The 72089-nt window shown below is 36.5% G+C and overlaps 3 protein-coding genes across 4 annotated transcripts; 1 reads left to right on the top strand and 2 right to left on the bottom strand.

Annotated features, from left to right (window-relative positions):
• The first annotated feature begins 25631 nt into the window (after positions 1–25631).
• Positions 25632–45125, top strand: LOC131154270 (calcineurin B-like protein 3). Its single transcript, XM_058106937.1, has 9 exons — positions 25632–26056; positions 29055–29209; positions 34451–34533; positions 34836–34895; positions 35244–35352; positions 36383–36435; positions 41552–41632; positions 42958–43070; positions 44719–45125. The coding sequence occupies exons 2-9, from the start codon at positions 29086–29088 to the stop codon at positions 44774–44776; spliced, it is 681 nt and encodes a 226-aa protein (XP_057962920.1). The 5' UTR covers positions 25632–26056; positions 29055–29085; the 3' UTR covers positions 44777–45125.
• Positions 45126–45795: 670 nt separating this feature from the next.
• On the bottom strand, positions 45796–49509 carry LOC131154268 (heat shock cognate protein 80-like). The gene is made up of 3 exons (XM_058106936.1): positions 48844–49509; positions 47957–48098; positions 45796–47837 (listed from the first exon to the last, which is right to left on the bottom strand). Exons 1-3 carry the CDS (start codon positions 48964–48966, stop codon positions 46000–46002), a joined length of 2103 nt encoding a protein of 700 aa, XP_057962919.1. The 5' UTR covers positions 48967–49509; the 3' UTR covers positions 45796–45999.
• Positions 49510–49739: 230 nt separating this feature from the next.
• LOC131154267 (tonoplast dicarboxylate transporter) lies at positions 49740–53260 on the bottom strand. 2 transcript variants are annotated; one of them, XM_058106935.1, is made up of 6 exons: positions 52695–53260; positions 51328–51805; positions 51030–51073; positions 50767–50862; positions 49991–50504; positions 49740–49905 (listed from the first exon to the last, which is right to left on the bottom strand). In XM_058106935.1, exons 1-6 carry the CDS (start codon positions 53121–53123, stop codon positions 49871–49873), a joined length of 1596 nt encoding a protein of 531 aa, XP_057962918.1. In that variant the 5' UTR covers positions 53124–53260; the 3' UTR covers positions 49740–49870. The 2 variants fall into 2 exon arrangements, with proteins under 2 accessions (XP_057962918.1, XP_057962917.1); XM_058106934.1 differs by having other exon boundaries at positions 49740–50504.
• Positions 53261–72089: the final 18829 nt, after the last annotated feature.

The following is a 72089-nucleotide window of genomic DNA, read 5'->3' as shown; positions in this document are numbered from 1 at the left end:
TCTCTAAAAATTCATCTCCCTCACCTTCTTTCTTCAATTTCGATTTTGATTCTCGCCGATTTGACGATCGGAAGCCACCACGTTACTCATAGGAAGATTCTCTACAATACTATCGGATTAAAATTTTGATTTAGGGCATTTGGGTACCATCCCAAAATCGGGGTAAGTTGGTTATTTTAAGTTTTATAGGTTATTGGGTATTTCTGAACTGAAGAAAAGTACTAGATGTGATAATATTGGAGTTTTGTTGGAAAAATTTAAATTTAAGGGTGTTGAACTAGGAACACCGAGGCGTAAGTTTGGATTAAATTGTGAGCATATCAGTAAGCCAGGTAAGGGGAATAAATTATAGCAGTCTTTTTATGGAAATTATGGGTTGAGAAATATGTGAAAATGGTGTAAGATATTTTACCTAAAATTTATTTATGATATAAATATCAAATGAAATTTGTGTGGCATATGAATTATATTGTGAAATATTTAAACTGGGTTAGATGAATTACCCTGTGAAATATGTGATAACGAAATGTGTTATGATATGAGAATTGAACTATAGGAAAATAATGAAAGTGAAATATGTAGGGAATTTATTTTCTGAGAAAATGAGGAAAGGTGAAATATGAAAATGTGTTTTGAGAAATATTGTGTAATTGTGAAATGAGATATGTATATGATTGTATGATATGAGATGAATCATGAATTGAGAAAATATCATTGAAATGATGAAAATATTGCAATGTTAATTCTACAATATGAAAATGGGAAAATGTGAATATGAGAAATATGATCATGAGAAATGTGAATATGTGAAATGTAAGTATTGCAATGGAAAATTCTGCAATACTAATATTGAAATATGAATATGAGAAATGTGAATATGTGAAATATGATTATGGGAAATGCGAATATGTGAAATGGGAATATTGCATTGTTAATTCTGCAATATGAATTCTAAATTATGGGAAATGAAATGTGAAATTCCGAAAGGGGAATACAGACATGGGATTGATGAAACGTTAATACCACATAATGATTGCTGGTATGTGACAGTGATAACCCTAATAGATGGATAAGGAAACCCTAACGATGGGTTGTGATATTGAGAGCATGGTACCGTTGCTAGTGGAGTTAGTGCAACCACATGGGCTCGTGAAGCATGTGGCGTGACAGTAGACTAGAGTTTTTGTGCCCCCTGAGTCTGGATCAGGGCTTCGGTTGGCCAGTTGTACTACAGACATGAGATATATGATGACATTTGACCTAACTAGGTCAGCCAACCGTGGTTAGGTCTAGCCTTCGGGCCGCACAAAAGCATGACATGGAGCGAGATCCTCAAGGCAGCCATGAGTACAAACACGAATATATCAGTATGGTGACACTCATGAGCTAGATATGGAAATGGAAATGGAAATGGAATGAGAATGGAAATGAAAATGAAAATGGAAATGGAATGAAAATGAAAAATGAATTGCATGAGTAATAAATAATTAAAGCGAGGTAATACACACCGCCTGAGGGCTTACTGAGTAAGGTGAGTGCTCTAATAAGTATCAGTTGTAGCTGAACCCAAGTTAATTGGGTTAGGTTGCAAACGAAATCAGAGTAGAGGAAAGCTACTTGTATGGACAGGTATGCTTCCCTATTCTCAAGAACTTCAATGGTAAATTTGGGTTACAGTGAATGGTTTTGAACATGAATGTAAAAGCTTCTGAAATCTAATATTGTATATCTATATAACAGTAAATGTGAAATGGTATATCTTCTCAGAGGATACTGATATTGATGTGCTTAAATGTTATGATATAATGAATCTCATATGGCCACACACTGTAGATAATTTATTCCGTCTTATTGAGATGTGTCTCATCCAATTATTTAAATATTTCAGGAAACCGAAATAGACCTGGTGATAGAGCTCCAAGATAGAGTGGAGCAGATACCCTGAGTGGTTAGGGTGAGTATTTTGAGTTAGGGAGGTTAATTCCCCTAGAGTGTCTGTGTATGGCTTGTATATATGGATGGTAGTACTCTGGTATGTGTATTCGTTGTGGCATGTATGTTTATATGTTTAAAATGACTTCCGATGTTAGGGTTGTGAATGGATATGATTGTATACCCGGTACCCACTTGCTAGTCGGGTTATGTGTTATGGTATAAGTGTTGACGTGGTAGATACATGGTTATATGTGTCGTTTATTTATAAAAAAAAATGGTACGAAAATTGGGGTGTCACATATGGGGATTCTATTAATGAAGTGCATCACGGTAAGAACCGCTTCCCGCCAGAATTTACTAGGAACCTTAGCAGATAAGAGAAGAGAGCTAGTCGTTTCAACAATATGATGATGTTTTCTTTCGACAACACCATTTTGTTGAGGAGTATCAATACAAGAAGATTGATGAACAGTACCATCAGAGATGAGCAACTTAGAAAATGTGTTAGAAGTATACTCCCCACCCAAATCGGAACTAAAACACTTAACTACAACAGAGTGTTGAGTACGAACATATGATCGGAAGGAAGTATAGACATGGATGAAATCAGACCGACATTTCATTAAATAGACCCAACAATACCAGAGTATAATCATCAATAAAAGAGACATAGTATCTAGACCCCCCTTTTGTGTTAACCGGGGGCAAGACCCCACACATCAGAGTGAATTAAATCAAAGGGTGCAATTGACTTAGACATGGTGTGATTAAAAGGTAATACAGAAAATTTTGCCAATTTGCAACCACAACAATCAGAAATATCATGTATATGTAAGTCACCCAACACACCACTAGATACCAAAAATTTTAACGAGAGGCCAACACATGGCCAAGTCTAGAATGCCATAAATAAAAAGAAGAAGATGAGGAATCCAATCAAAATGAAGAGAGGTCAACTCCCAACGCTACCACATGATCAGGAACACACAACTCATCCAAAACATATATGCCACCCTCTCTATTACCTATCCCAATCAGCTTCCTGGATTGAGGATCTTGCACATGACAAGAAGTAGAGGAAAAATTAACAGAACAACCAACATCACACAATTGACCTACAGAGACAAGACTCATGGTTAGGTTAGGAATGCAATAAACATCTAAAAGTGAAAAATTTTGAGTACAAATGGAACCAACACCCTTTTAAGCCATAGGAATGCCATCAGCCGTTAGTACATAATTTGAATAACATGATGGATATATAGACGTAAATGAAGAGAAGTTAGGGGATATATGATGAGATGCACCAAAATCTAAAGCCCACAAAGAAGAGGATATACCTGAGGGATTAGACGATGAAAAATTTACTGTAGATGGAGTGGACTTGACATATGGTTGTAAAGCAAGAAATTGTTGGAACTGTTCTGCAAGGCCACTTGTGTGAGGATCAAAAAGGAATCTGTTAGCTTTGGTGTATTCCCAAGAGGAGGGGGTGAATTGGAATTTAAAACTTTTTCTCCTAGGTTAAACTAGTTTAGCAACAGTACATTCACAACCTAGGTTTGTCTACCCAAATGCGCAGATAAGTGTAATATGCAGAATTTAAATCATATGCATCATTCACACAATAACATACACGTGCGGTAAATATAAAGTTCAGAAATATAAATAGACACACGATATGTTATCGGGGTTCGGCAAACTGTGCCTATGTCCCCGCCTCTAGCTCGCAAGCCCGAAGATTCCACTAATAGCTCACTTAATGGGTGGAGTAGCACCTAATACAACCAAGTCAATTAACACAGGGTTGACCTCAAGCTTTACAAATTCTCCTTGCAGGGTGGAGAAGGCCCTAGGTCAAATTCACAGGGCTAACCCCAACCTGATCCTTCCGGGTTAGATCAAACCCCCTCAGGTCACGCTTGGAAATACAACAGTATTTTTAACAAAGTAACCGGTACAGTGATTATGCTTTCATGTAAAGCAGATATGCACCCAATATAAGCACAATCACATACACATCAATAATGTAGGTAAATGTAAGCTCAGTGATATGTATATATATGTGCAAATAACACTCAACAAGATATGACAGTAATGTTTAAGAGTGTTCTAATTAAACTATTTCTTTGAAACAGTAAATATCAAATCTCAATAATAAACCATGGTTTCAAAGATGCTGCAAATATTCAAAACAACTCAAAATATTTTCTTCGATATAATATGCTCAAGAGTTGCTTGAAAGAATAATATAGTTTGTTAAAAAATATTTTACACAACAAAATCAAGCTATAGGAATCTTTGCAATGATAATGCAAATATCCTTAAGCTACTAGGCTTTTCCCAACACAAGATTTATTAAATGAAATCTATAGGAAAACCATGCTTAGCTCTCCAAAATCAATATCAATCAACCGAGTAAAGTAATGGGAGTATGAGCAATACTAAGCAATAAATAAACACTCACAAAGTAAGATTTCTCAAGGGGATGAAGGTGTTTTGAGTGTTATGGGGTTGGAATGAACAAATAGGGTTTAGGAAATTTGAGAGAATATTTGGCTAATCATATATTCTAATCACCACCTAATCTTGACATTCTTAATTTTGTTAAAGAAGTTTAGTAAAAATTAACCCTGTTTAATTAAAATTTATCCCTGATAAAAATAATTTAACCCACGAGATTCAGGTGCCTGGTTTGAGGTTCGGGTGCCTAAATAGACTTAGTTAGAAAATCAATTTTTAAAGGTTCGGGTGCCCGAAGAAAGGTTCGGTTGGCTGAACTAAAGACAGAAACTTTATGTCCACTGTTCGGGTGCCCGAAGTTGAGTTCGGTTAACCGAACCAGCAAGTTAGGTCGCCTGAGGCCTTTTTGAATGCAAAGGTTTGACAGCCCGAGTTGGTGAAAAGTAAGCTTCTAAGGGTTCGGGCGCCTGAGGGCTATATGGTCATTTTGGGTTCGGTCACCCAAAGCATGGTCAAACTGCTGACTTTCTAGCAGTTTGGGCGCCCGAGGAGTTTTGAACTCCTGGGATTTGGTCGCCCGACCTCTCATATATTTTTGCAATTTTGCCCAATTTTACTTCAATTAATTCCTCAGATAAAATATGTGATTATGGGGACAATGTGCACTAAGTGTAGGGACCTAGGGTCTTTTCAAGTACGCCCAAAAACCTGGCGTCGGTCGACCGAAGGTCATTCGATCTCTATGGTCATTTTATGACATTTATGAGCTTACAAATCCTACATGCATGACATACAAAGATTATTACAAACCTTTCCTACTTACTATTACAGACCTAATAACATTACAATAATTAATAAACATTCTGGGTTTTCATTTTCTTCAAGTTGTCATGTTCCATCAATATGATTTTCCTACTATGGTCCTGCACACAAACTTGGAAAAACGTTAAATATCGGAGTATTTGTCATAATCAAAACAGGGCATGACCCATAGGGTCAACAGAATCATTCCCCGAGTTATCCAATGAAGGGGCAACAACTACTGCATTAGAATGGTGCCCTCCTGGTCGCCACTACTGGAGCATTGGGCCCCCTAAATGCTGAGATGACTTTTTGTAACACCCCAATCTAGGTCTGCTAAGGAGCATTACGTCTCTCCTCCTCCACCTGGACCAGACAACAGGGGGCGGGCCTTATCGGACTAATGACTGGCCCCACAAACCAACACGTGTCTTTTTCAGTGTATTTTTATCCTCACTCACACACTTCCTGAGAAAACTTCCCAGGTGGTCACCCATCCCAAGATTGCTCCAAGTCAAGCATGCTTAACTATGGAGTTCTTATGGGAAGGCTCTCGAAAAGAAAGGTGTGCCTTGTTAATATGGGTAGTAACATCTAATCTTTTAAGCTTTTCATCCATGGGGTATCATATTCTCCCCTACTTATAGAACGCAATGTCCTCGTTGCAAACCCACATTTCCAAACCCAGGCGATGTGAATCTCATCACATTTTCAGCCAGGTGTTGGCTCTAATACCATTTGTAACGCCCCAACCTGGGTCTGCCAAGGAGCACTGCGTCTCTCCTCCTCCACTTGGACCAAACAATAGGGGGGGCGGGCCTTATCAGACTAATAACTGGCCCGACAAACCAACACGTGTCCTTTTCAGTGTGTTTTTGTCCTTATTCACATACTTCCTGAGAAAACTTCCCTGGTGGTCACCCATCCCAAGATTGCTCCAAGTCAAACACGCTTAACTATGGAGTTCTTATGGGAAGACTCTCGAAAAGAAAGATGCACCTTGTTGGTATGGGTAGTAACATCTAATCTTTTAAGTTTTTCATCCATGGGGTAAACTTGGAGCAATCTTGTGATGGGTGACCACTTGGGAAGTTTTCTTAGGAAGTGTGTGAGTGAGGACAAAAACACACTGAAAAGGATACGTGTTGGTTTGTGGGGCTAGTCATTAGTCCGATAAGGCCCGCCCCCCCTGTTGTTTGGTCCAGGTGGAGGAGGAGAGACGCAGTGCTCCCTAGCAGACCCAAGTTGGGCCATTACACTTTCCTCCATTTCGCCAAGGCTGTGAATTTTAAGTCTTATTCAACAATTTTGGACACTAAGCCTTCCAATATTGTCCCTTCTCCTTACAAAAGTTGCACTCATTGTTTAGGCGAGGCGAAGATTGATTCTGACTGAAAAAGGGTGGTTTAGGAGGAATAGCCAAAACAGATGTAGATGGGGGATATGTTCCCTTTCCAATCTGAGATTTAAGACAAGTCTCCTCTGCCAACAACTCACTGACCACTAAATCAACTGAACGCAATGGAACACGATGTAAAATCTATCCATGAATGCCATCAAAATCATCACAGAGAGCCATAAGGAATTGGACCAATCATTGCTCTTCCCTACGAACAATATATGGAGTAAACTTCTGTAATTCCACAGATTCTATGAAAGCTAATTGATCCCAAAGATCATTCATAGCCGAATAAAAATCCTGAACACTTCTATCCTTTTGTGCAAGTGCTCGAATATCCATCTCCAATTGATACTGAACAACAAAGTTAGACCGAACATACAATCTTGCCATATGGTCCCAAACCTCCTTAGCAGTTTCATATTTCGCCAATTGAATCCCAATGCGACTATCAACAGAATTATTGATCCAAGTAATAGCTTTAGAATTAGGAGTATCCTATGCATCCAATAAGTCCTCATATTTATGAACCTCCTCCACAAGTTTACGAGCCACACCCGAAACATAACTCCCCATATTCTTACCCTTTAAGAAATTTCTCATCCCATAACTCCAATAAGAATAATTTTTACCATCTAATCGTACACTAATGGATTGTAAAGAATCATCTCATTCACTAGTCATGATGAACAACAACAAACAAAATTCAAGATATTAGAAAAAACTTAATTTGAGAATGCCAAGAGCGAAACCAAACCTACCAATACCGAAGCAAGCGAGAATCCAACAAATTACAAATCAAATTCGAACCAAAAGCAAACCACGTCCAGATTCGTTAAAAGCAAAATTTAAGTCTTTTAAAAAAAATGGGCATCCTTTAAAACTCAATAACTAATCATGTGAAACTCCATGGTTCCATGACCCCCACTTGCAAAAAGGAACAGAATACCCCACTTGCAAAAAAAAAAAAAAAAAAGAAAGAAAAAAAAAAGGAAGAAGAAAAGCTTAAATATAAACCATAAATCCCAATGGTCCCACGTGTAATGCCCTGACCCTATAGGTGGGCCCGAAGTGCTACTAAACATACATAACATACATTTCTCTAATACCATACACATACAACCCGCCCAAATAAGGGGAACGGGTGTTCCATACTGATCTGTAAAAACATATACAGCAGAAAAACATACATCCTCTAAAACTTACCAGAGTTTCTAACTATTTCCCAACATACATACATACTTACTACATCCATACTCTGCTATTACAACCCCAAAAGGAATATAGCTATTGTCTATGACTCACTAGCTCTGACAAAACAAACAACGATAAAAAACCAACCCAGTGGTACGCTAAACTTGATCCCTCGAAGGACCTGAAACATGAATTGTATGATAGGGTGAGACACCTCTCAGTAAAACAGATTATATTATCATTAGTGTGTAGTTAACATGAGATTTCGTGTGTACATATTACTGCTAACTTTTAAATCATTTAACTGGAATTTTAAAACTATATTGAAATGTATATCTGAAAATACATACTGCTGGCCTAATATAGTCCTTTCTATAGTAAATATGCCTATATATGCCTAGAAGATACAACCCGTACTGCTGACTTAGCATTGTCACGCTAAACATAACATACGACATGCTTTCCCCCATGACGGGTTGTGCGGCCTGGAGGCTGGACCTAGCATATAGCCAATATAGTTAAGTCAAACATAAAGTAGTACGATTGCTTACCCTATGCCCGAAGGCAGGGTCACCCGAAATTACTGCATCGGACGGAGCCCCGAAATTTCGGCATCAGGGAGTACTTTACCCAGGCCACCAGTCACCTTTCCCATATCCACACTCTATCTAAGACGTGTGGTTGCACCCCTACAATATATATATTTATACCGTACTTATAACATAACATCATATCAACGGGGCTCTATAGTCATATATGGCAATTTACATCGTATAAAATTGAAATCATAATTCATTTTCATGAAACTACATAAAACAATAGTTGTTCGTATTTCTGTAAAAATATATGTTGTATACTATCTCAGTAAAAACTGGCATATCATAAGCTCAGCATCTAGCTGTCATATTACATATGGCCATCGTATCATATCTCAACATATAGCCTGTAATGCCCCGACCCTCTCCGTGGGCCCGAAGTGCTACTAATCCATTCATTTACCTAATAATCTACATTCTAATATCATATACGCAACAGAAAACATAATTACAACTTTCTAACAAATATAATACCAGAGTTTTCTAAATCTATCTACATACCATAATAAAGCATGCATCCACCTGTATTCCCATATATACACATATCTCCCAAAATATTCAGTATTCACAATACCAGTATGTTTTACAACCATTCATAATATCTAGAAGACTTAAAACATAAAACATAAAATATTTGCATTCCCAAAAACATCATTAAAATGTTTATATCCTTTTTTTTCTTATATCTCCCAATAATACTATAAAATCTCGAGCTCTCTAAGCTCAATCTCAAGGAGGTCCTGAAAAAAAATATATTTATATTCAGGTGAGACACATCTCAGTAAGGGAAGAAATAATATATTAAAACAGTGTGTGACTAACATGAGTTTATATAACAACATATTAATAACATTTGCAAAACACTGAAATCATTCTCTGAACCTAATCAAACACATGCAAAGGTTTAACCCACGAGATTACCTAAGGATAGGGGTGATTACCCGCCCATACAAGTAGCACCCCTTTGCTCTGATACTTAGGCAACCCGAAGGTCACTATTGAAACATATCAGGGCACTCACCTTACTTGATAAGCTCTCAAGTATTAGATTAACCTCGTACTCACACAGTTTAAACAAAAGTTTACCAGCGAAGGCCATAAGAATAGGGAAATCTACCCGCTCATACAAGTAGGTTCCCTCTGCCCTAGTACGTTGTGTAGCTACCGCCACATCTAAAACTATTAGTGCACTCGCCTTACTCAGCAAACCCGGAGGTGAAGATTACACTTCGTCCAATCGTAACATGTTCTAATAGCTTAAATACTTCTAATAGCACATTACATTATTATTTCTACCATTATTCAACCATTCACATCCATTCTTGTTTATAGCTTAAACATAACATTACATTTCACTTTAAGTGACTCTTTCCATTTATATCGTTCATGTTTCACATTCCATTCCTTTATCATTTCATTGTCATTACATTACATTTTCCTTTCTTTCCTTCAGACTACAGCTGGTCTTTAGCCATCATCAGTTAGTCTACAGCTCCTTTTAGCTGTCATCAGTTAGTCTACTTAAGAGTGTGCCAAAATCTGCTAACATGGCTATCTTTCAGCTGTCTTACATTTACATGGTTGCATTTAACATACACAAGCAGCATGGTTCATATCATATTTTATTCTTAATACTTTACTTACTTAGCTTGCATCTCATACATTTAACATATATTTGCACAAAACTTACATTTACTCATGTCACACAATTTAGTAATAAAATTCATACATTACCTGTAAGATAAGTCAACCAACATTTAACCTTTATATACCAAAAAAACCTTTCATTTCTTACATAATTATCCTGAAAATATTTTCCACTTTCATTAGTTCATTTTCGGATATACCTATCTAATAAACAACCCTAAACTCGAAAAAACATAATTTAAATGGTTGACATTTTAAACTCATACCGAAACATATACACGTATATATAACACAATTTATTTTTCATTAAATTCATAAAAATTCTGGTTTAATATATATTTTTTTCCTTACCTAATTTCTTGAATTACGCCAACAGGGATCTCGAAAAATACCTATGACGCTTACCCGTGCCCTGAATCAAAAATTCTAATTTTATTAAATTAACTCTAAATAAAATATTATTTTAATATTTTCTAGGGCCATAAGTTTCAAATAAATGGTTGTACCCTCAAATATAACCAATTCACCTAATTCTCCAAATCCCAGTCTCGCTTTGGAGTGGGATCTAGAAAACCCCAATTAGAAATTTACTCACGCCAAAATGACGACGATCACGACTAAGACTTCATGGTGGTGTCTGATCATCGATTTAACGGCATATTTAAAGAAAAATTGAGAAAATAGGGATAAGTTGCCTTACCCCAGGAATGGTGCCTACGCCGTTCCCATGATAAATCCGCTCCAATAAAAATGTCGGTGGCGGAGTTAGGAACCTAACGGTACCTTCCGTTTTCCGATCGGCCAAATATCCTCCGAAAAATTGAGAAGAGAGAGAGATGGAAACGGAGGAGTGAACGGACGAAGAGAGGCTGAGAGAGATGCAGCGGCTCTGAAGAAGAAGATGGAATTGGATTTCAAATTGAAATCCAATCCATCCTATTACATTTAATATATATATTATTATATTAGTAAATCTTATATATATATATATATCTTTATTCCAATTTTTTTACTATTCCTTTTTATTTATTTATTTAATATTAATTAATTAATAATTACTCTTAACTTTTTTTTCATACTGTTTTTTTTGCTTGTTTATTTAATACATTAATTTAACAATGTTTAACTAATTAATTGATTAATAATTTTAATTAATTAATTTTTTAAATTTTTTTCCAGGTTATTATATAACCATCGTATCATATCAGTATCACACAAAACTTGCTCATTTAAGCCAATTAAAAACTGTACTCATATCACACAATTTTTCATCAGGTAATTCATAAATACACAACTGCTTGAGATAATAAATACTATATTGAAAATAGGGGGATGAGTATCTCCAAGTTGTTATTTTACTAAAAATATAGATATATAACTAAATATAGGAAAAACGGAGATAATCAACCCTATCGCCTTTAGTTCGTTGTAAAATACCCCTATGGTTTTAAATCCCAAATTCCCAACTGATGAAAACGTTCAGAAAGTCGAGTACTTTAATTTTAAAATATCTTATTTGAATTTAATCGGTTGGTTTTGAAAATAAAGTCGGTTAACCAAACCGTAGGCTCGGAAACCTAGAAAAGCCGAAATTTTACACATATAAACATTTCCAACATTTTAAATTGGTAAAATTCGTAAGATTGGCTGACAAAATATAATCCCCTTACCTATTTTCTTGAAAAATGCCCCAAAAGGCCGAAACCCTAGCTTTTTGGAGTGGAGCTCGAAATGCCCAGATAAAAAATCCACTTCGCTAGACTTGTAGAGAAATACTCCTATATCTTAGCGATAACTTTCGATCGTTGAATCTGACGATGATTGGCGAGAAAATCGAAGAGAGAGAGAGTATAGTTCGTAGGTTAGAAAGAGAGAAAGAGAGAAAAGATATTTATTTTCAAAATATCTTATGTTTCTTCTTCTTTAAGTCTTTGACCCGGCCGCCCTCGTCGATGAAATGGAGCTTTCGTCGACGAGTCGCAAAAGGTTGTTCGTCGACGACCATAAGGCTTCGTCGACAAACCTAAAGCCCAGATTATTCTAGACTCTCGGTATCTCTTCATCGACGAGGACCTAAACTTCGTCGACGATCCCTAGAAAGGCACTCGTCGACGAAAACTGGGATTTGTCGACGAGGCCATGCTGTCCCTATTTTTGAATTTTTCATCCCTCTCTTATTTATTTATTTCTTCATTCCCTGGGTCGAGTTACTACACCAAGGCCCCCACTGGGTTCAACTTCTCTAGATAAAACAAAAAAATGGCAAAGCAATATAAACCAAAAATCCCAATGGTCCCACGATCTCCATTGAGTTCAACTTCTCTACGGAAAACAAACAAATAGCAAAGCAGGACTCCAAGCTCCCTTCTTCCACCCTTCACCCTCCTTACTTTCAGATGATATGGGAAGCAATTATTTCCTTGCAAGATCGGACGGGCTTGAGCCAGCCAGCAATTGTGGAGTTCATCTCCTCTCCGTCTAGTTAATCAGAGAAATTGATAAGGAGAAGAACTCCTACAAAATCCCCACTTCCGCAAAGGGAAACTAGAAAAATCAAGAGTTGAGGCGAAGAGGGCTTCCGTTGCGGCATCCACAACGCCGAAGCGGAAGGTTGCGAAAAGGATGGTTGTGAGGGAGAAGACAAACAACATGTGAACAATACAACGAAAATAGCGCGATGGGAACAGAGCGATGGCGACGGGAACAACCGAAGAAACACAAACAAACCTAATCAAAATGATATGATACAATGTTAGAATCAAAGAGGAGCCAAAGTTTTGGGAAAGAAAAAATGTTTACATTGAATCAATTAGGGGTTTACAAGAGATAAAAGGACTTATATTGTAACGACCTGCTAATAAAATAAAATATTTTTCCCTATTTTAATATCAAAACATTAACCTAAACAGCGGAAAGCCACATGCATAAACAGAACCACATAAATTACAATACCAGAGCGTTTATTTATCCTATAAATTATACATATATCACTGTTCTCCTCAAAACTATTCCTTACTGACGTCAGGGCATACAGAAATACTACCCAAAAATACTACTCACCCTTAATAGGATAGACTAACAGCCCCTCTACCTGCGAGCCTGATCCGCTCGCCTAACTGGTTCACCTGAAAAATAATTTAACATTGGGGTGAGACGACGCTCAGTAAGACGAAACATGCTATTACTAGTGTGTGGCTACTGAGTTATATTTCTATATAAATAATCTAATTTAAAAATAATATCATGGATAACTGAAATTGTAAATGCTGGTATAAATAACATATATTAAAACTTACTTTTCATAATACTACTACTATTTTTGGAAATCTACTTATATTTATAATATCTGAGAAAATTTCCCTAGATGACTGTATGTCATGATTTAACCCCTCATGACAGGGTTGTGTGGCTCGAAGGCGGGATCTATCCTAACTGGCCGACCAGGGTAAGTCAACTAAACTCCGACAGTCTGATCGGCCCCCTTAATCCATATCTAATGGAGAGCATGTCCTGACGTGGGCACGATCGACCTCATACCACTTACTGTCTGAGTAAAGTGGTTGCACTTTGAACTGAATATCTATAACTACGGTATCGTGCTCTACTGAATCTGATCCATCAGGGTCTGATACTATATAGGTAGCTGATATCTTTAACATACTGTTTGACCATGATTTCTGAAATAACCATAACCCCATAGCATTTATCTAAAATTCTAAATTAACTGGCTGAAAATCTAATTTCTGTATAACTAAACTGTTATCTGTATAACTGAATATCAGGGCGTTATGGTACTGAAAAATTGATTATTCTGAAATTATTGGAAATACATTTTTCTAAGTATACGGTATACTGAAAGTCCTTTATTCTATAAGCGTGTAAATATCATGGTATTTCTGTTCATAAACTATAAACATGGTATTCATGGTTTGTATAAATATGATACTGTACTCTAATCAACTCAAGCCACACTAATAAATATTATTATAATCAGGCTTTGAAAACTGTATATATAATTTTAATAATAACTTGATAACAACCTATATTTTGTACTGAAATCATAATGAAGTTTCCTAACATAGCATGTTCCCCTTACCTGACTACTGGAAAGCCCCTACTGAATATCGGTCCTACACCCGCAGGGTTTCCCACTCAACTCCCTGAAAACAACATTCACTAGAATAAAAGATCATTATTTCTCTGTCTATTTCATTTCCTACAACTGCTGGAAAGCCTAATTTTGAATAAAAGACTTTACCCTAAACCTGAGGAGAAATTCAACTCGATTCCACTAACGATCTGCCCCGGTAAATTTGAAGAGAACTTCACTAGGAGCGTCATGGTGGCCTCAAATCGTCGATCCGGTGACTGACAAGGCCAAAATCAAAGAGAGATGGAAGAGAGACCGTAGAGAGAGACAAGAGAGAGTTTCTGTTGAAAATCCTGCGTAAAAATCCGAGGGTTACACTATTTATACTACTGCCTTCGTCGATGAGCCATGTCATCTCGTCAACGAGTCTAAGAAACAATTCGTCGACAAACTCTCCCCTTCGTCGACGAAATTCAGAATCACCCAAAACATCCTCTCGGTATCTTCTCGTCGACGAATCCCCTATGTTCATCGACGAGGCCATGAGAAAATTCCTTGGATTATTACATCCAAAAGTGCAATGTCATCGACGAAGCCTGCTGCCTCTTTTTGTTTCTGTTTCCATTTCTCTCCCTCTTTATTATTTAAATACCATTATTCTTCAGGTCGTTACATATATAGTCTACAAGAACAAAAAGGAAAAGGACTATTTTACCCTAACATAATGCAAAATATAAATATTACTAATAATGAATAGTTGTAGATTAGTTACTTGCAGCTTGTTGCAGTTACGCATCATCCCTTATTCATAGGAAACTATACAATGAACCTCCCTCTCCACGAGTCCTCGTGCCTATATTTTAGATATTAAATATGTGACAAATTGGTCCTATGTTCATTAACCCCTATATAATTTCCCCTTGTTCACCTTCACTAACCCCTTCAGGGGTAGGCAACTTCACAAGGAGTTGGCAAGTCAAGGTAACAACCTTCAGGGCATTCAAGCATGTGTAGTAGATTTTATTGATTGACATTATATATCGATTGTTGATCTACTACCATAAAATTGATCATTTTTTGTCATATGGTATCATGACATTAAATAGCATATGAGTTGTTTTTTTTTTTTTTTTTTTAAAGCACAAACAACCTTATTCTTATCGGTATATTGCATGTTTTAAGTCCTTAACCGTTCTTCAAAAGATTTTTAATGTACTTCAGATCTTTTAGTTCAACTCACTAACATTGTTTAGTATAAGTATTAAGTTTTACATTGGCCCCAAAATGGTTTTGACATATAAAAAAACTAAATGTATATATTTATGTTAGGCCTTTCCATTTACCATATGTTCGAAAAAAATAACCAATGAAATAAAATACTTAAGCTTAGAAGATTATATAGTTTATTAATCCATTAAACACATAAAATAGAAAATAAATTAACCAAGGCCTATGATTCCGAAAGTCTTAATTGTGTTCAAAAGTTTCCTGAATTTGGAACCAAGCAAGATATGTACTTGCAGACTACAAAGGTGGTCACCAATATGCTTTCTTATCTGCATGCGAAGAGTGTTTTAAGTTTATTAGTTTAAATCTAGCAAAATTCTGGTGTTCTTTGATTAAGGACCCTTTATTTTATTGATTTGCATCTCCAGAAGTCCCTAGAGAGTAACACAACCTGGAGAGTTACTTTCAGTTAGTCTTATCTTTATTCAGTTGATTTGGATTTGCTTGATAATATTGATAGGGTTGCATTAGTCTTAAATTAATGTACATATGTTCTTTAGTCACGTGTATGACATTCAAATAGTAAATTTTATGGTTAGAATCTAAGATAGATAAAATAGGTAAGATAAAGTTTGTAGATCTTCTAGAAATTACAAAAGATTATGTTGGAATCCCTAACAACAACAACAACAAAACTAAATCTTAGTCCTACTAAGTGGGGTCGGCTATATGAATCATATTTCCGTCAATTTATGCGATTATGGATCATTTCTTTTGATAGAATCTTTAAAATCAACTCACCATGAGTTAAAAAGGTTCTAATTCATATAAATGTGGTAAGTCATGCTTATCTATGCTGAGATAATATTAGTATAAATTAAGATGAAAAAAGCCTATCAGGTTATGATAAGGAGGATGAAACTTCAAATGTGGTAAGTGGGCCTTTTGGTGTCAAAGGATATGGTGCACAATTATGCTTCTAAGAAATGAGGTTTGATTTTTTTTTTTTAATGTTTTGGAAATGTACAAAGAATGAATAAATTTATAATAATATATTAAAAGACATTAGTGTGTTTCCAAAGGCCTCCAATAAATTTTTGATTGGTTGATTTTTAATGATTGAAAGTCGTGTCAGCATCCGGACTTTACCTTGATCAGCGAGACCTGGGGGCGGAGGATGCTGATTCGTAGGTTTGGTGCCGCACCAGGGGGTTCGAATGACTCGTTAGTGACTGGAGTTTCTATGTAATCAAAAAATAAAAAATAAATAATTGCAAGATTCTAACCCCATTTACCAATTATTCCTTCTCTCAATTGGTAGTCATGATTTTTGTCTAACTAATCTCTCTCTCTCAAACCTCTCCCCCCCCCCCCCCCTTCTTAAATTCTTTCTACAATTTCCTTCCTCAACTAGACATGGAAGCATAACTCCACTTAAATAGTTAAAATTGTCATTCACAAACTTGTCCCCTTTCTCAATCTCTCACTCTCTCTCACATATATTTTTTTCCACAATGGTCAATCTTTCTAACATAAACAAATCTCCTTCCATAATTTGAAATTGAATCATAAAAAAAAAAAAAAAAAACCTTCCCAAATCTTGTTCCTACTACCAAACTTACAAAACAAACCCTACCACTATAAAAGTAAGATCCCATCATCCCAACTTCCATCATCTCTTGATCTGATGGTAGTTTCTTTACATATTGTTTCTTTTGTTTATGTTTACATTGCATATTTTTTATATTTATGCTATTATTTATCACAATTTTTGTTCTAAAAATTTGAATTCTTCCTCAATTGAGATTTTTCATATTGGTATAAAAAAAATTAAAATAAAATTTGTCTAGTGGGATTTGATGTTAATTAGGAAAAAACTATCTCTAAAATTAAATATAAGAACTAAAATTTATATTCTTTTTGTATCTTTATTACATCCTTACTGGTTGAAATTTTGTTAGTGTTATGTTTTCTTTCGAGTCTCATTTTATAACCTCATATTTGGAATTGTTATTAATTAAAATGAATCTTCCTAATTGAGATTTTTCATATTGGGATATGTTGATTTTTTGAGTCCGAATCCTGTTTTGATGTTGACAAAGCACAATGATCTTATGTGTATATTTAGTTTGTGAACTTATAATTTAGAACACACACATAAGGGAAAGGAAAATGGAAGCCTAAAGGACTTAAAAGCTCATACGATTAGGCACATTCCATGAAGTCATAAGAGCAAAAGAAGAAAAAGAAGAAGACATATTTTTTTTTATTATAATGCATTTTAGTTTTATATCTTTGGTTTGTAATAATAGATGCATCTATATGATATGATTGAATGCTTAGACTGGACGAATCATAGACCGACTGTAGGGAATCAAAGGTCATAGATAGACCTTAGGGCACCCAATATTTTCAAGAAAAACCTTGCTCTTAAAAGCTAAACTTATACAAAGGTTTTTAAAATAATTTAAGGTAAAAAATAGGGTTTAAATTGATTTTCATAAGGTCCTCGATCGACTGACTGATGCACGTTCAAAGTGCCTCAATTGACTGACCACACCATAGGTTAGAAGTCAAAATATTTAACTAAGTCTCGACTGACCGATCATAAATTAAGCATAGCTTCCACGGTCGACCGACCATAAAACTTGGTCTTTCTACCTTCCCCAGCCGGCCAACCGATAAAATCAAAATAGCCTCATCTGACCGGCATTCAAGGCTTAGGTGACCGATCATTTGGCCAGCCGACCAAACTTGCGAAGGGAAGGAAAATCACCCTAAGTCAGTGGATCGACCCTTTGCTCGACCGACCGAACTCAGTTTGAAATTCAAAATTGTTGTGTGTGTTTAGCTCACCGATGCTAGCACTGGTTGACTGAACCTCTCGGGTTCCGATTATTTTCCAGCGCTAACTGCATTTAATTTTTAATTAAATAAATTGAAAAATACTGAGTGTAACGCCCCAACCTAGGTCTGACAGAGAGCACTACATCTCTCCTCCTCCACCTAGACCAGACAACAGGGGGGTGGGCCTTATCAGACTAATGACTGGCCCCCACAGACCAACACGTGTCATTTTTAGTGTGTTTTGTCTCCACTCACACACTTTCTGAGAAAACTTCCTAAAAGGTCACCCATCTCAAGATTACTTTAAGTAAAGCACGCTTAACCATGAAGTTCTTATGAGAAGGCTCCCGAAAAGAAATGTGCACCTTGTTGATATGGGTAGTAACATCTAATCCTTTTAAGCATTTCTTTCACGAGGTATCACATTCTCCCCCACTTACAGAACGCAACGTTCTCGTTGTGAACCTACATTTCTAAACCCAACCGATGTGAATCTCATCACACTTCCGGCTGGGTAATTTCTTTGATACCATTTTGTAATGCCTTAACTTGGGTCTGCCAGAGAGCATTGCATCTCTCCTCCTCCACTTGGACTAGATAATTGGGGGCAGACCTTATCGGACTAATAACTGACCCCACAGACCAACACGTGTCCTTTTCAATGTGTTTTGTCATCACTCACACGCTTCGTGAGAAAACTTCCTAGAAGGTCACCCATCCCAAGATTACTCCAAGTCAAGCACGCTTAACCATGAAGTTCTTATGGGAAGACTCTCGAAAAGAAATGTGCACTTTGTTGATATGGGTAGTAACATCTAATTTTTTTTAAACCTTTTTTACATGGGGTATCACACAGAGTGTCCCCAAACAGTCAAAAATTTCAGAATACTATAAATACCTCTTTCATTTGTTTAATTAGTAACTTTCATTAAGCCAAAAATTTTCTCAAATATTTTTTAATCAAAATTTCCCCATATTCATTGAAAAATCTTTTTGGGGCAAAATCTTATACTCTCTCCCACTTTCTTCCACTTATTCATTTTGAAAAATCTTTTTGGAAGGAGAGTATTTATTTTTGTGTATTTATTTCTTCATCCATAACGTATACTCTCATTTACACATTTATTTTTGAAAATCATCTTTTGAGAGTAAAGTTTTGAGTTTCTCCCATATATTTCTCTTGATAAATATTTTTGAGAAAAACTTTATTCTAACTTGGGAATCTTTGCACATTCATTGCAAGATTCCAAAAGTTCATCTTGTTTTATTGCATAAATCCCTTTTGAGCTAAAATTCCAAAATCTCTTACACTTTATTTTGAAAACTATTTTTGGAGATTTCATTTGAGGATTTGAAGATCTTTGAAGTTTTCATTGCATACTTCTCCTTTAATCAAAGATCATATATTTGCAAAAATATTTTTGATGAGCAAACACCCTAAATTCTCCTAAATTTTATTTGAAAAATATCTTTAGGAGAAAGTTTTATTTGGGTGCAAATCTTTGAAGTGCTTATTATACATATCATCTTTCAAAAATTAAAAATATTATTTTAAGAAAAACACCCTTACTCTCTGAGTTTATTTCATATCATACTGGAGCGTATATAAAAGCTTTTATTGTGTACATCTCTACTTATATTATAAGCATTCATATGAACAAAAATTGTTTAATTGAGACCAGTTGGACTCAGTTTGGATATTGAGCTGGGTTTTGACATTGCCCATAAAGTGTTGCCGAGGTTGTTGTTTTTTTTTACCCACATTGGTAGAATACTTCCACCTTAGTATAAAAGGTGGTTTTAAATTTTTTATATTATTTGTCCCACATTGGAGAGAAGTGTTTTTTAGACTTGAGGTTGAAGCTATATAAAGAGCTCAACTCTTCATTTGTAAAACACACCTCAAAGTTGTACTTTGTCAAGAAGTAGTGGATTGATCATCGGAGCCCGAGGACGTAGGTAATTCTATACCGAATCTCGTAAATTTCTTGTCTTGTTCTTTTTATTGCTTTATTATTAGTTTCTGCATTGCTTTAATTTCTTTTATATTCAATAGCAATAGTTGTAGTATTGGTGTTTGGCACAAGTGGGGTGCCCGGCACAACAATTGGTATCAGAGCTAGGTTGAATAGTGTTGATACGGAGGTGTTCCTCTGTTAGGATCCTTGATTCCACGTTTGATGCCTAAGAAAGACCTTGTCTAAGCGAGTGCTCAGAGACCATTGCGACTCAGTCGCTTCCTGGAGGTCGGCCTAGTCAAAGTGAAATTTCATAAGATAAAACAGAGTAGACACAGTTGGTACGTACTATTCATCCTAGGTCTTTTGCTTTGTTGGTTGCTATTGAATATATAGAAGATGGCAGAAACTAGTGCAGCAGTAGAAGAAACTCTATCCACACGAACTCCAACCCCTTCGGTTTCAACATCATCATCGAAGACGATAGCTAATGCTCGGTTTGAGGTGGAGAAATTTGATGGTACCAATAATTTTGGTATATGGCAATGTGAGGTGATGGACATCTTGTATCAACAAGAACTAGATATTGCTTTGGATGATAAACCGGTAGATATGGGTGACAGAGATTGGGAAAAGATCAATCGTCAGGCATGTGGTACGATTTGTCTGTGTCTCTCCAAAAATAAAAAATATTGTGTTATGAGGGAGACATCTGCAAAGAAATTGTGGAAGACATTGGAAGATACATTTATGACCAAGAGTCTAGAAAATCGGCTCTATTTGAAAAAGAAATTGTTTCGCTTCCAATATCAACCAGGTATTTCGATTAATGACCACATAAATGCTTTTAATAAAATTTTGGCCGATTTGTTAAATTTGGATGAAAAGGTGAAAGATGAGGATAAAGCCATATTGTTACTGAATTCTCTCCCTGATGAGTATGAACATTTGACCACCACTTTATTGTATGGGAAAGATAAAGTTACTTATGATGCTGTTTGTACTGCATTGATTAGTACTGAATGCAGAACGAAGGATTAGAGGGTCCATAAGGAAACAACAGAAGCACTAACAATAAGGGGACGTTCTCAGAGTCATATGCCTAGAAGGAAGAGTAAATCTCATGGGAGGAGTAAATCTCATGGGAGACCTGCTAAAGATGAATGCGCCTTTTGTCGTGAGAGAGGGCATTGGAAGAAAGATTGCCTTAAATTATAGCAGAAGAATAAGGGCAAAGCACATTCTAATGCCAATATAGCCAATGATGATGGAAGTGAGTCAGATTTTTCTCTTGTTGGAACATCTTCGTCACATTATATTGGTGAGTGGATTTTGGATTCTGGTTGTTCCTATCACATGTGTCCCAATAGGGAATGGTTTTCTAATTTTGAAGAATTAGATGGTGGGGTTGTTTTTATGGGAAATGATAATACTTGTAAAACAACTAGAATAGGATCAATACAGTTGAAATGTCAAGATGGAACTATTAAGACCTTGACTGATGTTAGGTATGTTCCAAGCCTAAAGAAGAATATTATTTCATTGGGTGCCTTAGAATCTAAAGGGTTCACTATCACTTTGAAAGATTGAACCTTAAAGATTAAATCAGGTGCGCTGATAGTGATGAAAGGAATAAGGAAAAATAACTTGTATTATTTACAAGGTAGTACAGTTATTGGCTCAGCAGCTGTTGTGTCTGAGAAAGATGCAGGTTCAGATACAACCAAGTTATGGCATATGCGATTAGCACATGCAGGAGAAAAATCTTTGCAACAATTAGCTAAGTGAGGTTTGTTAAAAGGTGCAAAGGTGTGCAAACTTGAATTTTGTGAGCATTGCATTCTGGGAAAACAAACTAGAGTGAAATTTGGCACAGCAATCCACCAGACTGAAGGTATTTTAGACTACATCCATACAGATGTATGGGGGCCCACAAAAACGACTTCGTTGGGTGGTATGCATTATTTTGTCACTTTTGTTGATGATTTTTCTAGAAGAGTTTGGGTGTATTCTATGAAGCATAAAAATGAAGTGTGTGATATTTTCCTTAAGTGGAAAAAATACGTTGAAACTCAAACTGGCAAAAAGATTAAACGGCTCAGATCAGATAATGGTGGTGAATACTCGAGTAACCCGTTTATGAAGATATGTCAGGATGAAGGTGTTGCTCGACACTTCACAGTTCGAAATACACCACAGCAGAATGGGGTGGTAGAGCGCATGAATCGGACTTTGCTGGAGAAAGTTCGATGTATGTTGTCTAATGTTGGGTTAGACAAAAGGTTTTGGGCTGAGGCTGTTAGATATGCATGTCATCTCATCAATCGTCTACCATCATCTGCAATAGGGGGAAAAACACCCTATGAGGTAAGGTCTGGAAAGCCTGCTAGTGATTATGATTCTTTACATGTATTTGGTACAATGACTTATTATCATGTTAAAGAATCTAAGTTGGACCCAAGAGCCAAGAAAGCAATATTCTTGGGATAAGTGCAGGAGTCAAAGGATACCGTCTTTGGTGTCTAGAGACGAAAAAAATGATTTTAAGTAGAGATGTAACTTTTGATGAACTTGCGATGATGAAGAAAACAATACGCAAGGAGTCACGAGTTGAAGAGAAGACCATTGGTACTCAACAACAGGTGGAGGTTGAGACAATTTTGGGAAACCCAGTGAAAAATGAGACTACACAAGGCAACTCTCCAGTTACGGTGGGGAATAGTGCACAAGAAGAGGAGATTTCAATTCGAGAATCTTCACAGCAGCAAGAATTAATTGTTTCTCAAAGGCCAAGACGAAAAATTTGAAAACCTGCTCGGTATATTGATATGGTGGCCTATGCACTTCCAGTTGTGGATGATAATGTTCCTTACACTTTCAAAGAAGCAATGAGGAACTTTGAATCAGACAAGTGAAAAAAAGCAATGGATGAAGAAATGCAGTCTCTTCATCAGAATCAGACTTGGGAGCTAGCCCAGCTGCCTAAGGGTAAGAAAGCAATTGGTTGTAAATGGGTTTATGTAAAGAAAGAAGGATTTCCATATGCAAATAATGTTCGCTTCAAAGCTAGATTAGTAGCTAAGGGCTACGCACAGAAGGAAGGCATTGATTATAATGAGGTTTTTTCTCCAGTTGTTAAACATTCTTCCATTCGAATTTTGTTGGCTTTGGTAGCACAATTTGATCTTGAACTAGTTCAACTCGATGTAAAAACTGCATTTTTGCATGGTGATTTGGAAGAGGAAATCTATATGACTCAGCCAGATGGATTTCAGGTTGCTGGAAAAGAAAATTGGGTATGTAAACTGGGTAAATCGTTGTATGGTTTAAAACAGTCTCCAAGACAGTGGTACAAACGATTTCATCAGTTTATGATGGGTCAGAAGTACATAAGAAATAAACATGATCATTGTGTTTATTTTCGCAGACTACAAAACGGATCTTTTATATATTTACTCTTGTATGTTGATGATATGTTGATAACTTCAAAGAATGGGGAAGAAATCAACAAATTGAAAAGTCAGTTAAATCAACAGTTTGAGATGAAAGATCTTGGTGAAGCGAAGAAGATACTTGGCATGGAGATTCGCAGAAACAGAATGAGAGGAAGAGTTAGTTTGTCTCAAAAACAGTATTTGAAGAAGGTAGTACAGAGTTTTGGCATGTCTGAGCAGTTAAAACCAGTAAGCACTCCTCTTGCTCCTTATTTCAAACTTAGTGCTGCTTTATCTCCTAAATTAGATGAGGAACGTAAGTATATGTCATAGGTTCCTTATGCAAGTACTGTTGGTAGTCTGATGTATGCAATGGTTTGTACTAGACCTGATATTTCACAAGCTGTTAGTATGGTGAGCAGGTATATGCATGATCTGGGTAAAGGACATTGGCAAGCTGTGAAATGGATTTTGAGATATATTATGAATACGATTGATATTGGTATAGTATTTGAGAAAAATAATACTATTGATCAACGTGTTGTTGGATATGTGGATTCGGATTTTGTAGGTGATTTGGATAAACGTCGATCAACTACTGGATATATTTTTATTACATTTGCTAATGGTCCAGTGAGTTGGAGGTCTACCTTACAGTCTACCATTGCCTTGTCTACAACAGAAGCAGAGTACATGGCAGCTTCAGAGGCTATTAAGGAAGCTATTTGGTTGCAGGGTTTACTTGAAAATTTGGAAGTTATACAGAAGCACATTGTTGTGTTCTGTGATAGTCAAAGTGCTATTCATTTGGCTAAGAACCAAGTCTACCATGCTCGAACGAAGCATATCGACGTTCGGTTTCATTTTATGCGGGATATTATTGATGGAGGCAAGATATTTCTTCAAAAGATTGCTACAACTGAAAATCCCGCAGATATGTTGACCAAGATTGTGACAACAATCAAGTTCAAACATTGTTTGGACTTGATCAATATCCTACAAATCTGAGTATTTTTGGAAGGAGCCGATGATGTGGAACTCCAGAAAATGTTGGTGACTGAAAATTTTGTTAAATTTATCATCAAGGTGGAGATTTGTTGTTTTTTTTTTACCCACATTGGTAGAATACTTCCACCTTAGTATAAAAGGTGGTTTTGAATTTTTTATATTATTTGTCCTACATTGGAGAGAAGTGTTTTTTAGACTTGAGGTTGAAGCTATATAAAGAGCTCAACTCTTCATTTGTAAAACACACCTCAAAGTTGTACTTTGTCAAGAAGTAGTGGATTGATCATCGGCGCCCAAGGACGTAGGTAATTCTATACCGAACCTCGTAAATTTCTTGTCTTGTTCTTTTTATTGCTTTATTATTAGTTTCTGCATTACTTTAATTTCTTTTATATTCAATAGCAATAGTTGTAGTATTCGTGTTTGGCACAAGTGGGGTGCTCGGCACAACAGATGTATCTCCGCCTCGCAAGGAGTGTTGGTTGTTGCTCAACCCGTGAATTGAGTTGGGGAAGCCTCCGCCCTTTAAGGGAGACCAGTTGGTCTCAACATAATAATTGAGATGAGGTATTTCTCGCCCTGTAAGGAGAGGATTGTAAGTGGCGTCGCTCCGCCCGATTTAAGTGAGCATTTAGTGGAATCCTTAGGGATATGTCCAAGACGGGGATATATGTTGGTTTGACCGAATCTCAATAACAAATATCGTGTGTGTTTCTCTCTATCTCATTTATTTTCTACAATTTAATTTTCATATGTATATACTTGTTTATTTACTGTTATAATCATCTGCATACACACATTTGAATTAAATAATAATAATAATAATAATAATAATAATAATAATAATAATAATAATAATATAACTGTTTATGATTTTTCTTAATTTTTTTTTTTGTATATTTGTAATGCATATTATTTAAATTCATATGGAACCGAGAAGCACGTGCATCCGTGTGTATGAGTCACGATGAGTAATAATAGAAATAAAAAAAAGGAATTTATTAATATTAATTTATTAATTTAACGTTATTCGAAATCTAGGCGGGGTGAGCTCAACATTTCAGGGGTGTCGTCAGGGCATGGGAGAGAGTGGCAGCACCCCAAATCTCCAGCTCGCACAGTCGCCACGTGTCAGGGAAGCAGCAACCCCCCAGCCCTCCCTCTCCAGCTATGCACCCGCCGCTCCGCCCCTGTCTCCTTCCCCTTCCCCTTCCCTCATCGCACCGCCTCTTTTCCCTGTCCTTTTTTCGAATTAAAACCCTCATTCCTCGTAACCATAAACCATCGCCATTCCTTCTTCTTCCCCTGCTCTCCTGCTCCCGCTCCCGCTTCTTCCTCTACAGAATTTTTGAATTTCATTAGCATATCCTCTTCGAAACAACGAGCGCACCTCCGAGAAAATGGTTTCTCTCTCTTTCCTTTTCGTCCTTTCCCCTTCCCCCTTCGTTTTCTAAAAGGTGAGCTTCTCTTTTTGCTTCTTTTATTTTTTTAATTTGGTACGATTATTTATCGCTTTTGTTTTTTTTTTAATAAATTTTTTTGGGCTGTTTTATTGATTTGCTTTGTGCTTTACGATATATTTTGTCCGAACCCCTAATTTTGTTCGTCTGCTGTGCCGATTGATTGCCGTCGGGAGTTGTCCGATGAGGAGCTTAAGTTTGGATTGGCATCTCGACAATGCTTTCCGACATTTCCAAATGCCACCTCGTTTTTTCATTGATTCGCTGAGCGCCTATGGGTTTTGAAATTTGAATTCTGAAATTTTTTTATTCTCTTTTTGCATGGAAATTGTACGTGTTGGGTGCGTGGTGTCTTGTTAGGTTTCATTTTCTTTTGAGAGTTTCAACCGCCGTTTCTGGCCGTCAACAGGCTGACTTTATTATTGTTTTTGTGTTGGCCTTTTGATTGCGGCCATTGACATTATGATTGTAGCAAATGGTATTGGAGAGGTCTGTCAGGAGAAAATAGTTGAGTTCTTCGAGCTTTGGGTGACATGTTTGAGCCTTTTTGAAGTACAATTAAACTGTAGCGTTGAGTCCATCTGCTTTTTATGTTCTGGTCCATGGAGATGGGGAGTCCTGTGCATGTTATTTGGTACCCTCCGCCATTTACTCAAAACACACAAACAGACAGACAGGCAGACAGACAGACAGACACACACACACACAATGAATTAAGTGTAATGGTATTGTGACTCTGCAAGATTTGAAACTTCTAGTTATAGCAAATATGTTGTGTATCATGTACATCTGAGCATTGAACCCTGTTTCAATTTTTTTTGAAATAATGCTTTTGTCCTTTAACCGGTGGGTTATCAATGAAGAAATAGGCATTCAGTTAATGCATGGGATAATTTCCTCCGGGTTATGGGATAAGGTCACCGCATTAAAGTCCACCTTCTCTTTATGAATCGCGTGGTTTCAGCATGCTTTATTCAGCTATTATTGCCTTTCAAGTCACAAACTCCAATTAATAGATGGAAGCAATTATGTTATTTAGCTTCACTGCATACATATATCTTACAATTTATCACGAATTTGAGCACTTGTAATATAATGCCTATACTATGTTTCATTGCTGAAAAGATCAAAATATTTAAGAACAAGAGTAAATTTCTGGAACTTAAAAAAGAAAAGAAAAAAAGGAACACTGTTGATTCCCTATTTGGATACCTTCACATCAGTTCATATGGAGAAACAAAAGGAACACTGTTGAGTCCCTATTTGGATACCTTCACATCAGTTCATATGGGTGGCATGATCCTAGGACTGCCTGCTGAGTTGAATGGGTGATTTTTTGGTTTAGTTTCTCCATTATAATTGCTTATCTTATGCAAATCCTCAAACATATGATGGCATGGTTGTTTCATTTTTAATGTATGCGCAATTTGCTAATAATGGAGTAAAAGGTACCTAGGAAAATTTATGGCGAGTTGTACAAAAAATGTAGGGTAGAAGGTATGTAAATGTTAGTAAGGATACGTACAATGAGGTGATGACTAGTGTTAGGATTTATGACTATAGATTGAGAGTTTAGGAAATCTTTAATAGTAGTAGGTGTACATGAAACATCTTCCTTGAGTCCTTATCTATTTACTTCAATTATGTATGAACTTACTTGACTATTCCGAATAAGGTTTTATGATGTATTTTATTTACTACGCTATTATTTTGACTGATGAAATTAGGGGTGAAGTAGAATCTAAGTTGGAATTATGGAGAGAAGATTTAGAATTTAGAGGTTTTATGGAAGTAGAAGAAAGGCATAATACATAAAATGCAATTTTAGTCATTTTAGTAGAAAAAATTTTGAGAAAATATTAAACTTGATGGTGAATAAACTACTAGATTTAAGGACCTTTGATCTATTAAGCATGTTAAATAAGGAATTAAAGAACGTGTAATACAGTGAGTTAAATCAAGTTGGAAAAAATAGAGAAGTGCTTTGCGTATGTTATATACAGTAGTAGTAGAGTACCTTTGAAAGTGAAAGGAAAATTTTAAAGGACATATTTATTTATGCTTTATGGATCAAAATGTTAGGTAGAAATTGAGAATGCTAAGATGGATGTGTAGTATAAAATTATAGAAGACTTAAAAGTTAATATGAACATATGTGCAGTAAGCTATGCATGGCATTTGTAAAAGATATGTACGCGAAGGGCGGTTAAAGTGGTCCCACTTGCAACATTGATCAAATCATGCTTTAGTTACAAGGAGTGTGTAAGGTATTGTCAGAGTTTGTTGGAGGGCAAAGATGGACAGGGATAGGATGTTGTTCTTGATTATGCAGAATGGCAGAAAAGGATTCATCATTCATGTAGTCAACCCCACGTAGTGGAAATTAAATGGTTTGGCCGTTTGGTTGTCATCATTATGTTCCTGGTTGTTGGGTGTTATCATTATGTTCTCTTCGTTGCGTTCCAGTGTATCGTAGCCTGCATCCCTCCTTTGCTCTAACATTAGGATGTCCTCATTTTGCCAAGAAAGTTGAAGAGGACGAATACATGATTTCAGTCTTTATCTTTTTGGCATTACACTTGTCTTCTTTTGTGTTGTGGCAAAGCAGGCACACCTAATTCCACCCTTTCATTTTGATTTGAGGAAAATGTTTCCTTATTAAGATTCCGCACAGTGATTGACTATTGTAGTGGTTGTAGTAGAAGTGAAGGTGGTAAACAAAGCAATAAGACCTCTAGATACATGAAAATGCTCATGTTGGCAAAAAAAGGTAAATGAAAACAGGTAGCTGTACTCGTAACCCCCACCACAAATAACAAAACACACTCATTTGCTAGAAACCTGGCCATAACACGATCTGCAAATATTTTATGTGAGATTATTCATTTGTCATATTCTGAAAACAGTTGTACCTTTCAAAAATATTCTGAGAACAGTTGGGAAAAGAACAAATGGAGTTTTCTTAGAAGAATTTCTATTCCACCTTGCTGTACAGGTATGGAGTGTTTTGCTGCCCAGAAAAGATAATGTTGCAGTGCCTAGAGGGAGTGAGACATCTGTGTGCTGTTGTGCTGAATTGTTGCGATGCTGAATTATATAGGCAACCTAAGGGTCTGGAAGACCCAGAAGCTCTTGCAAGGGAGACTGTGTGTATGTTATCTATCTTTTGTTGAACCTTCCACATCTAGATGCTGAGAAGCATTTAATAATGTTAAAAAGAGACATTAATGCATTATATCATTTTTTTTCTCTTGTTAATGACAATGTTTCATCTGCAGTTTTCAACTTCTATTTGTCTCTTGTTCTTAAAAAATGTCCATATGTGCGTATAGTTCAATAGTTTACCCATTTCCTGCAGCTAAAATTTCTAGGCAGGATTTGCTTGCCTTGGCAACAAAATCTCCACATCCATAAAATTCATACCTGCCTTATATACATTGTTGGTCTACAACCTAAGAGTTTAAGCTTTTAGATAAAGTGGGAATCTAACATGGTATCACAGCCAAGTTGCCAGGAGCCCTAGGTTCTAGTTTGTTGCCTGTATTTATTGTGTGGTGTTTAAAAATTATTATATTCCCTGTAATGAGCATTGTTTATCTCTCTAGGTGCTATTGGGCTGCACATGTGGGGAAGTGTTAAGACTTGATATACATTATTGGGCCACAATCTAACAACTTAAGCTTTTAAGTAAAGTGGTTGTTTAATAGAGTGTTATGTGGAGGAGTGGTCACACTAACTTCCCACTTGTTTAAAAGACAAGATCCTAAAGGGAAATGGAAATGCTTCTCACCTCATACGGAAATACATGCACCATGCCGAATTGTAAATTGTTAGATATAAAATTTTATTTAATAAATTCACCATGTGTCTCAACAAAGCAAGCATACTTGCAACTATTGTAGACGTTACATAACCACTGATATTGCGTTAATTCATTTTTTGCATTATCAAAGTTCTTAAACACATATAGATTCACCTGTTTTGAACCTGAAATTTTTTCTAGTAATGCATAAATGATGTTAAGTAAATTTTAATGTAACCACACACACACGCACACTTCTTGTCCATTGGAAGCCCAGGCTTGGAGTCCCGAGGTTCGACCAAAGACCTTCAACATTGAGTCCCAAGCTCTAACCTTTGGGATGTCCCTGAAGAGGTGTAGAAGTATTGGGTGTTATCTTGGTGTCTTTTACAGCTATGGGTAAGAAGGAGCATGTGTTTGCTACTTCTTACTATATTCATTATTTTTTTGACAGAAAAAGAAGAACTTATTAAGAAGAGGAGGTAGTATAAGGAGTATAAGAAATCCTCCTTAAAAGTTAAAATAAAATAGAGAAAAAAAAATCAGAACAGCTTAGCCAACCGATCACGCTGTAGATAAAAAATGAAATCCCTCCGAAACATCCAGCTGCAAAACCCACAAGGAATCTGGATACTTAATTTAATTCTATCCCAAAGTGTAATCAAAGAAATCCTTTCCTTGTAAAAGTATAAGCATTTGTTTCCGAACAAATCACCCTCAAAACTGCAAATACCGCACACCTACATAATGTGGAAGCATCTTTACCCCTTCCAAAACCTGTAAAATAAGATGGCCAACAAATCCTCCACCAACTCAGACACACCCAACTCTCTCCAAATAAGACAAAAAGATTATTCCACAGCCTCCAAGAAAAGGAGCAATGGAGTAGATGAGAAGCAGATTCTGAAGTTTATTGATTATAAATGCTAATTAAACTGAGAAATCATAAATAGAAAGGACATAAAATATCAACTGCTCACATTTCAAACAAAAACAAAATGCATAGCAAAAGAATGTATTTTTTTCTCTTTAGGTGTAAGAAAAAAAAAAAGCTAAATATTAAAATTAATAAACTTAAAAATGATTTTTTTTTTAAAAACAAATACTAATTCAAATAAACAAACTTAAAATTGAGTTTGTGTGCTTTAGGGTTGGAAAAGAACTGAAAAAAATGCAAACAAGGGATTGAAACCCTATTACAGGCAGTCACAGCCATTACAAAGTTTAGAAGCCCTTAACAGTTTTTAGTGGCTCATAGTGGTCCGTGGAGTGACCATATCGGTTGATATGGTTGTAACTTTTTTTTGAGGGCGTGATGGGTGGGGGCAGAGGGGCATGGTTTTATATAATGGCCGCAACCATTATGTAACGCTGTTACCGAACGGTTTTTTGGGTTACCGATACCCCTTTTGCACTGCGAAATCGGTGGGAAGAAAAATCACAGTTGTAGCGGCCGTTACGGACTGCAACCGTTACGTAAAGGCCGCTACGGCTGTTATGTAACCATAGGACAGTTACGCCAAAAAATTTATTTTATGTTTTGCTTTTTCTTCTCACTTTTTCCCTCTCTTTCATAATCAGTCGCAATTTACCTATACCATGTGGCGAGAGGGGGAAAAGATTATAATGAGGATGACAATGATACAAAATTTACTATTTCTTTAAACACTCACAAGAGATGCATTAATTAACAATTTGAAAATACTAAATTGTTAGGAAAATATTTTATTTTGATAATATTAGTAATGTGATATTTATGTTCTATATTTTTCAACTTCAACCTTCTTTATTTTCTAGCTATTTTATATTTGTATTATTCGTATGTCTTATGTGTCAGATTAATGGAGTGTATAATGTATTTTTTTTTATTAATTAATTTAGCACTCATAAGAATTTATCACAGATAAGAACAATGTGAAGTATAAATACGCGCGCACACATAATTTTTCTATCAATGGTGGTTTAAAACAAATGTAAACTTGTTGCCCTTACCAAATAACTTAATTACTCGAACTAAAGGATCCAAAATACACTAAAACTCTTTCTAAGAAGGGTCAAAAGCTTAAAACATGCAAGTACGCTAATATGCACAAGGTTGTGTGTGCTTCAAAAAAATTCATGGCCATTACACTTGTTTCCCGTTATGTAACATCTGCTACTCCAGCTTCCCGTTACTGTTATGTTACGCTACCTGCTACGACAATTTAAAACCATGGAGAGGTGGGGTTGGCCCTCGGAGGTAACAGTCTCAGAAACCACCAGAACCATTACTCGAGGGCAATGCAAGGATTCAAATTTTCAGATGAGGAGGGACCGAGTCACTAACGCAATAAAGGGACTTATTTTGATTAACATCACCAGAGAAGGGGATATTTGATCTGCAGCATTAAATGCTGTCCATTAATGGCAGAATGACACCTAAAGCAATTACCTCTTAGCTGTCTTTTCATGAGTTCTAAAATTATGAAAATTCCAAAGCAATTACTTCTTGTCATTATTTTTGCACATTGCAAGGATTCCTTTATCATTTGACTTACTTGTAAGCTAACATTCCTTTTGTTATTATTCATAAATTTCTGCTTAAATGCGATGTTAAACCACCAGTATTCTTGGTCCATAAAGGAAGGTTTAAGATCCTGTTTACTATTATGATATGCGTAGCAATTCCTGTTGTACTTATTAGTATTTTTAGTATATTTTGCGTTATTTTTGTTGTAAAAATTGGACTACTTGATATATATATATAGTCTGACATAATCGATCAACTTAATAAGCTTTTGTCGTGGAAATGATTGCGGTGGGGAAGGTATGAGTACATATGTATGCCATATGTCATTCATAAATTTGAATCGTAACTCGAGTCATGCAGTAGTTGGTCTGTGTGATTTGGTTCGGGTGGATTGATGGGTTGGGTCAGACGGTGAGGTTCAGCTTCTCACATTCACAAATGCACAATGGACATAGGCAGTAACTGATCTACTATCCCCTAATCGACATCTACCTCCATAGCTGCAAATCTGCTTCCAATGAGACAAATGCCTTCCATTCAATGTTTTTAAAAACCCAATTGAGGCTTGCATTGAGGCTCGCCATAGGTTGAGGCATGCCCAAAATGTCTTGATGCATAGTCTAAAATACCAAACTCTGAAATGCAAATGCATTATACAATGAAATTTATGCATTTGCATAGAAGTTGTACTTTTTAAATTTAAATTTTTTTTTTTTGAGGCTTATGCATTTCGGGTGTGTGAATTCTAAATTGGACTTAGCTAGAGTAATTTTAACTAAATGTTTGTATGAAAGGAATGCCCGAATTGAAGTCTATCTCTAGAACTCCTAAAATTCCTAAACAGCTGAGTTTCATTTTAGATCATGAAAAGATTTTGAATTTTTTAATATTATAACATTCTGTAATGAATCTAAGCTAGTATTCTTTGAATAACCAATAAGCAAATTACAAATTATATTTTATTTATCATTTGCACACTTTCTTAATTTTCCCTTCATTTTTTTAAAAAGAAATTAATTATGCATTTTTACCTAAAAAAAAATCAAATTCCCAAAACGCCGATGTCTTAACACCTTGAGGCTTAGGGTTAAATGCCCTGCCTTTCTTGACATTGTTGCCATCTATTTCATATTTAGTCCACCTGCACCTTTTTTAGATCTACTTCGAAGAAGCCTAAAATCAGCATGGGATGAGTAAGGGCAAGAGATGAGAGAGCAGGGGCTGGGGGTGGGGTCCTTCTCTTCGTTCCATTTATCTTAATAGATTGAAGAACTTAAGCTTTTGATTCCTGTTTATCAGGCACAGAAATTTGGTTCAGATCAAATCCTACTAAGTCAAGTGCTCTGACTTGTTAATGATTTTTTATCAAAGCTGCATGTAATGATAGACTTATAGTTGTGAATTGGGAAAGAAACATCGTTCAACCTAATTTGCGTTGTTCTTACGGACCGATGGTGAGTTTGTTCATTCCAAAAAACCTATGGATTCATTTACAGAAAAAGATGGACAGTGATTGAGAGATATTTTTAATGAACTTTAATACTTAGGGTGGAGAATTGGTCAGGTTGCTCGTTCGGATTGAATTATATCAAGTATCAACCTATCACTCTAGTAGGATATACATATCCAACCTGCAACATACTGAATTTGAATGGTAACTTTTCTAATTCAGGTGGCTTTGCTTGATATGTTGCATAGCCCTATCAACAAATATATGCTATGTCTTCCTGGTTTTACCATGACTTGAAGAATCCTTCGCCGATGTTGTCATGACATTTGTGTCTTATACTTTTCTGGAGATGTACAAAAGAGTCCACCTTCATTTACTTACCTTTCGTCATAACTTATTTGAAGTTATAACTTCATTTATTGTTTTATTCTTTAATGCTCCTCCCCATACATATTCCAACTGAAATGAGTGAAGTGTGAATATTTCCTGATTCTTCCATGGTTTATGACAAACATAACAGTTTGTTTAAGGCAATTAATTTTTTTGACTGTGCTTATACAAATTATTGCCTTCTTTTCCAAGTGAAGCAGCTAGATAATGCTAATTAATTTATTTTCCTTATTACTGCAGTTAGTGTCAGTGAAATAGAAGCACTATATGAACTATTTAAGAAGATCAGCAGTGCTGTAATTGATGATGGTCTGATCAACAAGGTGAGCAATAGCAGACTTATTTAGGCCATGTATGTGCATGTGTACCAATGATAATGACAAGTAAGCTTTTGTCCCAAGGGTATAGGCTACATACACCCTTTCCTCATTTCATTTTGATTTGACCGTCTTTTATGTTAAATTTTAATTTTTGATATATATATTTATATTGATGTCTCAACCAACTCCCTTCTTGGTTTTCATCCTCTTCTTATTGTGACTACCTCAGTAACTTATACCCACAGTTAAATGCTTACGTTTGTCTTACTACTGCGTTTATTGTTGGCCTTTTAATGTTATTACAGGAAGAATTTCAACTGGCACTATTTAAGACAAACAAAAAGGAGAGCCTGTTTGCTGACCGGGTACTTTTTTGACTTGTCAAACCTTTTGGTTGTTGATTGGTTGGTTATTAAGTTCCATTTAGGGTCTGCTTTTTCATAACTTCTATTCCTTTGCAATATCATGTTATCTATACCTCCCATTATCATTCAGCGCAATTTCCCTCTTCATAAGGATCAGCTGAATTAGATTAATGAATGTGGTACATTTATCCTATGTTATATGATTCATATCATCAACCTTCTAAAGTCTTAATGTTTGGCCAGAGGATCATGTGTGTTGGGCATTCTTGTGTTAGGCTGTAATCATTTTAAACTTTGTTTTCAAGTTTTTGTACTATTTATGGTTTTCCTATTATTTAATTGTTGCAGGTATTTGACTTATTTGACACAAAGCACAATGGGATTTTAGATTTTGAGGCGTTTGCACGTGCTTTGTCAGTCTTTCACCCCAGTGCACCAATTGATGATAAGATTGAGTGTAAGTTGTGCCTATATATGATGATAAATTTTCATGACACCCATGCACTGCCATGTATATACAAACACAGTTAACTGCATGCATGCATACGAGGGAGGGGGAGGGATGGATTTAGCCAAAAAGTTATTATTGAAATGCTTCCAGAATGCCATTTTATGAATATATTTTACTTTCATCATTGTATATAAATGTACGACATCCAAAGATACAAGCTTATAATGTTTATTCATAAACTTTTCACCAGACAGTTGGAACAATTTGACCTGTGAAGTAGTAGTCATTTTAGTTTGATTAGGTAAAAAACCATTAGCAATGCAATTTGAATCTAACTGTTTGGGCCATAAGAGAACTTTGAGAAGAAAGTTTATTCTATTTTTTGATGGGTTTATTTTATTTTTTATTTTTTATTTTTTTGGTGTGTGTGTGTTGTGGGAGGGGCGTTGAGTTTCGCCTTGGAGCTACTTGTCCAATGGACCGATTTTTTCCTCATTTTTGGCACCACCATATGCAAAACTGGGGGTTGTCTTTAGAGTTTAGGTTGAATTGATGTGATGTGATTTGCCACTAGAGTGGACCTCAAGGCGTTAATTGCCAATATAAAGTTACCTTTTTGTGTGGGATTGGGGAGTAGGTTGCATTTCTCCCCATTATGATTGCAAGGTAACATGTAGGGCAAAAGACACTAACCTCCCTTGAGGTTTGACAAAAAGACAGGGACTTCTCCTGAGGTTTCAAAAATCCCAGAGGCCTCCCCTGAGGTTTCAAAAATTTCAGAGACCTCCCTTAAGGTTTTCCAAAAAGACACAAATCTCCCCTTGTATTTACAAGTATTTTGAGGGAAGGTTTGTGTCTTTTTGCCGAACCTCAGGGGAGGTTTGTGGTATTTTTGAAACCTCGAGGGAGGTCTATGAAAATTTTAAAACCTTAGGGGTGGTCCTTGTCTTTTTCCCAAAACTCAGGGGAGGTGAGTGTCTTTTGCCTGAACATGTATTAATCTGTGTTGGTGATGCAAACTTTTCTCTTCTTGCAGTTTCATTCAAATTATATGATCTTAAGCAACAAGGTTTTATTGAGAGGCAGGAGGTATGTGCTGATTAAATTTATACTCTTTTTAACTAGGTCAGTAAAGTTGACTGCAAGATATTGTAATTTTCCTGATTTGAGTTTTGAATCTATTTAATTTATTGCTGTAATTGTCATTTAAATGTTTCATGATTTCTTGTGAGCACCATTAACTTATGAATTTTCATGTTTGATATTTATCTACCAACTTGTAGGGTGGTTGAAAGGGAGTTTGCATTTTGAGATTTATGAGGATAAATTTGTGGAGGTTACAATGTATGCATTTGAAAGCTACACTGATATAAAAATTAAGTAAAGCAAAATTAAGGTTGCAATATGTGAGTGAACTGAGACTCTCTTTATCCCTCATTCATTTTCTTTTTCTTCTTGCACAAGTGCACTTGTAAAATACTAGTTAATACAGAGGCTGGATAACGTTACAAATTGAAGGGAAGCAGATGGGACAGTCAGGGTGTGAAGACAATTTTGTTTTTGAATTCAATTGACCAGGTAGTGGCAAGGTTCATATGGTTATTGAGTGTAGTCTTTATTTGGGATGTCCTTGTGGTACGTGAGCTGAAGGAATGATTGATCTTGAATTTGGTGTGATATAAATTGTCGTGTCTGATTGTGAAAATAAAAAAGTGAAGAGGACCTAGGAGAGGAGAGGAAAGGGGTTGGTAGTGCGTTGGAACTTGAGAGAGACTGATAATATTTGAAACATAACACAAATGTGGGACTACAATATATCCTTAAAATGCTTTTAAGCACATAAAACACTTTCAGTTGTAGAAAGAGAGCTTCCTATTGATGTCTCCTTTTGATTGACTCTTTTATTTATTAGCAGCTGGGGTAATACTTCCAGGATCAGTTGATTGTTCAGTCAGTCATATTTCATGAGTTATGCAGCTTGTGCTGAATAAATGAAACCATCAGATCCATGAATCCATCATGGCTTGCTTCATGACTACTGGATTGGTTGCAATTGTTCTCATATTTGATCTCATTGACCTTGCTGCTTGTCTTAATTTACTTTATCCACTTCCTGATCCAGCTTGGCAGCAACTCTTAAACCCAAACGAAATATGCAAAGGAGAAGTTTTCCTAATTTAATGAAATTGCAGGGAGTTTGAGGTTCTATAGAGAAATAATGAAATAAATAGAGAATATGTCAAATGATGAAAATGGAAAATATGTGCAATAAAATCAAATGGAAGATGGTATTTTTTTTTAAGGCCAATATGGTCGAAGCAATAACTTGTTGAGTATGTGAGAGGGTCATTCAGATAGCATTTCTGAAGCTTCAAGGTGAATTCCATGAGTTTGGCTATCCTTGATGTTAGTATTCCAAGTAAAAGGGGTGTTAAGTATTACTTTATTTAGGGAGTTTATTAACTTATTGAGTTATTGGGAAGCTTATAGAATATTATTATCTTAGTTATATCTATAGCTTGCAAATTGTAATTGGTGATGGTATGGTTTGTTTTTCACAAACTGAATTGTGTTTAGCTGGAAGATAAAAGTGCTGTTGTCACTGCAATGAATGTTCTGACGCAAGGTTTAATACTGGTAGGCCATATTCATGTGTTTGGTTATGGAGAAAGCTTATGAGTAGTGAACCAAGAATCAGAATCCTTAAGAGTATAGACCTTGGTTTTTTTGTTTTGGATAATAAAAGAAGATATATTAAGAAAGAGAATGTACAATCATACTGAGGATACTTGATCCTCAAAAAGGAAAAGGAATAAACAAAAGAAAAAAAGGAAAAAACTACTACAATCAGCCAAGAAAACCCCTCTTTAATCCCTTCCCATCATTGTTCATTAAACACTTCCAATTATAGCTAATTCCCTCTGATCTTTCTTTACATTAGATTTACTACCATCAAGCCTAACTTCATTTCCTCCTTGATCTGATGACATGAGGCCCAAGTCATCCAACAAACTCTGAGTTTGAAGATCCTTCCTAGAAATTTCTTGGACTGGAATAGGAAGAATTCCATCTTTTACCTTCTGTTTCTTCTTTAGAACCATCATCTTCAAAAATATTAATTCCATCTAAACATTCTAAAGGAGGGGGCGGCGTGTAAGATAAATACTCGAGACGATCAGTAGAAGAATCAGAGAAAAATCCATGCTGATCCTGAATATGATCCAACAGTAAACCCATTCCACATTCAAAATCACTACTTCCTACGCTTTCATCATCCAAAACATCCCCCCATCTCTTACGATCCTTACTATTTTTAACCCTCCCATAGATTGGCTCCTCCACTATATTCAACAAACCTTTGGAGTCACTCTTGATAATTTTATTTGTTTCCTCACCAGTCAAATCTTGCTTACCTTGGTGAAATGGAGAAAAATGATTGGCATGCACATTCTCTCTTCCGCTTATATTTTATTTTTTTGTGCACATATTTTCACAGATTTAAGATCTTTGGCTAGGTGACTCAATTGTATTGTAATTGGTGGGAGGTTAAACTTAATTTTACAATTTCTATAAGCTAAGAATGCCCATTCCATATTTTGAAGTGGAGATGGATATAGGTATCTGGGCTTATTATTTTCATTAATTGTTTAAAGCATTTTTTGGGGTGGGGTGAATATTTTGAAGAACAGGACTTTGTTGGTAGACTAGTGAGGTAGGTGTAGAGGCACTGGACTTGAACATAGGAACCAAATCTATTGGATGCCGTGAGCCATGTTTAAAATTATAATAGCATGGGACCAATTGTCTGAGCTGATATGGATCTTAATGGTAGGAACCTCCTGTACTAGGAGATACCCCCATTGGGAATCTCTACTCTTAACACTTTTAACACAGAATCTTGATCCTGACAAGACACTCTATAAACCTCAAAATATTTTTTGATAAGCTTAAGAGTATTTTTTCAAAACAAAACATTGGATAACATGAGCTGTGTTTAAAATTATAATATTGTGGGACCAATTATTGAAGCCAATATAGATCTTAGTTGCAGGAACATCGTGTAGACTAGGTGGCACCCCTATCTTGGAACCTCAACTCAATACTTTTCACACAAAACCTTGGTCTTGGCAGGACAATCCTTATAAACGTCCAAATATTTTTTATTAGCTTAAGAGTATTATTTTGGAAAGAAATGGAGATGGAGTTGCAATATATTGCAACTTCTTAGGAATTGTTATGTGAAAACAGTATGTATTTTTTAATTTAATGTGTTAAACACACAGATGTACACAAACACACACTGCACAAGTATATTTCTGACTGACACTTCCTAGATGCTCTAAGCTCGATTCTTCTACATTTATCCAGTTTCTAACACAAGCTTGTTCTCTCACTTTGTGTAACCTTGATCTGCATTCGTTGTAGTTTCTTCCTTGATTACGTTGGCCTACTTTTTATTTCTGTATTTTGGGCGTGGAGGCTTGATATGATCTAACTTTTGTTTAAATATCACCTTTTGGAATATAAACAACTGTGTTGGAAAGAAGTTTGGGGGCAGAGTATTTGCTTTGGTGGTTTTATTTAATAGCTTAAGTGAAGTGGTCCTGGGAATTGGCTGGAGGCCTTGGATGGTGGTAGTTTCTGGATATTGAAAATTGATGGAGCTAGAGAGATGATAGAAGGCATGGAGGGTCTTCGATGGGCCATGGTTGACAGATTAACTTTTGTGTCATATTTACTGTGAAGATGTTGCTTTGAAGTTCATTGAGCTCATTTGCAGACAATCATGATACCGTTGTTGATAATGCTTCTTGGACTTGGGCTTGAGTATAGATGTCAATCATGGTTGCGTGTCAAATTGTCATACATGCCTAAGTATGACCTAGTGTCTGATATGGAACCTTTAGTTATGGGATTCATGCACTTTTCATTTAATTATTCCATAAGGAATCTATTTATGGGGTTGACGATCATATTATTCACAAAGATGCAAATGCTGTTAAGATACTCTTGTTGCTTGAGTACCTGCACGAGTCAAGATTTGGAAATTCATTGGTTGATTGATGAAAGGCGTGTTATTGTTAATTGATGTATGATATATAAGAACCAAGGTGCTGAATCATGAAATTATTGCCTTCTGTATTGTCTAATCACCTAAACATTTATTGTTCATACCTTTGGTTGCATGATTTACTTTAATAATTCAACGGAAATTGGTAAGATGTTAAGAGACCAATTTAGAAATGTTTATTTTTATTTGTTCAGAGCAATTTCTTTAACAAGGATATGGAAGAGGAGGGCGATGAAAAATTGAGCTGGGAGATGAAGCCTCAAGCAAGAGCATCATTAGCAACTAATAGTCTTTGATATATAATTATTTTTTGGTTTTTTTTTTCTTCTGTTTTGTCTTTTCAATTTTATGTTATTTATTTTATATTATTATTAATTTTTGTTTCTGGTCAACAGAAGCCTTTTGTGTGCAAAGTGATGAGATATCATGCCATGTTCCCCTGGAACTAAGAGTGCTTAACCTAATGTTGAGTTGATTGATATGCAATATGCACAGTTTCCTTGTAGGAACTTGGGAGGAGTGATCTGGACATGATCACATCCCTCTTCATTTCTCTAAAGAATTGACCTTTCTCACAACTTGAACATGGATCCTTGCTCTTGAGAGACCGACTTCCTTTACCATTGTGCTGGACAAGGGCCGCCCTATGTGTGTCTATTGTAAAAATATAGTTATGCTATGATAGAAAACTCCCACCATAGAAAGTATATATTGGATAGTTTAGCATCATTGTTTACATGGCCTACATATCGAAAAATTTTAGGATGTATCAAGCAATTATGCTGACCATAGGCAAGTGTATACTTGAATTTACAGCAAGGCCTAGAGGTAAGTGGTCAAGCAAGCTGGCATATTAAATTAGTACAACTAAGGAATTCCGCTTAGTGATGTTATATATTCTTTTTTAACGTGAATTTCATGGCTAAACCATATGATGCCTTTTATTATGCAATTTTCAGGACTTAAATATTTTGTGCTTCTCTTAAATAAAGGGCCATTTTTTATGAGTTCTGAAGTGCTGCTTTTCCATTGTCTTATTTGTTGAACTTGTATCTTGTTCCTTGTTGCTTTAGCCTTTATTTACTTTAAGACATGTTTAAAAAGTTATCTGGCCATTAATTTCCTAATGTACAGGTTAAACAAATGGTAGTGGCTACACTTGCTGAATCTGGGATGAATCTTTCAGATGATGTCATAGAAAGTATCATTGACAAGGTGCTCCCTTAATCTATTCAGTTATTCCATTTTATGTCTATGATATTATTATTTAGTTAAATGGTCTTGCTTCGATTGACTTGGTTGCTTTTTGTCCCTAATTATAGGTTACCCTTCTATCTTACATTAATCTTTTGGAGTTTTTATGATTAAAAGGTGGATTTTATTTCATTAAGTGCTTCTTCTTTTTTTCCTTCTATTTATATGCCATAATTGATGAAACAAAAGACTGCCACTTCAGTTTCTATTTGACCTCCCATCATGAAAATTTTATTGTCTGCATGCAGAAAATTCGAGGAGCATAATATCAATTTCTTTTGATTCAGGAATCCCAAAAGCTTGATGTTACATCCTCTGTTTCCAGTAATTCGAAACTTTACATTTCCCCCCCTCAATGTTGAGTTCTCAAAATGGAAGTTAACCATCCCAAATTTGTCATCCTGGTTCCCAGGATCTCCCAGGTTGACAAATTTGGGATGGTTAGATATTTTTTCCCTCTCAAAAAATATATATTTAAAAATTTTATCAATTGATGCTGGATTTTTTTTTTTTTGAAAAAAAATAAAAATAGAAACATATTTGATCCAGGAGTTTTTAGTAGTAGTTCCAAAAATTCTCTCTTCACTGTACTAGGTACGTCAATAAAGGTCAATATCTTGTTTACCATTTTTAGGAAGGGGGTGTTCTATGTTGAATTTGCTAATTGGTTGCATATTCCTCAAAGTACAGGATTTTCATGGTACGATGCTCTGGGAATTTTATAACAAGAAAAATTATTAAACACCACAATTCAAGGAAAGCTGTCTTTTGGCATCTGATAATTACAGTAAACAGAGTCTTTTGGTAAAAAGGCATGATTTTGCACAAGTTTAATATAGGCTATCAGTGGAGAGCCTCACTTTTAACACTAAGGGTCAAAATCCTCCAAAATAAAGATATGTTTTTATTCCCTCATAACAGATAATATTTTTATTCCAAACACAATGGTAATTCTGGCATCTGTAGTCCTTGTTTAAAATTTCTACCCTTCACTAAGAAAAATAGGGCTTGGCCAAATGAATGACCTCACATAGTCATCGCTTCTTAATTTTTTGTAGATCTGTTGCGTAGATATCATGTCTATAATGCCTTCTTTCATGATATATTACATTAAAAAAATAAATGATTTCTTGTCACATCCTTTACTGATGTCTGGACACGATTTAAATATAATTGTATTTTTTAATTTATAAACAATAAATGGGATGCAGATCAAATTTTGAACATTCAAACATACTTTCCATAATTTTCTGTGTCCATATTGTTGATTTCATTGTTCTCTTTAGACCTTTGAGGAAGCTGATACCAAACATGATGGGAAGATTGACAAGGAGGAGTGGCGAAGCCTTGTTGTACGGCACCCATCGCTTCTGAAGAATATGACACTTCAATATCTCAGGTAAGTTATAATTTGTTATTCACAGATATATATATATATTTTGGTAGCGCTGGACTTATGAAAGATATTGCCCATCATAATTCCTCTCTCAATTTTGTTACATTCTCTCCATGACTATGTTTATCCTCTTCCTAGAAGGCAGCATGTTTGTTATAAATAGGGCATCAGCGTCCAAAACTGGAAAATCGAAGGGCTTGTTTAGTTGTGTAAAATAGTTTTTATTTTTCATTTTTAGTTTTCCAAAAAGTTACAGAAAATCCGGCTTGTTTTTCAGTTTTGCGACATTTTTATCAAAAAAATGGAAAACAAGAAGAAGTTTTGGCATTATTCACTTGTGGAGAATAATTTTATTTTTTATTTTCAATTTTCAAAAAAAAAAAAGAAAAGAAATGTGTCTTAGTTTTCCAATTTTCTAAATTTGTGTAGGAACTTGGAAAATATCTATTTATGCTGCATTTAGGAGCATGGATTTGGGGCCTTGGATTTGGATTTGAGTGGATTTGGACAAATTTCTATTACATTTTTTCCAAATACAATTCAAATCCAAATCCAAAGGCTATCCGAATATAGGGTTATCTTTTTCCAAATTTCCGATTTGTTATATAATTTTTGAAAAATTTGAAAAAAAAAATTGAAAAATGGAAGCTATTTTTAGCAACTAAACAAATCCTTTATTTTCTATCTTTCTAATGCAAATCTTAAACTAAAAAATAGAAAAATTTGACATTTTTACAATTTCTTAAAATGAAAACTGTTATCAACGACTAATCAGGCTCTAATATATTCTGCCTTTAGAAGGCTGAAGAAACTACATTGTTGTTAGCAGTTTGAGACCAAGGATGCATGATGACATATATCTTATTTTTACTTCTCTAGGGACAAGGCAGTCCATTACTACAAGTTTCTATCGTCTTTACTACAGAGCTGGACACACACTATATTCTTTAGCTTTATATTTTTTGCCAGTGAGAGTCATACTTTTTTTGCCTTGCCAATAGCAACAGGTGGCTACATAAAATTAGATCCTTATTTGAATTTCAATGTTACTTTTACAGTGTTCATATGATCCCTACTTTGTCCCAAAATACCTAGGATCGGTTTAGATTTGGAAAACAGTTCTCATTTTTCATTTTCAGCTTCTAAGTCATTACAAAATATGTCACATTGTTTTTCATTTTCCCAACATTTATATAGATAACTTGAAATTGCAATTCCTAGCTGGAAATGGAAAAAGAAAAATCCTTTTCCACAATGAAACAGTCCCGTATATTATATTTTGTTGTTTGATATCTTGGGGTTTAGTTAGGAGAATGATCCTCATGCATTCCAGGCCAGGGTTTATTCTAGTTAGGAGAAATGATTCTCATGCATTCTAGACCGATGAGACCTTACATATATAGAAAAGGTGTTGCATTATGTTCTCTAGGGCACATCGGTGTGCTTTTTCTATTTTATAAATATATTTTTTAAAAAAGGAAAAAATAGGGGGCGGGGGATGTAATAAGATTTTACCAGATCAGATATTGTTAACTTAGCAGTGTTGAACTATGAGATAAATTGAACCTTTTTTTTTTTTCTTTTGTTTTTTGTTTTATGTGAGGAGGCTCATATATAAGCTTTAATGGGTTGCTTCATTTTCTTTGGACAGGGATATCACCACCACATTCCCCAGTTTTGTGTTCCACTCTCAAGTCGATGATACCTGAGAGAACAAATCTCCATTGGGTCATGGCAGTTTCTTCATGGATAATGTGGAAAAAAATCTCTGAGGATACCTGAGGGCACAGGAAGGTTGTTAAATATGTTCAATAACTAGAATTTCTCCTCTCTCTCTCTCTCTCTCTCTCTCTCTCTCTATTTTTTTATTTTTATTTTTTTGAGGCGGCTTTTATCTTTGAACAACCGGGGTGCAATTGTTGTATATTCTTGTGTGCCCTTCAATGAGGGGGGAAAAAGAAAAGAGCTAGAGCTTGAGTTTTGCTGTGTAGAATTATTAGAGATTGGCTGCGCTCTGTCAATAATTTTGGTTAAGTGTATGCGTATATATTTTCCACCCCCTTGAGAGTTTGTGTTGCGCTGAATAGAGTATTGGTCCAGGCAGATACTGTGGTCCAAGCTATAGAACAACAGTGATGCATATTCTGCATTTGGTCCCTATTGCTGTGCAGTACCGCGGCGCTATATATCATGTCAGTGTTGGGAAAGAGGTCATGTAGTTATGCCATAGCGTGCAAATGGAGGCTAGTCGGTGCAGAAGAGCACATGTGTTTAGAAACATTTTTATTTGTGTTTGGTTCATAGAATAGATTGAAGTCTGGGTTCATTATGAAAAATGTGTAAAAATTAGGCAACATTTAACTTGATTTTATTTTGTATAATATTACCTTTAATCTAATAGAAGAAAATGCTCATAAAAAAAATATATATATGTTAAAAAGATTCATCTAGCCAATTTCATTTAGTAAAATTTATTAAGTTTGTTGCATAAATTTGAAAAAAAAAAAAAGGGGGGGGGGGGGGGGGGGGGAAGAAGAAAACTTCATTAGAGGCGAGATATGCTTTTTGTATTTGTAGTGAAGGGAAAGTCAATTATTTTCATCACATCAATAATTTTAAATTAAAATATCTTGAAATCTTCCAAGTAAAAATATCAACAGGATACAAAGTTAATACATCAATAAAAACATATATAGGGATAGAAATAGAGCAGAAAATCACACAGAAATGAGGCAAACACAGAAGAGATGCATTAATTAAATAAAACTCAAGAATATATTGTTTTAGCAGGGCTAAATTCGGAAAAGAAAATATGGAAATTTTACCTACCAAATGTTTTTAACATGCTACGGAACCAAGGCAGCATTAAAGAAAAATTAAAATAAAAACATTGACAGTACGCAAGAGACAATCGAATCCCCCAAGATCCAATTTAGTCAACCTCCTCCATCTTGCTACCCTCAGCTTCGGCATCAACATCCTCCAAGGGAGGCATATCAGCATCAACATCTGCACTATCTTCATCGATGCTCAATCCCAGCTTCAGCATCCTATGGATTCGATTGCCAAAGGTATTTGGGTCATCCAAGCTGAAGCCAGAGGTCAGCAGAGCTGTCTCAAACAACAACAGAACCAAGTCCTTCACTGACTTGTCATTCTTGTCTGCATCAGCCCTCTTTCTCAGTTCCTCCATGATTGGATTCTCGGGATTAATCTCCATCGTCTTCTTACTAGACATATATCCAGCCATGCTCGAGTCCCTTAGAGCCTGCGCCTTCATGATTCTTTCCATGTTTGCTGTCCACCCATACTCTCCGGTCACCAAACAACAGGGAGAATCCACCACTCGATCAGACACGATTACCTTCTCAACCTTGTCTCCCAACACGTCCTTTATTACTTTGCATAGACCCTCAAATTTTTCCTTCAAAGTTTCTTTCTTCTTCTTCTCTTCTTCACTCTCGTCCAGCTTCAATCCCTCCTTTGTGGCAGACAAAAGCTTTTTCCCTTCAAACTCCTTCAGCTGACCTACTGCGTATTCGTCAATAGCATCAACCATGTACAGCACTTCATAACCCTTCTTCTTCAGCTTCTCCAGGAAGGGGGAGTTCTCAACAGCCTTCTTGCTCTCTCCTGTGATGTAATAAATATCATTCTGGCCTTCTTTCATCCTTGTGACATAGTCCTTCAGGCTGGTCAACTCGTCCCCACATTTGGTGGAGTTGTAGCGTAGCAACTCAGCAAGCTTTGATTTGTTTTGAGAGTCCTCATGAATGCCAAGCTTCAAGTTCTTGGAGAAGGCCTCGTAGAACTTATCATAGTCCTCCTTGTTCTCTGCAATTTCAAAGAAGAGTTCAATGCATTTCTTGACGAGGTTTTTACGGATAACCTTGAGGATCTTGTTCTGCTGCAGCATTTCTCGGGAAATGTTTAGAGGAAGATCCTCGGAATCCACAATACCCTTTACAAAGCTCAGGTATTCGGGTATCAACTCCTCACAATTATCCATGATGAATACACGACGGACATAAAGCTTAATGTTGTTGAGCTTTTTCTTTGTGTCGAAGAGGTCAAAGGGTACTCTCTTGGGGACAAAAAGTACTGCCTTGAACTCAAGCTGCCCCTCCACTGAGAAATGCTTCACAGCCAGATGCTCCTCCCAATCATTAGTCAGACTCTTGTAAAATGCAGCATACTCTTCTTTGGAGATCTCCTCTGGTTTCCTCATCCAGATGGGCTTCTGCTTGTTCACCACAGCCCACTCGTGTGACACTTCCTTGATCTTCTTTTTTTTCTTTTCTTCCTTTTCTTTCTCTTCATCGATCTCCTCAACTTTTCCTTCTTCATCCTTCTTCTCTTGTTCTTCATCCTCGTCATCAGAAATCTCCTTCTCTATAGTCTTCTCTGTCCAAAGAGAAATAGGATAACTGATGAACTCAGAATGCTTCTTGATGAGATCCTTCAGACGGCGCTCCTCAAGATACTCCAATTGATCTTCTTTAAGAAAGAGGGTGATCTTGGTGCCCCTACCAAGGCTCTCCCCAGGGGAGTCCCTAGCAATGGTAAAGGAACCACCAGCCTGAGATTCCCAAATGTACTGTTCATCATCATTGTGCTTGGTGGTGACAATAACCTTCTCAGCAACCAAATAGGCCGAGTAAAACCCAACTCCAAATTGCCCAATCATGCTTACATCAGCACCTGCAGCCAATGCTTCCATGAACTCCTTGGTTCCAGACCTAGCAATGGTGCCAAGATTGTTCACCAGATCTGAAAATGCATTGGAAATATAATGAATGAGGAAAGTAGATTTTAAAGAAACAACAAAGTTTGAACCGATGATGGAACTGAAGTCAGGCCTATGAAAAAAATTGGGAACCACCACTCACCAGCCTTTGTCATTCCAACTCCACTGTCAATGATCGAGAGCGTGTTATTTGTCTTGTCAGGGACAATACGGATGAAGAGCTCAGGTTGTGCATCCAGCTTGCTCTTTTCAGTTAAGCTCTCAAATCGGATCTTGTCCAGAGCCTTCATTGTAGTTACGAATTGTAAATAATACTTGATTTATTGTCATTTGTCACTAAAAAATTTACAACAGAAAAATGGCTAAAAGCCTCCAATCTATATATTATTATTTCGCACCAATATTCATGTTACTTGTTACAGCCCCCGAACAAATTTTTAACCAGTACTACACCCTACATATTCAAGGCCACATAAGATGAGACATTGGGTGTAATTCAATTCTAACATCTGATGAGTCAATATATAATTCTTAAAATTGGTTTCATTAAATAACCAAACCCCATTTTATTTATTTATTTTCATACAAATAATCCCATCTTCATTCAAAATGGACCAAACGCACTGCATGTATTTTCGGCCCCATGGGGACAAATTTTTGCATCTGCTACCGGTAATGTTGTTTCATGTTGAACCAACAGCGCATACATGGCGTTGTATGAGCATATCCAATATCCAATAACATTTAAAGGGAGAAACATAAAAGATAAATTCTTTATTATATACAAACATTTAAAAATCGAATACGCATGTTGGAAATTTAACTTAGCATTGCAAGAAACAAAATTAGGGCAGAAAATGAACCAATTGTTCACAAATATTTCTGTCAAGCGCTCCTCAAGTTTGCACAAAAGAGCTATTCCGCAACCATCATGAATACAACCACCACCAAAACAGCAACAATAGTTCTAGGAAAAAAAAAAAACTCGAGAGAAGAATAATAATTTAAGTGCGAGTATGGGAAACGTACATCGGAGGAATTACTGATGAGTTCGCGGAGGAAGATCTCCTTGTTGCTGTAGAAAGTGTTGATGATGAGACTAAGGAGCTGGTTGATCTCCGCCTGGAATGCGAATGTCTCCGTCTCGGCCATTAGATCAGAGAATGCGCGATGGCTGGATGGACAAACCCTACAAAGGAGCTACCACAAGGGACAGGGTAAAGATGGAGGAGCTGAGCTGAGCTGAGCGGAGGTAGGGTTATATAAAGGTGAAGAAGTGCTGATCTGATTCTGCGAATGGTTGTTTCGGGTTTGTTGGGGGAGTTTCTATACTTCTAGATCCTTCCGAAGCATTTGATACGCATCTCCTAAACTGCTGAACTCCCATCGCCTGTCTTTTTATTTTTCCACAATCTCACATTCTCCCAAAGACCCTTTCTTTTTCCAATTTTCTATTTCTTATCTCTAGGGATTAGGTAGATTATTAAACCAAAAATATTATAATTTATATTTCGTTCAATTAATAACGATTTCAATCCGGATAATCTCTTATTTCCGTGATAATGAACAAATTACTTTGTCAATAAGATATGAGTATTTCCTAACCTTTGTCAAAAGGTAAAAGTGCACATAGGGAGTATAAAAATTTCAAAAATCAAACGTTGAATTAAAATTAAGAAAAATAAAAACACTAATGATGTGGATAATTAAATTTTTATTTATTATATATATATATATATATATATTTTCCCACCGATAACTGAAGATAATAAAAAAGGGCGTCTTTTTCTTAATATTTTTCAACATCGATATTAAATATGCCTTAGTTTCCTAATCTTTCATTACACTAGTAACTGGATTGTATAAGCCAACATTAAAAGCAGAGCGGAGTGTGTGTGTGTGTGTGTGTGTGTGAGAGAGAGAGGGACTCAAATAGACTTTGCTTAATATTTGTTTATACAAATTGGTCAAATATACAGACACAGTTTTGTCCATAAACAGAACAAAAAAAGAATGTGTCGCAATTGAATATGTGAATGCACGAGTACAGCGCGTCTCAAACTCGCGTAGTCGTCTCAAAGACATAGGTTCCTGCAAGCACCAAAATCAGACCCAATCAACTCAAGCTAAGTTTATAGGATCAATTTAGTTTGATTCACGAAAAAAGCTTTATTACCTAGTGTAGGCATCAGAAGGGACACTGCAACAACTCCTACCACCTTCAAGAGCCCTCCAGTTTTGATCATGTCCTTAATCTCTATATGCCCAGTAGTGAATCCCACGGTGTTTGAAGGGGTTGCAGTGGGAAGCAAGAACGCGAACTGCGCCCCAATGGCTCCGGGGACCATTAGAACTAGCGGATGCACGTGCATTGCATGTGCTATCTGGACGAGGAGAGGTATTAAGAGCAATGTGGTGGCGTTGTTTGACGTGATCAGCTCGGTAATGGTGGCGCTTATTAGGCACACAGCCGGAGCAGTGGCGTAGTACGGGACATGCTCGAGGAAGTCTAGGGCTCGGGATAAAATGACGGCAAGGCCGCTAGACCGGACTCCATCGGCTATGGCTAGGCCAGCCCCTAGTAGGAGTATGATGTTCCATGGGAGTTTCTTGCATTTGTTCCAATCCATTAGCTTCTCTCCGTCCTGCTTCTTGTTTGGGATTATGAACAATAGGGTCGCCATCATCACCTATATATAATGCACGTACAGAGCTTGTATCTTGATTTATGAAGCGTGAAGATGAATACTTGAAAAATATTAAACAACCTTCAATAGGTGTTCATAAGTCTCATATGTCATACTCATTGAAAAACACAAAAAAGAAGAAGAAGAAGATGGAAGAACATGTAAGAGGAGAAGCTATATATATATATATATATATATATAGCTAGATTAATATATGGGCATAGGTGGGTAATTAATTAATGTGATGTGATGTGTGTGTACTCACACTAACTGATCCATCACCCACGCGACCATCAAAGAGGGCTCCCCATCCTGCTACTTCATCCGTTATGCTTCTCGTCATCCACAACACTATCAGCATCTGCATTATTCATAACCAGCCATCATACATCCATAATATCACAAATATGTTAATTAATTAAGCCAACCTCCCCCTTCTTATTAGTTTTATTAATTAATCCCTCATTATGCATGTATATAGTAGCTTCATTAATCAATCGTCATATATATTTGAATTTGGAAACTGACCGAGAACACAGCTAGTACGGCCTTCTCTGCAAATGCCATCGGACCTGCATGCCCAAACAAAACAATTGAGCAAACATTTCACGATGTGGTTGATTCAATTACATGCAACTCTTAGACCACAAAAATGAAAGATATTTCAGAAGCTTTTTAGGTAATCATCTCCTAATTAAATTTGACCCAATTCAAAGCAATCAAAACATGATCATACTTTTAGAATAAAAAATAGTTCACAACGGCACGACTTTAAATTTGTACGCAGCTGGTCCAAAGAATAGAGAGGAAAGAAGAATTTTATTACCTAAGAGTTGAAGCTCCCTTCTGAGATGGGCCTTGTCGAGATAGGCGGAGAGGGCTGGGCCTGAGCCCCTGGCGCAGTACAGCAAGCAAAGGATCCCCCACAGTGCGACCAACATCAACAGCGCTAATGGAAACCCAAACATGAACCACGTGCTGAAGCTGATGTGCTGGGCCTCCGGGAAGTAGCTCTTCCACATCCCCACCAATATCAGGTTGACACCTGTCCCCGTCAGCGTGCTCATCCCTCCCACCGCCACCGCGTATATCACCCCCAGTATCACCGCCCTGCAGAAGCCGTCCACCGCCCCCGATCGCTCTGCCCCCGCCGGGAACCTCTGCAGGATGCCCGTCGCCACCGGCATCATCAGCACCGCCGCCGCCACGTTGTGCATCCACATGCTCACGAACGCTGACGTGGCGCATATTCCCAGCAGCAGCATGGGTGGGTTCGGTGGGTCCCCGCAGAAGAGCAGAGTTATCTGCATTATTCGAAGAACTGCACACGCGTCAGTTTGACATTTTTTTTAGCTGGGCCGGCGCAAGAACATGCTCCAATAATTGAATTCTCACGTCTACTTCTTCTCTTCTAAAATTTGTCCAAACTTCTAGTAAAATCATTGTAATGCATACAAGAAATTGTATAAATCTCTTTATCTTTCTATATTTTAAATAAATATATATATATTTTTTATTACGGGTGTCTTGGCCTCCACGACTCATTCCAAGTATATTGGCGGCGTCACATGGTTCTTTCCCGCCGATCCAAGGTCCTTGGCGGCGTACCCAGACTAATCCCACGCCTGTGGAAGCCGCCCCACAGCACCACAGGTGGTAAATCAGGTTTTGGTCACTGGGGCAGGAAACGTACCTGGGAGTTATACCGACAAGCGGCCCATCCCAAGCCCGCCTGAGCCAATGCCCGGGGGCTATATTTTAAATATTATATATTTTAAATAAATATATATATATTTTTTATTACGGGTGTCTTGGCCTCCACGACTCATTCCAAGTATATTGGCGGCGTCACAGGGTTCTTTCCCGCCGATCCAAGGTCCTTGGCGGCGTACCCAGACTAATCCCACCCCTGTGGAAGCCGGCCCCACAGCACCACAGGTGGTAAATCAGGTTTTGGTCACTGGGGCAGGAAACGCACCTGGGAGTTATACCGACAAGCGGCCCATCCCAAGCCCGCCTGAGCCAATGCCCGGGGGCTATATTTTACATATTATACATATAATAATTTGATGGTATATATTAAATTTATGTGAAAATATGTTGATTGAGATAAATTGCAACACATAATGCATTAAATATCGTCTGATAAATAGAAGTAGCTAGGAACTAGGAGTCTAGGAAGAAGCCACTAACATTTAAAGCCAATCTCTTGTGAATGTTGTAATGCTCGACGGCGAGAGCCAGTACGAAACTGCCGAGCACGAGAGCGATGACGTCGTCCATGTAGGAGCGCGCGACGTCGTCCGCGGCGGCGATGCCGAAGAGCGGGAAGAGGAAGAGAGGGGCCATGGAGGTCACCGGCATAGGGACCGCCTCCGTGATCCACCAGGCGAACACCCACGCCAGCACCCCCAGCATGTTGCGCGGCGACGCGGGCAGCCTCACGCTCAGGCAGATCGCAGCGCACAGCAACGGGCCCAGGAGGACGAAGAAGATGTTGCGCGTGAGGATGTTGGAGGTGAGGCAGGAGCGGAAGCTCTGCTGCCGTTGGATGGTGGGGAGAAGTGGGGCTTTGGGGTCTTCGGAGGCCGCCACGTGGAGCGACCTATCGTCGCCGTTCATCTTTCTGATCTGATCACCGAATGGAACCGGAGGAGGAAGAGGATGAGATTTGAACGGGAGAGTAAAGGCCAAGGGGCTGAATTGGGGTTTTTATCCGGTGTGGGATTGGGTAGAACTAAGAATTGAAGATGTGGTGGACAATTTCATGTTTTCCACATTATTTAAGGTGCAGTTGTCATTGCATGATTGATGTATATCGCGTGGTGGTCCAATGGCCACGTGGCAAAACTGGACCAACCAATCACATTCAAGGGTTTCCTCTGATTGACAACTTTATGAAGTTTTTTTTTTTTTCCCCTCAAAAATGTTATAGTCAGTTGTTGTTGGTCAAACTTCAAATTCTATCCGATTAATTAGTGTATTTTATTATAAATATAAGAGATGATTTCATTAAAAAATTTTAAAAAATTAGTATTATTAATTATAGCATTACTATTTAAAACGATAAAAAATTAGTATTAAGAACTTAAGATTACTTTTAATATGAGAAGGCATATAGTTGTGATTATACCTGGTAAAGCGAATCGGGTCGGATAATCCATGACGGATAAGGTGGATTATTGGGCGAAAAAATTATAATCCATATTTGACTCGTTTAAGTGGTGGATTAAGTGGTTTCGGGTCGAAATATTCATGACGGATGGGCAGATAATCCGCCATTCTCAAATATAATTTTATTAATAATTTATTTTGTGTCATAATATATTAAGTTATATACGATAACTTGCGATTAGTTTGTATATTGACTTTTTTAGTATGGATATTAAATGTTAAAACAAATGTTACAATAATAAAACCCAACAATAATAATATTATTTAATATGTACAATAAATTTAAACATGAATAAAAACCCTTAAATATACCATATGCAAAAAAGAACCCCCAAAAATCAATGCACATAATACCAAGAAAAGAACATTCTTAATAAATATGACGCAATGAATATAATAATGATATTCCCACATCCATGAACTACACACAAATATGCTAATAAGCATACAATAAACCTACAAAGATAATATCATATGATAATAACAACCATATAACCAATGATAAAATATATACATAATAAATAAATAAAGAAAACACATAAGACTATAATATTACATAACAATATAAAATAATGAAACTAGTAAACCAAGACACTACATATATTATATAGAATAATAACCCATAATGATAATAGAAACACTATAGAATAATAATAAATCATAATAAATCTAAATATATAATAACAATTAAAATACATCCTAATAATCACATAAAAAAATTTACCTTTATGAAGAAGGTGACGACAATCGAAATATGGGGAAAGTAGTCGGAGCAGGGATCTTGAAATAACGCTAGAGAGAGGAGAGCTTTTGAACGGCGGATGTCTGAGTGTTAGATGTCGGTGCTGCAAATGAGGTGCTCTGCTACTGCGAGACGGTGGTGATGGCGTGAACGGGGGTCGAAACCGCAGGAGGTGACGATGGTCGTGAGGCAGTGGGTGCTACCGTCGCTGCTGCTGGCCGTGATGACAACGAGGATGGACGACGAGATGGAGAATGCCGGGCACTATGTGACTTTCGGTTAACCGGAGATGGGCAAGGCAGAGCAGGGACGCTGGAGCTACTGCCACTGCTGCTGGGAGTCAGGGGCGTGAAGGAGAGACTGGTGCTCCTGGAGTGCAGCAGTGTGGCGCTGGTGTTGGAGTTGTAGCAGAAGGGGGGAGGCTTGGCTGGGAATCTGGTGATGCCGTGGTAGTGAGAGAAGAGGGAGGTCGGGGGATCCGTGGGCATTAGGGCTAGGGCTTGAATCGAATAGGGCTGGCCTTGGAGTGGGACTCCACTGTGAAGACCTAGCATAAATAATGCCTAATGGGCCATGTGGACAATGTTGGGGCACTGGGCTTTCCATAGTTGGGCAGTGGGCTATGGGCACTTCTTGGGTTGGGTTAATTAGTAATGAATTTTTAAGCGGTTTGGTGGATATCCGCCGAATAAAATCGACTCATCCCGCTAAGGAGGCGGATATGAAAATTGAAAACCATATTCGACTCATTTAGCAAGCAATTGATTATGAGTCGGTTAAAACAGGTCAGATGCGGGTCGGATTAACGAATTTTTATCTATTTTGTCAGGTCTAGTTGTGATGATAGATTATTTATTTCTTACGCATCAATTTTAAATTTGAATATTAGTAGTGACAAAGATGACTGATTTTTTATTTTTGTTTTACAACTTAAATTAATAGAAATCAAGTACATTATTACGATGACAATGACTCCATAATTCATATAATTTTTAAGATATGTTTATTTTAGATTTTTGGTTTTACCAAAAGCTTGCCGCTCCTTCTCCAATCATGTTTAACTATATATATTTTTTAATTAGTGGGGTAAGATTTTAATAGAGGAGCGGACTGGAGGTTAGATTCATTAATGAGGTGCATTAATTGAATCTCTGGACGAATTTAGACACATCACATCACAAACACACGCACACAAGTAATTTTAAAAAATGTACTCGTACGATTCAGATGCATTAAAATATAATTTTTTTAAAAAAAATTGATAATATACATTTTCACCAAAAAATAATATTATGTTTGGTTCAGAAATTTTTTTATTGTTAAGAACATAACGGTCATATTATAAATTTAATAATTTTCAAAATAATATAAATTATTTTATATCATTCATTATGCTGCTATATATTCCATGTCAAGCATAATAATTAAAGCCTTGCTCATTTTTAGTAAAATTATATATATATATATATATGTAAAAGGAAATGCATTAAAAAAATTACTCCTTATTTTTTTACAATTCAAAGAAGTTATATTTAGAAACATAAATTCCAAGTTTGGGATTTAGAAAGAAATCAATATAATAATAATAATAATATCTAAGGATATTATAAATAAATTTTAATAATATCTAAGGATATTTTTGAATATAATAATAATAATAATAATAATAATGTGATATGAGCGTAAGCATTTGTGAGTTGTCCATTTAAAAAAAAAATATTATGCACAATATGCCACGTAGAAAGATAAATAAGTAGGAAAGTAGGAAACGTGTAAAAGCTGCAAAATGTGAAAGTGATAGAGCACCTCAATTGGGGATGATCCAATGGAGTACAATGCGTGCCAAAGCCAGTGTGCAAGCACCACCCAACGTCGGATCAATCTCCATCAAAGGCATCATATTTAAGAGCATGTGCATTTATTACTACTTTATAAAGAATATTTGTTTTCTAATTTTTAACTTTTCAAATAATTATAAAAATCTCATCTTACTTTTTATTTTTTAAAGTTTGTATAAAAAATTATAACAAGTGCATGTTTGATATACACAAATTAATTCGACCCTTGTGTTTGCAATATGCGATGATCACGTAACCAAAAAAAGGCTTGAGAGACCCTTGATGACCTTTAAGAACTTTTTCCGATACTAAAGTTAAGGGTGCGAAAGTGTGAATAAATGGACAAAAGAGCATAGTATAGTTATGAGAAGCCTTATCTTCTTCTCATAAATTCTCTTTTTATATATAATAGAACATTACTTTTGGCTTTGCCTTCAATTTAGAGGAGTCGTAGAAATTATCGAGAAATTATATAGGGGGGTATACACATATTAAAAAATGAATTCTCTACTTTACATGTTTGATATTAATAAATATAAAATCAATTTTGTCAAATGTCTTATATTTAAAATACAGACACATGGGCACGTGAAGGAAGAGGTTCCTTATATAATTTGTCGAAGTTATCCTCCTTTATTTTCTTGCTCTACTCATGGATTACAAGCTCTTTATTAACACCTTGTTTAATCAACTTAAGTTACACCTTAAATATGATAAGTCAATACTTACCACTGCTCCTCCAATCAAGTCATCAATCACTCTACTTGTCAATCCTTCATTATCTCCGTGAACCTTGGTTGAAATTACTCCGAATTCATAGTGTAGAGCTCCCACGTTCATCATTGATTATGTATAAAATGGCATGTATAGCAATGGATTATTAAGAAGAAAATATACAAAATTAATAATTCTCTTCGGCTATCAGAGCCCGCCGATTCCTGAAATCGACAAGTCTCTGCGACCTCTCCGCCGACGAATCTACACCGTGAAATTTCTCCTTGCCGGCGCCATATTCTATTTCGGGTGCTCCTGCACTTCCCTCCCATCTTGCTTCCGTCTTCAGCTTCCATAGAAAATTCGCGGTTTGTCTCTCATCTTTGATCTCGGCGGCGGGTTCCTCTGGGTCGACCAAAACTACGTCTCTTCCTCCTACCACCCTGCTCGTTGTCACTCCAACCAGTGCTCCCTCGCCAGAGCCAACAACTGCGGCGACGACTGCTTCTCCGCCCCCCGCCCCGGCTGCAACAACAACACCTGCGGCGTCTTCCTCGGCAACTCTCTGCCACAGCTGTGTAGCGCAGCCCTCATATCAAATTCAACATTTCAAGGTCCAATAAAACATCTCTCCTGACACCACTGTCCAACTAAATATTCTTCTGCATCTCCAATTCAATAATTCAAGCCCCACTTCCAATGAAATATTTCTCTTGACACCAATCCATATATTAAATACTTTCCTGCATCTCCAATTTATCAATTCAAGCCCCACTTCCATTTCAACAATTCCAGTCCCACTTCCAATACAATAATTCAACCCATCCATTAAATACTCCCTTCCTAGAGACCTATACAGTGGGCCCTATGTGTAGAGATGCAGTAAAATATAGCGATTAAATAATAAAATAAATGAGAAGAAAAGGAAATTTTAAAGAGGGTCTCTGCAGGTTCTTGTCAACAAACACCAAGCTTTCGTTGACGAAACGGCTTATTGGGATCGTCGACGAGGAAACATGTCTCGTCAACGAGAAATTACCGAAAGGGGTTATTTTAGAGTTTGAAATTCGTCGATGTTAAATAAGTGTTCGTCGACGAACTTTCTATTTGGTCTCGTCGACGAAGTGACGTGTCTTGTCAACGAAACCATTATTGATGATCTTGTTATAATTGGGCACAATATGAGTGATGGAGAAATAGTGGTACATACGCTCAATGGTCTCACCGATGATTACAAAGAACTCAAAGCTACCTTACATGCAAGAGAATTACCCATATCCTTTGAAGAATTAGTAGAAAAAATCATGGATTATGAAACGAGCCTCAAGCAATTACACTCAATAGACTCTCACATCACTGCCCAATATTCACAAAAGCAACATAGCAAGAAAGGCAGAAACGACACCTTCAATTCCTTTCCAAATCAATCTCGATTCAAAGGAAACAATAATGGCTACCTAGGGAACAACAACAATCAGCTCCAACAAAATTCCTATAGAAATCGTGGCAACCCAAAATTTTCTAGTAGTTTACAAACTCAAGGACTCTTGTCAAACTACTCACATAGAGACTCAAATAATTATCATAATTTAATAATAAGAGGAGGAGAGAAAAGAAAGAATTTAAACAGGGTCTCGTTGACGAACACAGGGAGTTTGTCGACAAGCACACTTGAGGGGTTCGTCGACGGAGACACGTGTCTTGTCGACGAGAAGATACCGAGAGGTTATATTTCAGTTTTGAATTTCGTTGACGAGGAGTAAGCATTCGTCGACGAACTTCCCTCTTGACCTCATTGACGAAGTGACGTGTCTCATGAACAAAGGTCAGTGTATAAATAGCCTAAACTCGATTTTTCTACAGGATTTTAACGCGCAAACCCTCCTCTCTCTCTCTCTCTCTCTCTCTCTCTCTCTCTCTCTCTCTCTCTCTTCTATTCGTCCCTTCCCCCTTCTCTTTAAGATTTCGGGCCGAATTCTGGTCGGTTCGATGATCCGAGGTCACCACGACACTCATGGGAAAGTTCTCTTAAAGTCTGATGGAGTGGATCATTAGTGGGGTTACCTTGGATTTCATCCCAAATTAAAGGTAAGACTTTTTATTCAATATTTGGTTTTTCCATAGTTATAAGAAATGTAGTACATGGAGAAATACTGAAATTTTGTTCTGAAAAATATTGTTTTCAGGGTGTTGAGCCGGGAACCCTGCGGGTGTAGGACCAGACACAGTAGGAGTTTTTCAGTAATCAGGTAATAGAAATATGCTATGTTAGGAATTTTAAAAACTATATCAGAAGGTTGTGTTTATATATATATATATATATATATATATATATATTATGGTATTTAAATGCACATGATTGTATGTTTTCTGCTGCTTAGGCTTCTGCTGTATGTTCTGATGTATCCCTGGTACCCACGGGTCCAGGTGGATGGTGACCTGCTGAGCTGGAATGTATAACGTTGATATTATTATAATATACATATATATATATATATATATATATGTGTGTGTGTGTGTGTGTGTGTGTGTGTGTGTGTGTGTGTGTGTGGAAAATGAGTAGGTCGTGACACTCTAATTCTGTAATCCTACTGTAAAATAATAATAATAATATTCTGGAAATAACTGATTAATAAGCTTATATATATACCTGCTCATTTTCCACACACACACACACACACATATATATTATAATAATATCAACGTTATACATTCCAGCTCAGTAGGTCACCATCCACCTGGACCCGTGGGTACCAGGGATACATCAGAACATACAGCAGAAGCCTAAGCAGCAGAAAACATACAATCATGTGCATTTAAATACCATATATCACAATATACTAGAGTTACTATATCCACTGTATTTCCATATATACATCTCAAAAATAAAATCTAGAGACATACCCCACAAAATCTAACTATCCCTACAAAAAACTTATCCTTCAAAAAGGGCAGATAATCAGCACTAGGTCAGTGGGGCTTTTCCCGCTCTCCTATCAGGAGCTCCTGAAAAGTTTATGAAATTTAGGGGTGAGACACCTCTCAATAAGGGAAATAAACTAATACCAGTGTGTGGCAACATGAGTATTCAGTGTTCTACATATACCATACATAACATATTCAATACTGTTTTGTCAAATATGGGAAAACATATATATATCAACACATGGCAGAACATACTGCATTTTCATACACATATCTCATCTCATACAATAATAATACCATAAAAACAATCCTGGTAGGTTAGCTGGCTGTTGTTATGTATTACCCCCACATGACTGGGTTGTGTGGCCCAAAGGCGGGACCTGACAATGGTTGGTCGACCACTACCAAGTCAAACTATTGACTCTACGAGTCCAATCCTGTTTTGATAATGACAAATCACTTTATATTTGATCTGTGCATTGAGTTTGTGAACAAGACTTACACTGAGCATGCACGGAAAGATAACGAGTCATGGACACCATAAAGAAAAGCTTATACATTTTAGAAAGCACCATGAAACTCAAAGAGTATGAGAATCAAGATGCAAGCGGCAAAGTTCAAGAACATTTTGGGAATGGGTATTTAGATCTCATGTACTTACATTTTCGTATGATTTAATTTGAGGCTCATAACTTAGAATGATTGTTAGGATTCATGCATTTCATGTACATCATTAGGGAATCTTCATGGACCTAGAAATGTTTGGAAAATTATGAAATACATGTTTTATAAAAGGCCCAAGAAAAAGAGCAAAACATTTTTTTTAATTAGAAAAAGAAAATAAAAAAAAAAAGAGGGGACTTCGGTAGCTTGAAGTTAACCTCAGGCGCCTGAAGAATTTATTCGGTAGCCTGAAGATTAAGTTCAATAGCCTAAAGAATTAAATGGGAAAGACAGAACCTGGCAGAGGTACCTCGATCGCCTGACCCTGGAACCTCAGGAGGCTGAAGTTGCCACTTCAGGAGCCTGAAGTCGAGTTCGATTGCCTGAACTAGCGAGAAAGCCTAAAAATCAATTTTTTTATTAAAAAGACTCGCGAGCTATCTTATTAATCCAACGGTTGAGATTAATCCTAAAGGTAATATACTATATATTATGAATATCTAAACCCTAGAACACAAGTTAGACACACAAGAAAGAAAAGAACACACCTTGTTGCAAGATCATTGAAAAGTGTTATACGATTGCCTATACATCAATCTAAAATCTTCAAGTTTGGGCAAATCAAATCAGATTTTCAAAGAGAACTTGTTTACTCTACTGGACTTCAATCTAGTATTGAGGTTTGATCTTTCAAGTTATTAGTGTTGTGACTTTTCATCTCATCTCATTGCTTGTTCTTGACTAAGTATTAAAAAGTTTTGATCTTGAGTGTGCCTATTCATATAAAATATATTTTTGAGAAGATAATTACTTGAGAAAACTTATTTAACTTGCTTGATTGATTTTTTGATTCAAGTGTGTATTTTCTAAAGGATATATATTTTAGTTATATTACTACTTGATTAAATATCCTCGGTACTTACAACTATACATTTAATTGAGGGATATTTTCTGAAAATTAATATTCTCAGTTTGTGATTGAATACATGAAATAAAGTTTTGTGATTTTGATTGAGTTTGTATTCAAGACAAAGATTTTGTTAACGAGTTCACTTCAAACATACTTTTGCATCTTTACAAAGTGAACCAAGAACCCTAGTTAACTCCAAGGCATTTCAAATATATTTTTACTTGGGAGTTTTGATTAAATACGAATTTGTGTGTTGACACATATCATACATCAAACGATTGTATCGTTTTTCATACATTCATGAGCTTCAAGTTATATCATATGTTAATGTGCTAGGAATTTGAATTGTACTTATAAGCTTTTGTTAGAAGCATTGTTTTGAGTGTATTTTCCAGATTTTATTGTATACATGGTTCGGGGTGTGAACTGGTGTGTAAGGAGAGAGTTGTATCTCTTATAAGTAGTGGAGTAAGAGGAAGTTGTGCCTCTTGTAAGCAGCGGATTGTACGAGAAGCTTCGTCCCACTTTAAGGAGTAGGGTTTTAGTGAATCCTTGAGTGATTGCTCAAGGCGAGGACGTAGGCCAAGTCGGCTGAATCGTGTTTGTCTTCTCTCTTCCCTTCACTCTTTATTTTCAGCATTGCATTTAATTTGTGTATATTGCATGCATAGATAGGATAGTCTTGCACTTAAGTAATTGAGTAACAACAATTTATTGGTAAATTTATAAGAAGGGTGTAAGAGGTAACTAAGTGCCTTAGAATTTTTTAAATACCCAATTCACCCCCCCTCTTGGGATTACACCTTAATCAACACAAACATATAGTCTGTAAGTCCGATGGGTCTGCCTGACCTGGTCCGTACACCAGGGGCGATCACACACACTTCTTAAAAGCCACATCGACCATCCAATCTCACACCACTCCGTATAGCGGCGTTAACACAAATATCTTAATCACGAAGACCATGGACACATAGCAACGGTACCGTGCGAGTGCTAGCCTAGACCAAGCCAACCAGGTTCTGATATCATATACATATACTAAAATCGTGATACATGGATATCTCATATCATTAATTATCAAATCAATCATATCATTTTTTACATATGCATATATCCTGAAAATCATCGGCCTATACGCCGGTATTACATATTTTATCACAGCTCAGCCTGTATGCCGGAAAATCATAGCACAGCCCGTACTGTAGTGACTCGAATAATAGCATGTTAATAATAATAAGAGGGAGAGAAAATAGATACTAAAATAGAAGGAGGTTGTAGACTTCGTCTACAACATTGCATTTTGGAGATAATGTTAAATAATCAAAAATACAGGAAATTGCCAAGCTTCGTCGATGAACACAGGGTTTTGTTGAAGAAGGCCTTCAGAATTTCGTCGAAGAACATAGGGCTTCGTCGACGAATTTAATGAAGAACTCGTCGACGAGGTGACGTGTCTCGTCAATGAGCTGAGCTGTATAAATAGTGGAAAGACGGGATTTTTATTCATTCTCTCGCCGCTCTCTCTCTCCTATCTCTCTCTCTCTCCTACGACTCTCTCTCTCCCTTCTCTCTTGTTTTTCGGCCCCACCAGTCTCCGGATCAATGATCTGAAGCTACCACGACGCTCCTGGCGGAGTTCTCTACGCATCTACCAGAACGAATCGTCGGGAAATCAGAGTTGGAAATCATCCCAAATTCAGGATAAAGCCTTTTAGTCTCCTTTTGGCCTTGTGGCAGTTAAAGAAAATGTTATAGACGGAAAAATATTGATTTTTAGTTTTGGAAAATATTGGTTTCAGGGTGTTTTGTAGGAAGCCCTGTGGGTATCGGGTTAGAGTACAGTAGGAGCTTTTCAGAGATAAGGTAAGGGATATATGCTATGCTAGGAAATTTCTAAAAATTATGCAGTGTATTTATTTACGAAAATTATGTATTACAATATGTTGTGGCTTGAGTATATGTATGTAATAAGAGAGTATGTTTTATGAACTGTAGTTTCGTGATTTTATGTATTTCAGTGCTATGATCATGTGAATTACAATACCATGATTTTACGGATTTTATTATCATGATTATACGAATTACGGATACAGTATTATGATTACGTAATTCCAGTACTATGATTTACAGAATTTAAAGCATGCCATGTTTTCTATTACCATAACATATAGAGTATACAGACAGAGCATTTACAAAGTATATATATAGACAATTATACAGATGTAGCATCGAGATGCTACAGTTACAGTATCTACAGTACAGAAAGCAAGCGTTATGGTAATTTTGAAAACATGATGAAAACAGTGAAAGAGTATATAGGATTATGTATATAGTATCAGACCCTGTTGGACCATACAGTTTACAGAGCACGGTACCGTAGCTACATGCAATATACAGTTTACAAAGTGCAACCAGATAATAGGTTGTAGGTCGATCGTATAGTGCCCTTGACGTGGACAGGCTCCCCATCAGATATGGGTTGAGGTGGGCAGATCGACCGAGGGAGTATAGTGATTTACCTGGTCGGCCAGCCAGTGTAGATCCCGCCTACGGGCCGCACAACCCTGTCATGAGGGGTTAAATCATGACATACAGATATCCACAGGGGAAGTTTTACAGTTATTATTATGTATATTATGATTTACAGAGACAAGGGAATTACTTAGGTATGTTAGAAGTATTTTGAATATTAACTTAAATACAGATGTGTTAAATGACATGAAATTGGTAATGAATATCATGATTTATACTGTATTTATAGATCCAGATGTACATGATTATATGGAAACGGATTTTTATGATATGATGACTCACTTGCCACACACTAGTAATAGCATATATCGCCTTACTGAGCGTTGGCTCATCTCAGTTGATTTAACATTTTTCAGGTGATCCAGATAGGCGAGCAGATCAGGCTCGCAGGTAGAGAGGCGTCTGTAGTGTCCTGACAGCAAAGTGAGTACAGTGGAGGGTTTTTTTGTATTTGCCCTAACTAGCTGAGGGCAATTTTAGGGATTTAGTAACTCATGTATATATTTTTTTGGGTAACATGATAGCACTCTGGTATTGTACAGTATGGTATATTATTATGTATGGAAATGTTTATTTGTATTATACTTCTCCCTGCTTAGGATAATGTTATGGTATCAGAGTATGATAATTATTACAGTGTTGATATATAAAAAAAAAGAATCAGATAACTAGGTAGGTCTTTACACGTACGCTGGCAAATCACAGCCACATAGCACGGCCCGTACGCCGGTAAAACATAGCACAGCCCGTACGCTGGCAAATCACAGTCACATAACACGGCCCGTACGCCGAAAAATCATATAAAAATCTTGGCCCATACGCCGGTTTTTCATCATAAAAATCCATATCATAAACACATTTTTCAGAAATAGTATCTCAAAACATTTTATACTCATGCCACACTAATAGATTTTCACATATTCAACATACGATCATTTTCACAGTATTTTCCAAATATAAATCATATATATATATATATATATTTATTTTTCCTGAAACCAGATGCTATATATATATATATATATATATATAAATACATGCATTTTCTCAAAACAAAACTAACTTAGTTTATCCCCTTACCTGATTCCTGAAAAGCCCCTAAGAAAATCTTCCCCGCACCCGCAAGGTTCTCAACTCAACACCCCTAAAAATGAAAACTCTCAGTATTAAACTTTAGTATTTCTAAGCGAATAACACTTTCCATAACTGTCACAACTCCAAATTTGGCTTAAAAAGACTTAGGAATGATTTCCAACTTGCTTTCACCAACGATCCGCTCCAACAGATTTGTAGAGAACTTCCCCAGGAGCATCGTGGTGACTTTGGATTGTCGATTCGGCGTAAATTTGGCTCGAAATCGGTGAAAGAAAGAGGGAGAACCGAAGAGGAGAGAGAGAGTTAGCTTCTTAGAGAAGCTTAAAATTCGAATTTTCATATTTATAGAACAGGGGATTTCGTTGATGAGCCCGTCCTTCATCGATGAATTCTTTATTAATTTCGTCGACGAAATTCAGTCAGCTCAAACCCCCTTTCGGTATTTCTTCGTTGACGAGTCCCCTATATTCGTTGACGAAGTCGACTGCTTCCTTCTATTTCCGGCTTCCATTTCCCCTTCCTTTTATTATTTAAATACCATTTTTATTCGGGTCGTTACATAGAGCATGAGATTTTAATTACTCAATTGTGTGGCATGAGTTTATTACAATTTAGTATGGTGTTTATACAACTTTTCAGATATCATGTTATACGGTATATTAGCAGAAAATATGATTTATACTATTTTTCAGAATGATATGATTTCTAAAAATCATAACACTAACATTACAGATTTTTCAATTAGAAATTTCAATAAGATATTACAGATATTTTAGTCAGATATTATAGTATTTTAGATCAGATTTACAATGTTATGATTATTTGAAATCATGATAAAATAGTAAGATAAATAAATAAATATATATATATATATATATATTAGTATTACATAGTATCAGATCCCTGAGGAAATTTTCAATTAGATTCAGACAATAGAGCACGGTACCGATGCTATTTCAGATAGAGTGCAACCACATATCTCAGATAGTATGTGGATTCTGTCTAACCGCACCAAGAGAGATTGTAGTCTCCCTAGGAAGCTGGGTTGAGGTGGCGATTAGATGAGATAGACTTGGAGTTTGCTCGGAGAGACTGCAATGGGCTAGATGGTTGATAGAGTAAGTCAACCAGAGTAAGTCCCGCCTATGGGCCGCACAACCCTATCATGAGGGGTTAAATCATGACATTCAGATCTCAAGGTATTATCACAGATGTTCTTAGATATATACAAATATACCATGCAACAACAATATTATTATATTATTAGAAGTATGTGTGATTAGGAAACTCAAATAGACAGTTGTATTTTAAATTCTAATAAATGTGATATGTATGGTATTCTAGCCTACCTGTTTTACAGTATCAGTATTATATCTGTATATTAAATGTGTAACTCAGTCGCCACACACTAGTAATAGCATCTTTCCTCTTACTGAGCATTGTCTCATCCTAATGACTTACCATTTTTCAGGTGATCCAGCTAGGCAAGCGGATCAGGCTCGTGGGTAGAGGATTTCTTGCGCTGCCCTTTCTGGAAGGGTAAGTGTTTCTGTGGGGTCAGTTGTTTGGGGTAGATCCCAAAATTTTGATGATGTCACTAGGTATTTTGTGATATACATTTTTAGGATTTTTCCCTAGATTTCTGGTATTGTATATAGTTGTTTACAGTTTCATGTTTACCGCTGCTTAGGAATGTATTGTGTATAGAGTTTCCTCAGTGTTTCGTTGGGCCTGAGGTGTCTTCAATAATATTATAGGCAGATTGGCACATGTTTTATATATATTAAGGAAAAAAATAAAAATAAAAATAAATATATAAGTAGCAGGGCGTTACAGTTTGGTATCAGAGCCTAGGTTGTTAAGTTCTGTAGACCCTAGAATGCAGTGGAAACAATACCAGAATATAGGAAAATGATTTGAGGTTTTGTTCTGTGATCTGGATACAGGATTTTCATGGTGATTTTTGTATTTTTCCTAGGGTGACAATTTCAAGAAAGTCATAGTAAACTATTGACAAGTCATATGTCTAGGTTGCAGGATTAGATTTTGGGTCAGGAACAGGGGTGATAGTTAATAGAGAATATGAGATTTTAGTTGAATGTAATAAATTAGATTTGTATGGGAGATAGGATCCTTAAATAGTGTTCTATGTATTTTAAGGATTGATCTTAGGAGTAGTGGTACGAATGCTAGAGGTGAAAGAGCAGGACAGTCCAGTATAGGAGGTGGAGATATAGATGCAATGTTGCTTAGCATCACCCAGCAAGTGATGGCTAAGATGGCTAGAAGCGCAGGAGAGTGTGACTACACAATTGAGCAGTTTACACGGATGAAGCCTCCTTCTTTTGTTGGAGGAGCTAACCCAGTTGCGGTTGAAAATTGGGTTAAGGATATTGAGGAGATTTTGGTGGTGTTTGCATGTACTGACGAGCATAATGTATCATTTGCATCATTTAAACTGACAGGAGAGGCAAAGTGCTGTGGAGATTAGTGCGATTGATTGAGGAACATAGGCCTGATCCCGTGCCAGTGACATGGATTCGATTCAAGGAGCTGTTCTTCGAGCGATATTTCTCTACTATCGTTCGGAGTGTGAAGGTAGCGAAATTTCTACATTTAGCTCAGGGGCAGATGACAGTATCACAGTATGCCGCACGGTTTATTGGGTTGTCTCGTTTTGCCCCACACTTGGCACTAGACGAGGAGACAAAAGCAAGGAAATTTTAGGAAGACTTGAGGCAGGATTTGTTTGAGCAAGTCATTGGTTTTTGGGATCAGACGTTTGTAGAGGTGGTGGACAAAGCCGTTGTTATCAAGAATGGCATGTAGAGGGGTGCCGCAGTTCAGAATCAGAGGAAGAGGCCTAAGCCTAAGGATTTTCAGGCGAGTTCTAGTCGGGGCTCATGGAGAGGAGATCGATATGGAGGTAGTCAGGGACGGATGATAGGGCGCAGTGGTCCTCAGGGTGGACGTACTATTCCTACTTGTCCTAGATGTGGTCGGAGGCATCCAGGTGAATATAGGATGGGAGAGGACGTCTGTTATCGTTGTGGGAGACCCGGGCACAGGTCTTGGTCATGTCAAGGATTTTCAACACAGAGATCAGCTCCTAGACCATTTCGAGGTGCTTATCAGGCGCCTCGTGGAGGTCAGCAGAGGAAAACATAAAGGTTTGTACATGTTGTTCCTTAGTTGCCCGACATTTTAAACCATAAAACATAATTGGTCTTATCGTTGTCTTATAAAACTTTCCTCTAATTTTAAGGGTATTCTATGATCACACAACACACCTGACGCACTCTATTTTACCCAATCTATTTTAATTTTATGCACTATATTTTCTACAATTATCATTTCACCTTACATAATAGATCTAAGATATCTAAATCTATCCGTGTTATTAATCTGTTGATTATCCAATTTAATCTTCTCTCTGTTGCCACTCCTTACATTACTGAAATTACATTTCTTATATTCTGTCTTACTCCTACTTATCCTAAACCCTTTAGACTCTAATGTGGTTCTTCAAAGTTCTAACTTAGATTCCAGTCCACTCCTACTATCATTAATCAACATGATATCATCTGCAAACAGCATACGGTAAGGGATCTTATTTTGAATATTTATAGTAATTTCATCAATTGTTAAAATAAAAAGATAAGGACTCAAAGTAAAACCTTTTTGTACAACTATTGTAATTGGAAACTCTCTAAAATCTCCTCCTATAGTCGTAATGCTAATCATTACTTTATCATACATATCCTTAATGATTTTGTATATCTACTGTAAACTCCCTTCTTTTCTAAAACCCACCAAAGCAATTCTTTAAAAACTTTATCATAAGCTTTCTCTAACTAGGTTAATAAAAACCATATACAAGTCCTTCTTCTATTCTCTAAACTTTTCCATTAAACTTCTTAAAAGATAGGTAGCTTATATTGTTGATCTTCCAGGCATAAAACCAAATTGATTTTCTGAAATTTTCATTTCTAATATTATTCTATGTTTAATATCCCTTTTCCATAATTTCATCGAATGACTCATAATCTTAATTCCACAATAATTATTACAGTTTTGAATACCACCTTTGTTTTTATATAAAGGTACTAACGTACTTTTCCTTCATTCTTCTGACATTTTCTTGTTTTTTATAATATTATTAAATAGATTAGTTAACCAAATAATTCCTCTATCCCCTAAGCATTTCCAAAGTTCAATTGGTATTTTATTGGATCTTATAGATTTTTCAGTTTTCATTTTTATAATGATATCTTAACTTCAAGGATTCTGATTTTGTGAATAAATCTCACAGTTTTAATATTCTCTTCATTTAACACTTCTAAGCTCAATATTTCATTTTGATTTTCATTAAACAAATTATCAAAATATCTCCGCTACATCTCTTTTATGTCTTCTTTGCTAAATAAGACATTATCATTCTCATCCTTTATACATTTTACATCACCTAAATCTTTTGCATTTTTTTTCCTCTAACTCTAACAAATATATAAATGTTTTTCCCTCATTCTTTTCTATCTAGTTTAATATATAAAGTATCATAAGTTCTGTGTTTAGTTTCATTAATAGTCTTTTTTAGCATTTTTTCTCACTTCTTTATACTTTTCAAGGTTTTCTATATTTCTACAATTTTGCCATATTTTATATCAAATTCTTTTTGTCTTAATGACTTCTTGGACTTCTTGATCTCACCACAAACTTTATTTACTACCCAAGTTGTAGGGATCCGAATTCAGAAAATAAATAAAGAAAAGAGAAGGGAAATTAAAAAGGATAAAACAGCGGAACTCGTCGACGAGGCTCCATTTCTCGTCAACGAAGTCTCTTCTGTGGCTCGACGACGAGATGCAGGGACCCGTCAATGAGAAGATGCCAAGGGATTTTTAGAGATTCTGAAATTTCAGGCTCGTTAACGAGGTCACTTACTGAGCCACGAGTGACCTTCTTTGGCTTGTCGACGAGAACTCCGACTTGTCGACGAGGCTGGTTGAGTCATCCTTGTTTATAAATATCATTTAGTTGCTTAATGAGGAAGAAACTCAGTTCTCTCTCTCTCTCTAGAACTTGAACCAACCCTCTCTCTCTCTCTAGGATTTTGTGTTGTCTATTGCCGGAATAAAAAATCCGACAGCACTACATGGATTAGGGAGAGAATCTCTATAGTTATAGCGGATTAGATTTTGGTTTTGAGGATTTTTGGATTTTCCCCTAATATCGAGGTAAGGATCTGATTTTGTTTTTGGTTCGGTATATATGTAGTAGTCGAGATTATAGTGAAGTATTGTTCTTCGGTTTTTAGGTTTCGAGGATCCCGTGTCGTTGTTTTGGGGTGATTCATTCGTGTTTCAGTTTTCGAGATTAAGGTAAGGGGATTTGTTTACATCAATATTTTTAGAAAACAAAACCACATCATATGTAACTTATATTTATATGTACTTGTTGATTGCTTATTTGCAAACTTTTACCGAGTATAAATGCCAATTCTTATGGTTTTCACAATTTTACGGTTTTGGCAAAAAAGGGGTTTTTGGCATATGATCTTCAAATTTATTAAACTACTTTATTTGCACTAAAACTAAAGTAGGAGATGCTTGAAACTCTTAAATTGCAACAGAAATGATATTTTACTAACTCGTTTATATGAAATGTATATTTGATCAAAGAAGTGTGACGTATGATATGCATTGAACCTATATTGATTTGAGATGTATGTGTGACGACCTGCTTAATTTTCATATTTTTTTTTAATAAAATCAATATCACAAATCCCAACTCAGTAAATCATAATCCACTTGAACCCCTGGGTACCAGGAATACATCAGAACACATAATGGAAGCCTAAGCAGCATGAAACATACAATCACAATATTATAAATACGAAAACATCCATTACATTACCATAAATACCAGAGTCACTATATCCACTGTATTTCAATATATACATCCCAAAAACAAGATCTAGGGACATTTCCCACAAAATCCAATTGTCCCTACTAACACTTACCCTTCAAAGAGGGCAGACAAATAGCATTAGATCAGCGGGGCTTTTTCCGCTCTTCTATCAGGGGCTCCTGAAAAGTTTATAAAATTTTGGGGTAAGACACCTCTCAGGAAGGGAAATAAACTAATACCAGTGTGTGGCTACATGAGTATTCCGTGTTATACATATACCATATAGAACATATTCAGTAACTGTTTTGTCAAATCTGGGAAAACATATATATCATCAAAACATGACAGAACATATTGTATTTTCATAAATATATTTCATCTCATATAATAATAATACAAAAACATTCCTGGTAGGTTAGCTGGCTGTTGTCATGTATTACCCTCATATGACTGGATTGTGTGGCTCGAAGGTTTGGCCGACCACTGCCAAGTCAAAAGTACAGTCTGTAAGTCTGATGGGTCTGCCAGACCTGGTCCGTACACTAGGGGCGTTCACACACTTCTTAAAAACCACATTGACCATCAAATCTTACACCACTCCGTACAGCGGCGTTAACACAAATATCATGATCACGAAGACCATGGACACATAGCAACAGTACTGTGCAAGTGCTAGCCTAGACCAAGCCAACCAGGTTCTGATACCATATAACATATACTGAAACTATGATTCATGGATATTTCATATCATTAATTTTAAAATCAACCATATCATTTTGCATATATATACGTATATCATAAAAATCATCGGCCCGTACGCCGGTATTTCACATTTTATCATAGCTCAGCCCGTATGCCGGCAAATCATAGCACAACCCGTACGCTGGAAAATCATTTCCATAGCTCGGCCCGTACGCCGAAAAACATATCCATAGCTCAACCCGTACGTTGGCAATCATACATATAGCTCGGCCCGTACGCCGGTAAATCATACACATAGCACGGCCCGTACGCTGGCAAATCATACACATAGCTCGGCTCATACGCCGGCAAATCATATATAAAAATCTCAGCTCGTATAC

Source organism: Malania oleifera, chromosome 4 (assembly GCF_029873635.1).
Source record: "Malania oleifera isolate guangnan ecotype guangnan chromosome 4, ASM2987363v1, whole genome shotgun sequence".
NCBI lineage: Eukaryota > Viridiplantae > Streptophyta > Magnoliopsida > Santalales > Ximeniaceae > Malania > Malania oleifera.
This window is presented reverse-complemented; position numbering and strand designations above follow the sequence as displayed.

Bases quoted from the DNA above. Each gene is read 5' to 3' on its own strand.
- LOC131154270 (XM_058106937.1), top strand. From the start codon at position 29,086: ATGTTGCAGTGCCTAGAGGGAGTGAGACATCTGTGTGCTGTTGTGCTG. The intron at 29,210-34,450 runs GTATGTTATCTA...TTATTACTGCAG, and splicing joins TCTTGCAAGGGAGACTGTGT to TTAGTGTCAGTGAAATAGAA. The intron at 35,353-36,382 runs GTAAGTTGTGCC...CTCTTCTTGCAG, and splicing joins AATTGATGATAAGATTGAGT to TTTCATTCAAATTATATGAT.
- LOC131154268 (XM_058106936.1), bottom strand. From the start codon at position 48,966: ATGGCCGAGACGGAGACATTCGCATTCCAGGCGGAGATCAACCAGCTC. The intron at 48,099-48,843 runs GTACGTTTCCCA...ACTACAATGAAG, and splicing joins TCATCAGTAATTCCTCCGAT to GCTCTGGACAAGATCCGATT. The intron at 47,838-47,956 runs GTGAGTGGTGGT...ATGCATTTTCAG, and splicing joins AGTTGGAATGACAAAGGCTG to ATCTGGTGAACAATCTTGGC.
- LOC131154267 (XM_058106934.1), bottom strand. From the start codon at position 53,123: ATGAACGGCGACGATAGGTCGCTCCACGTGGCGGCCTCCGAAGACCCC. The intron at 50,863-51,029 runs GTCAGTTTCCAA...TGAATAATGCAG, and splicing joins CCGTACTAGCTGTGTTCTCG to ATGCTGATAGTGTTGTGGAT. The intron at 50,505-50,766 runs GTGAGTACACAC...CATTATATATAG, and splicing joins TGGGTGATGGATCAGTTAGT to GTGATGATGGCGACCCTATT.